General features: G+C 37.0%; 2 protein-coding genes and 3 pseudogenes across 5 annotated transcripts; 2 read left to right on the forward strand and 3 right to left on the reverse strand.

The window, feature by feature from the left end:
* Positions 1 to 285: 285 nt before the first annotated feature.
* Positions 286 to 2,147, reverse strand: LOC143562179 (protein HOTHEAD pseudogene; annotated as a pseudogene). The gene is made up of 3 exons (XR_013140437.1): positions 1,523 to 2,147; positions 905 to 1,293; positions 286 to 756 (listed from the first exon to the last, which is right to left on the reverse strand). The product of XR_013140437.1 is annotated as a protein HOTHEAD pseudogene (transcript).
* A 10,159-nt stretch (positions 2,148 to 12,306) lies between these two features.
* On the reverse strand, positions 12,307 to 25,253 carry LOC143562164 (cytochrome P450 CYP72A219-like; annotated as a pseudogene). Its single transcript, XR_013140436.1, has 5 exons — positions 24,977 to 25,253; positions 24,392 to 24,612; positions 13,319 to 13,563; positions 12,864 to 13,245; positions 12,307 to 12,772 (listed from the first exon to the last, which is right to left on the reverse strand). The product of XR_013140436.1 is annotated as a cytochrome P450 CYP72A219-like (transcript).
* Positions 25,254 to 30,533: 5,280 nt separating this feature from the next.
* On the reverse strand, positions 30,534 to 33,292 carry LOC143562166 (cytochrome P450 CYP72A219-like). The gene is made up of 5 exons (XM_077050053.1): positions 32,980 to 33,292; positions 32,403 to 32,623; positions 31,637 to 31,881; positions 31,179 to 31,563; positions 30,534 to 31,088 (listed from the first exon to the last, which is right to left on the reverse strand). Exons 1-5 carry the CDS (start codon positions 33,263 to 33,265, stop codon positions 30,663 to 30,665), a joined length of 1,563 nt encoding a protein of 520 aa, XP_076906168.1. The 5' UTR covers positions 33,266 to 33,292; the 3' UTR covers positions 30,534 to 30,662.
* A 5,565-nt stretch (positions 33,293 to 38,857) lies between these two features.
* LOC143562167 (serine/threonine-protein phosphatase 5-like) lies at positions 38,858 to 45,502 on the forward strand. Of its 2 annotated transcripts, XM_077050054.1 has the most exons (13): positions 38,858 to 39,013; positions 39,097 to 39,266; positions 41,270 to 41,341; positions 42,556 to 42,706; positions 42,978 to 43,187; positions 43,398 to 43,506; positions 43,588 to 43,705; positions 43,783 to 43,930; positions 44,017 to 44,265; positions 44,349 to 44,474; positions 45,007 to 45,107; positions 45,177 to 45,251; positions 45,346 to 45,502. In XM_077050054.1, exons 1-13 carry the CDS (start codon positions 38,929 to 38,931, stop codon positions 45,403 to 45,405), a joined length of 1,674 nt encoding a protein of 557 aa, XP_076906169.1. In that variant the 5' UTR covers positions 38,858 to 38,928; the 3' UTR covers positions 45,406 to 45,502. The 2 variants fall into 2 exon arrangements, with proteins under 2 accessions (XP_076906169.1, XP_076906170.1); XM_077050055.1 differs by lacking the exon at positions 42,978 to 43,187.
* A 1,414-nt stretch (positions 45,503 to 46,916) lies between these two features.
* On the forward strand, positions 46,917 to 48,271 carry LOC143562168 (uncharacterized; annotated as a pseudogene).
* The last annotated feature ends 23,818 nt before the right edge of the window (positions 48,272 to 72,089 follow it).

Below are 72,089 nucleotides of genomic sequence, written 5' to 3' on the forward strand. Positions count from 1 at the left end.
GCGCAGATGTGATATGCGTGAGCATATATGGTGCGTGAGCATGTGATACGCGTGAGCATATGTGATGCGTGAGCATATGTGATGCATGAGCATATGTGATATGCGTGAGCATATGTGATATGCGCCATGCGCATAGGTTTTGGCTTTGTGCTTTCATAATATCTTGATTTCAAGCCTCTTGTCTATATCTTGTGGGTTGACCCGCCTCGCTCGATGTTGAGGCGGGTACATACCTCTTCAACAAATAATATGATATACATGTTAAGCTGTCACATTCAAGTCTACTCACCTTCCAAGCATCAAAACACTAGCCTGAGGATTAGTTCCTGGAGAATTACGTATAGTTGATCCATCAATAACTCGAAGCACGTCGACACCAAGAACCTTATATTCATTGTCAACAACTTCACCTATACGACAACCACCATGATAATGCCACATAGTCCTGACAGTGTCCTTGCAGTATTGTTCCAACGAAGAGCTTGTATTAGCATGCACACGCATGTTTAATTGTAACTTCACATTTAGATCAAGAATATCTTTGATGCTCATATTGGCATACTTGTAGTTGGAAAATGCTTTTGATTCAACTGCTCTTAAAATGGTTTGAACCGCGATTACAAATTTTTGCAAATCTATGGGTTCCTTGAAGTAGTTGAATGTCACTAATGGATTATCAGTTGGGTCAAGGTTTTTAAGCTTTAGTTCACCCTTAGATAAAGGTCCATTGATTTTCTCAAATATAAACCCACCCATCTGCAAGCAAGAAAGGTCGTTAATCGTTTTTTTTTTTTTTCAAAAATGAGTTATTTCCATAAGGTAAGAAAACCCTCTTTTGAAAAAAAAAAATCTATATTTCATCAATTCTTTTGAAAATAACCAGCTCTTGAAAGAAAATGTTAACTTACCTGAGGGGAAATCCTTGATAGCTTGAGAGGTTTGCACGTATAAAGTTAGTGCCACCAGATTCCTCAATGTAGCTACCAAACCTAGTAATACCGACAACTTGGATGATGGATGGCTCGACTGAGATAGGAGAGGGAACGAAGATTGTATTCAGTGGGTTGTCCGCCATGCCTTTACCAACAAAAGGTTGTGGAAGCACGACTCTAATTTTATGCTCATCTAGTTGTTCTTTTGGACCTATGCCGCTCAACATTAACAGTTGAGGGCTTCCAAGTGCACCGGCTGATAATATAATTTCATCCTTCTTTCCACCTTTCAGGTATGCTACATTTTTACGGCCTAATGAATCTGCAAATACCACTCCATAAGCCAATGGCCTTGATACTCCTGCACACGTGTTACAAGTAAGCCATGGAATGGCCGATAGACAAATTAATTAAAGGCAAATTGGAAATAAATAATCCCAACTTTATTTGTATAAATGCTAGATACAAGGAAAAGTTCACACTTGTTACCGTGAAATTAGAAAACACCACATGTTTTCATGATTTAATAGATTTATAAGACTCTATGTCCACGTAAGTGAGTATAATTGAGTTAATAGTTTTTAGCTTACCTTTAGTCTTAAATAAGATTTTATGAACAGTTGCATGTAGAAGCACCGACAACAGTTTCGGATTTGCATATTGTAGCAAATCCGCAGCTGAATGTCGGGTTCCATTTGCATCAAAGAGTGTGCCACCGACTTTAGTTCCAACAATATGATCATAACTAAAGCCATTGTCGGGTTTGACCCCAGCTTCCACTAGTGCCGCTCGAAGTGCTGACTGCCACTTCTGCACTACCGGCCTAAATACAATTGCTCTCTCTGTCCACTTATACGACTCATCCACCAAATTTGCATCCATTAATCGAGCTTCTTCGTTGAATTTTGATTCACCACGAGAGTAGAAGCCCGCATTAATAGAAGTACCACCACCCAACACTCGTGCACGTGAATTTACAACACCTTCGGATATAAATTGTTGAGAGGGAGAAGTAGGAGATGTATCCGAGAAATAAGAACCAAAATTGTTCACATTGGTAATGTTGGGATTTTCATAAGGTGATCCACCACGTTCGAGCAGTAGAACGTTGTAGTTTGCGGATAATGTGGTTGCTAATGGGATTCTAGCGGTACCACCACCGATGATGATGTAGTCATAGAATGAAATCTTGAGAGCTTTTGTTGCTTCATGCATGAAACTATAGTTGGGAGCTGTAATAATTAACAAATAATAATTCTTAGATGTACACACATGCAAATGGTGGAACAACTAATTAATATTGTATATTAAGTAGAGACATATATAGCCTTGCATAGAAACACAAAGGTAATAAATAGAGATAATCCCCTCTTTTCTAGAGACTATAGATATATTTATGTATATTTGAATATAGCAATATACAAGGTTATATATAGAGAATCCTCATCTATCTTTGTTGACAGTGCGGCTGATTATGAATTTTTTTTGATGGGGCGATCCGGATTTTTATATACTTGTAGCACTAAAAGCTTTTTTTAAGGTAGTCGGTCGCCCCGAATTTTTTTTTAAGTAGTAAGCGCCCCCCCCCCCCCCCATTTTCATAAGGTGATCCACCACGTTCGAGCAGTAGAACGTTGTAGTTTGCGGATAATGTGGTTGCTAATGGGATTCTAGCGGTACCACCACCGATGATGATGTAGTCATAGAATGAAATCTTGAGAGCTTTTGTTGCTTCATGCATGAAACTATAGTTGGGAGCTGTAATAATTAACAAATAATAATTCTTAGATGTACACACATGCAAATGGTGGAACAACTAATTAATATTGTATATTAAGTAGAGACATATATAGCCTTGCATAGAAACACAAAGGTAATAAATAGAGATAATCCCCTCTTTTCTAGAGACTATAGATATATTTATGTATATTTGAATATAGCAATATACAAGGTTATATATAGAGAATCCTCATCTATCTTTGTTGACAGTGCGGCTGATTATGAATTTTTTTTGATGGGGCGATCCGGATTTTTATATACTTGTAGCACTAAAAGCTTTTTTTAAGGTAGTCGGTCGCCCCGAATTTTTTTTTAAGTAGTAAGCGCCCCCCCCCCCCCCCCCCCCGGTCAGCCCCTTGTTGAAGTTTCTCTAATTCGTAGTAAAAGTAAACGAGTACATACGTATTTTGGCGACACATGAGTGGTATAAGAAAAGAATAGCTTCAAGAGCAAATGTGATCAGTCGTCCTGAGATGGAAGCCATTAAAGCACTTGTTATTGTAAATGTTAAAAAGTTGAATGCATTTGGAAAGTCGATTGCAAGCAATTTATAAGCTGCTAAAACAGTACATGTTGGATAAGGTGTAGTCAGCTAAAAGGTGGTTGAATTAGGTAGCTGGACATCCTCGCTTGAAAGTAATTAATTGTCTATACAATATTATTATGTCTTATGCTTTAAGTAGAAATTCAATTTTTCTATTGTATTCCTTGCTTAATATAATGTATAAGTTTTCCTTTAACAAAGTTATATGTCTCTAAATATGCATATTCTTCACATCGGTCTATGAATCCAACATGGAACAATACGTCATCCATATTAATTTAAAGTAGGCACAAGTTGTTGATGGAATGTTGGTCAATACATCGAATGAATATCCATGGACTTGGACTTCGATAAAATCAAAGGAATGCCAACTTCTTAATTCGGAATAAAAGATAACATATGGCGCCTAAAAATGGTTTATATATGTTTACTTTAGAATTATAACCTTCAAAGTCTTGTTAACTTGGTCGGTGTGTTTATTCCATTTTTAGCACTCAAGATTTTTCTTTCTGTATAGATCATTTAAAATAATAGTCTTTAAAAGAGGTCATCACTGCATGTACTATATCGGAGCCTATATCCATGTTATCTATATATAATATATATATAATGTGTCATTCGCCAATTTTAAAACACGGCCCGTTTTTATAGTCGGATTTCATTTATTAATAAAATAATAAATTTATCGAGTATTTATGTTCATGATGATGTTTTTATTTATAATGGTGTTTTATTATTTTAATATTGTTACAAACTCAATTCCAAGTTTCATTTCATGTATTTTGTACTAGACCCTATTCTAAGTATTATAACATCAAGTTTTCATCAATTATTGGCCAAAGCATTTATTTATCATTAACTTTTGCTTAAAACTTGGCTAAAGACTATTTTGACCAATTAATCCGGTCAACCATCGTTATGTACGAATTATTAGATATACAAAGAGACCTCAAACTCTTCATTCTTTGCCACACTCCAATTCACTCTCTATGGCATTCTAGTTTCTTCAATTTGATGTTTTATATACTTTGACTTTACAAAGTCAAGCTCGTTCAAGTTTTCAAGTCTTCTAAGCCTTGTTTCTCTCCGGTTAATTTATGTTATGTTATTTTCTGTTTTATCTCATTGTTTAGAATGTGATGCCATGTTGAAAATAATTTGACAACGATGCTAGTTCATCAAAAGCAGACCGAAATGAAATTAGAGGACTAAATTGTGGGTGTGGGGTGAGGGAGGTAAGTGACCAAATTATTGAAGCTAAAACTGCCGAAACTAGTTTTAAGACTCTAAGGTAGCAACGAATTGTAAGGCCCCGATCCCAATTCCCTACATTGGGTGTTGGATTTACTCATAAACATAGTTCTAAATATCAAAGTAAATTAAAACTTTTCGTGGAATATTAAAAACATCAACCATTCATTACAAAGCATTAAATATTGTCTTAACACAATTTAAACTTGTCTTAAACATAACATAAAACATCATAACATTTTTCTTTAAGATGCCAGCTTCGTCAGTCCAATGTCATGTGTCTCTCTCAAACCAGCTGCTTTAACCCATTTGACTGCACGCATACTAAAGTCAGCTACGCTGAGTGAGTTCTAGTTAATCAGGCAACATACATTACATTCAAATACTTATACGTATCCAGAGATACATATTACATGCATAGCTTGCCTATATTTCATTCATACATATCTTCATACATTCATACTTGCATCCTTTCCTACTTCCTTACTTGCATTCTTTCATACTTTCTTGTTTTAGCATACTAATACATACATAATTATTTCTACGTTTTAAAGAGCCCTTCGCCCTATAACCTCACAGATATAATTAAGGTCTACTATCCTCCTTACATAGATATTATTATGGTCTGTCACCCTCCTTACACAAATATTATTAGGGTCTGCCTAGGGATGGCAAAAAAAAACCAAACCCGATGGGGAAAACCGAAACCCGCCCCGAACGGGGCGGGTTCGGGGACACTTAATCGGGGACGGGTCCGGGTTCGGGGTTTCCCCGTTTAAGTTAATCGGGTTCGGGGCGGGTATGGTATAGCCTGTACCCGCCCCGTATACCCGCCCCGTATACCCGTTTAATTAAATATAATTTTTATATTTATATATAATATATTATTTATTATTTATTTTCCCAATAAGGCTGCCTAACCCATTTTCCCGTATACCCGTTTAAAACCAGTTTCCTACTTTCCCATTTGGCCATTTACCCTAACCCTAGAACAACCTCCGAGGCATATTGCCAAACTATTGAATATGATTGTGACGATGGTATTGAGGTAATACATATATATATGGTTTATCGTTTACATTTTAATATGGTTTAACATTGATTCTTATATAGTTTCCAATTAATATGTTAATGTTTGATTATCATAGCAATCCGGCGTGACAAGTGTTTGAATGGTTGAATGGGTGCGGTATGGACGTGTAAGAAGGATCAATCATGAAGTTAATTTCCGTTGTGATGGGAGAAATAAACATTTTTATGTATTAATAATGTCTTTTGTATGTGTAATGTGTTTGGATATTGAACTTTTTGTGTATTAATATTGTATTGTAATTTTGTATCATTTTCTTACAATCGGGTTTTAAACGGTGAACCCGACGGTTAAATGGGGATCCTCACGGGGAATTTAGCCCGTTTAAAAACCATTTATGCTAGACGGGTTCCCCGAATACCCGCGGTTTTCCCCGAATCCCCGATGGGGATTCCCCGTTTAGTCCCCGCGGGTTTTTAGACGGTTTTGGTAATGGGTTTTATAAACCGGGGCGGGTATGGGATTGGCATTCCCCGCCCCGAAACCGCCCCGTTGCCATCCCTAGGTCTGCCACCCTCATAACCATACAGCCATACAACCATACATATATTGTCATACAACCATACATACTTTACCTATCTTTTGTTATATGTATAAGGATTCATATACATGCACGTGCATACTCTTAACTCTTTCTATATCATTCGTAAACAATCATATAACATACACTTACCACTTAAGGTAATTGTATTAACTAAACAAATAGGGGTATGCACACATCCCCAAAAAACATAACAGAAAATGGGGCTAGAAACTCACCTGAATCATGTTCCTCTCTGAGTTTATGGTCACACCTCTCTTCAGCTGGGTAAGCCTAACTGTTTAACAAGTTACATGCCCTAATTAAATCATATTCTAGGTTAGTGAAGTCCCTAATGAACGGGGGTTCAGGGGCAGCGCCCCTGGCAGTGGGGTTCTAGGGGTTACAGCCCCTAGCAGGGTCCAAGGGGTAGAGCCCCACCTGGCTGAGATCAAGCTGCCAGGTCAGGCTGAAAAATTTTATTTTCTTTAATAAGTTTTTATTAAAAATTCATCAGAAAAACGAGTCGAGTTGAGTTTTACAAATCATTCAAATCGCAAATGAAACCAATCACATGGATGCAAACCAATCGCATCTGTAACGTCCTCGTTTCTATAAATAAATAAATAACATATGCCAGATTTATTTTAGTTTTCGTGTCGAGATACGTCAATTAAATTAATTAAATAACAAGATAGGATGAGATTGTTAAGGTTAGTGAACTTAAACACCATTATGGGCCTAAAAGCCTTTGGGCTTTGCATATTTAAACCCCTAAAACCCTAGTTTCCTCATTATCCTCATCATTCCCAATCATTGTCACACCCATACACACACATAAGTAACCTCCTACACACCAAACATTCCCAATTCCAAACTTCATCCATTCAAGATAATCAAGATATATCTAAACAACAAAAAGGTAAACATTATAATCATTTCAATTCATGTTCTCGTTAAGATTATTAACAAATAAACCAAGTCTAACCGACATAAACGAAACCGATATAGACGAGATTAAATGGAACCAAGTAAATAATAATATCATGGGATTTGACAAAAAAATAAAACAATAATACAATTAATAATAAAGAGTGGTTAATGGCTGGGGGAATGAATGCACGGCTAAAGTGGACAGGCTTGGGCAAACGGGGGTCGACTGGTCCGTGGAACCCAGACCCCAAAAGGCTCGGCCAAGACTAAGAACCCGCACCAGGTTACGATGTTGAGGCTTGGAACAAAGGACCCAAAACGGACCCCTAATCTGTCCTACGCGAATATGCATCCATGGCGGATCGAGTTACAGGCATAGTTGGAACCAGATCTGAAAACCACTCCGTGCGAATGGAAAGAATTCGCATCCATTGCGAATGAGCTGCCAGAGAAGAAGTCACATACCATACGAATCAGTTATGTCTCCGATGCGACTTCTTTTATTCCCGTGCAACTCGTCCGAGATCTTCGTGCAATACGAACCGTGACCGTACAACTCAACCCAGCCCCTTAACCCGTCCTTCTGATCACTGGAGGTGAAGGAAGTGGCGTTGGGGTGGGTGACCGTGGGTAAGAGAAGGAGAAGAAGAAGAAGAATGAAGGGGTTGGGTTAGGGTAAGAGTTTAAATAGGTAGGGTTATGGAGAGGGGTGTTTGGTAACTTGTTAAAAATTTAATCTAATATAACTATACTATTAAAGCAAAACATATTTTTCATATGGCATCATACTAGCTTATCCACATATGATGACACACGATCTATTACTATTTATAATATTTTCACATAATTCTTTATTAATTAAATTCAATAATAACTTAATTGACTTTTATTATTCAATTTCCTAAATATTATTTCTTTTTACGATTTTAAACTCTTTTGTTACTAGAATTCAAAGTTCAAATATGTAACTGACATTCTTAATTATGATAATTAATTAACGTTTTATTTTAAAAAAAAATAATTAAAAAAAATATTTCAAATATATAACATTAAAATTATTGCAAAAATTTCCGAAATCAATTTTTTACAGTATAACAAGATTTCCGATAGTGTATGGTAATTATTAAAACAAAGATATAATATTTCACGGTTTTAGATGATTCCTTATTTTATTTTTTGTATATATTATTCATGTTCTGCTAACTTGTTTTTTAAATCAACTATTAAGTTTTTTTTTGTATTTCAAATAAAGTTTGTCACTAGTTAATTTTTAAGTTTTGCTAAATACAGGGGAATTGAATTCAAGCTAACATTTTTACAGTGGATTTTCTGAAATGTTCCTTTAATTTTTAAGTTTTGCAAACGTTGTATGATGTTTTAAGTAATATAGATATTTGAAAATGTAATTTTATTACAAAAAAAAAGTGGTTGACTTGGATGGTTTTTAATAAACATACACATCTAAATGTTATTTTCAATATTATTTTATAGTTTAAAGTTATTAATAGTAGATTTTTAGTGTAAATGACAAACAATAAAATAAATTTTTCATGAATATTTATTGTGTAATACTTATTAATTTAAAAAATTCATTACTTACAAATTGTTAGGTTTTTAACTTATATTATGTTTTTTCAAGATTAACCTTATAATTATAAGTTTAAAAATTATTAATTTCAAGGTTATAAATAATAAGTTTAAATGCTAAATTTACCTAACAAATTTATTGTTTTCCGCCCGTGTATTACACGGGCCACTATCCTAGTAATATAATAATACTAAATCTATAATAATAATATTAAGTTATAATAATAATAATAAAACATAGTAATCATAATAAAAGTATAAGTTAGATACGACAACTTAAACGAAACCCGAACCCGAGACCCGACTCGTCTAACGATCCCCGACCCACCCCAAATAAAGGAATGTGAGTTGAAGGTGAACCAAACACAAGAGCCCAATCATTAAAGAAACGAATTAAGGGAGTTAAGAATAGACCCGACACGAACCCGAACTTGTTTAAAGAAACGTTAACTCATAGACGCGTTGAGAACGTAAAACCAAGAATGATGAATTGAGTATAATATATATATGTGTGTGTGTGTGTGTGAGATAATAATAATAATAATAATAATAATAATAAGAGTGCAAATTAATGAAGTCGGTTCGTTAATAAAATAAGGATAAGCATGTAAACGAATATGATAGGATTAAGGAGGTTACATGTTTGGTTCAGTTAACCTAAAGGTTAACCCTCTTAACTTAATGAAATAAGTAAAGAAACAAATATAGAGATTAATACATGTGTGTTATTAACAGTTAGTCGAGCACAGTTGAAGAAAGAAATTACTATTAATTCAGAAAGGAATCGACTATAGGTGAGTTCTAGCCCCTTTCTCTGTGACGTTTTCGCGGCTGTGTGCATACTCCTATGTGATAGTTAATACACTTATCTTAAATGATAAGTATATGATATGTGTATGATTATTTATTAAAGGTTATTATTGAATGTTGTATGAATGTGCGTATATAAATATGATTATTATATATGCAATTGAAAGATGTGTAGTATGCACGTATGATAGGAAATGTATGAAGTAAGCGTATGGATGACTGATGGGACTTGTATGGTTGTATGGTTAAGCGAGACAAAGGGACCAGACCCTAATAATATCTGAGATTGTGATAGAAGGGATCAGACCCTAAAAATATCTAAGATTGTGATAGAAGAGACCAGACTCTAATAATATCTGAGATAGTAGAGTCCAGACCTTAATAATATCTTATATTAGAGGGACCGGACCCTATTAATATTTGGGATAGAAGGGACCAGACCCTTGCAAATATCTGAGATTGAGGGACCAGACCCTAATAATATCCGAGATAGTAGAAGTATGATAGTTTTCGGTATACCTTAGGAAAGTAGGAAAGAAAGTGCGTAAATATGTAGTATATATGAATGAGTAATAGCAAGCAAAGTACGAAATACGTATCTTCGAACGCGTATAAGTATGAACGTGAATGTATTGTATGTTAATTGATTAACTAGACTCACTCAGCGTAGCTGACTTTTAGTATGCACGCAGGTTAGTAGGATGAGACAGTTTGCATGAGGGAGACACGTGGCAACTAAACGAAGACTGGCATCGAAGAAAAGAAGAGTCACGTGTTATTTATGTTTATGTTTACAACTTATGTTATTTCTGTTTAAGAAAAATTATTTACGCTATGTATGAATGGTTGACTTTTATTTCCTCGAAATGTTTTAATTAACTCTGATTTTCCGAATTATGTGAATGAGTAAATCTAACCAGCGTGAAAGTAGGGCACCCGGGGTCGGGGGCTTTACAGCATCGCATGGATTACAATCCAATCTCGCATGGATTTCAATCCAATCGCATCGCATTGCATGGAGCAATCCAATCGCATCACATGGAGGTAATTCAATCGCATCGCATGGAGCAATCCAATCCCATCACATTTCTTAAATGAATCGCATCGCCTTACTGTGCGATGTGATTCTGCATTATATGCAATTCGGATTGTCGTTTTCTTCCTTTTTATCATTCTCTCAACCATTTCCTCCGTGACCCTTCCTTATGGTCCGTTCTACCATTTTAATGAGTTCTGGCCCATAACCCCTTTATCTTTTTGTCTATTACACGATCCAAACCTATGCATTCATTCCGAATCTCACTCACCAACTCGTTCACTACAGAGTTTATGTTTTTCTTGCATGATACAGTCCGATTTGCTACTCTACCGAGTTTCATGGCAAACTGACCTTAAACATTTAACCTTTTTAATTAAAACACACCTTCTTTGATCCGGTTTTGCCTCGAATCTGATTCAATACGTGATCTAGAGGTGTTTCTTGTTGTTTGATGATGCTTGAACACGAAATCTGCCCTCTTTTAGCTCGGATTTGGATCCGCGTTTAAAGGAGAGTTTTGTGTGTGTTTTTGAGTGTGTATGGAGGCAAGGTAGAAATGAGAGAGTTAGGGTATGTTTGGTCCGGGGTAATGGAATAAATGAGGGATGGAATGGGCGTGGTAATGGAATGGACAAAGGAATAAAATGGATAATTACCATTCTATTGTCATGTTTGGTTACTGTGTAAGAATGGAATGATTAATCACTTTATTATTATTAACATATTTATTAGTAACAATAATAAAAATAAATAATATTAATAATAAATGAATATTCATAATAACTATTTTTAGGACCCTCGTGCTGCAACGAGATCGTTAGACCGTATATGCGTTGTGAAATGTTAACTCATCAAATTTAAAAAATATATATATTGATAAAGTAGTATTATATAATAATAGTTATATTATAATATACAAAAAAATAATGATAATTAAATAATAATAACATAATAACTATAATTAGAAAATAATAATAATAACTATAATATAATTATAATTTGATAATAGTAATAATGATTGTTGACTCTTTTAACTTTTTCATTATTTGAAAGAATGAAAAAAAAAACCAATACCCAAGAAAATGAAAATTCTAAAAATGGTAGGAGTTTTTTTCCATATGGAATGATCCATTCCATTTATGCATCGTAACCAAATTAACATGTTTTTTTTCATTCCTTTACAAATACTACTCTTAGGTTTTAGGAGGTTTAAGGGTGTTTATGAACCCCCACTAGCCCATGGACCTTAAGGCCCATCACCATCCCTTAGTCTATCTTTTATTTTCCAAGCTCACACTCAACTTATTATTATTCAGCTTAATAACATACAATTTATTAAATTACAGCTATTTTATTTATTCATAAAAGTGGGATGTTACACGAATGGTCACTTATTCGATATGAATAATAATGTCACCAGTTTGTATATAATGTTAACTAAATAAATAAAACGACAAAAAAATTTATCCCGAGATACTTGTTATAAAATAACAAATGCTGTATATAAATAATTTTTTTAAAATTTATAAATTTGAGATTCTAGACTTTTTATTATTTATACGATATAATAAATTTCCTTTTTACCGTTAATTTTAATCCTTTATTTCAAAAAACCGGAGCTTATTTATTTCTATCATTCGACAAATCTCATGTAATACATGGTTTCAAAAGATAGTTTATTATAATATTTTATCATGGCTTAAGGCATTACCATACATGCATGGAACCACATAAGTAACACAAGCTAAAGACTTAGATAACGAAATTATGAATACACATGCATTATTACAAGATTTACAAACAAAGAGCCTAAGAGCCTGTAATATAGTTTTTCATCTCAATGGAAGAAGTTTGCAAACCACTAAATTTTATGCAAAGTCAAATGTGCACCAAACTGCGGTTGAAGAGTGATGATAGTATACGGAGCATGTGAATATGATGGTGAGACGTCAAAAGAAAACCGTCTTAGAATCATAACAAGTGCCACTTTTGCTTCCAGCATAGCAAAATTCTGCCCAATACATACACGTGGACCCCCTCCGAACGGGATAAACGCAGCTTGTCCCTTGGTTACCTTTGACACACCTTGTGCGAACCTTTCTGGCTTGAACTCCTTTACATCCTCACCCCAGATTTCAGGGTCATGATGTGAAAGCATTGTGTGCAACACAATGAATGTTCCACCAGGTAAATTTATTTTTCCCAATTTGGTTTCTTTGTGAATCATTCGTGGCATTGCTACCACAGGAGGATATAGCCTAAGAACCTCTAGAAATATCATATTGATCTGCAAAACAGAAATGGTAAATATAATGGAAAATAAAATGAATTTGAGAGTATTCGTTCTAGAAAAAATTCAAATTAACGAAAAAACTTACAACTTTTAGTTGGTTTAATCCATCGATATTCGGTTTTCTGTCTCCAAAAACATTTAAAACTTCATCCCTAGCGCGATCTTGCCAGTTTATGTGTTGTCCTAACAAAATCATAGTCCAAACAAGTAGATTTGCAGTAGTTTCTTGGCCTGCAAAGTAGAATAGTTTACATTCTTCAATGACATCATCTATACTAAGTCCAAATTTATTATTTCCATGTTTAATTTCTTTATAATTGGAATCCAAAAGTTTGCCAAGGAGGTCGTCATTGCTATCTTTGCCCTCTTTCACTTCCACTACTCGTTTATCGATAATGCGCTTCACCAAAAATTTTACTTCACGGGCAATCGCCTTTATCCTGTTGTTGCTTTTCGTTGGTAGAAATCTACTCAAAAGAATGAAGAAGGAACCGTTACCTTTAATGTAAAGATACACATTTGTCGGAAATATGTACTCACCTTGTTCCAGGAATGTAGATAGATCGAGAAGCAGTTATAAGTAGCTCGACTTGCTCTCGTTGAAGTTCAAATATCTTTCTTCCTTCCACGTAGCTACTACCGAACGCTGTTCGTGAAATTACATCAGCAGCCAATGTTTGGAGATGAGGCCACACATCCATTTCACATTAGCTTTGTTCTTTTAGTGTTTCTTCCCATTTGTTGATCATCTCATCGCAACTCACATAAAAAGCCAGAACCATATGCTGTAAAGAAACAACGTGAACATGTAAATTTCTCGTTTCAATGACTTGCTTGAAATAGTATATGTGTAGGTAGGGCCTAAACCCCCGGTACGGCCTTTACTTATTACATTACTTATATTTGTTATATTGTTATTGTCTACTAACTAAGGCCAAATGGGCGGGGGGGGGGGGGGGGGGGTTCTGGAGGTAACCCCTAACCTGGCCTGGCCCAATAAGATTACGGTTTGATGATGGTGGCCATGGGGTTCCCTATATAGAGGGTCTTCATCTCTCATTTGAAGGTTCTCTTGGCCTCCACCGTACTTTTGTGTCAATGAATAATAGGAAACTCTTGGCAGTCACCTCCACTCCCCCATTCTTCCATGGCAGATCTCGAGCAAACCAGAGGAGAAGATCGAGGTGTGGGTTCATTCATCTTGAAGGCTGGAAAACATTCATCCAACCTGAAACAGGTTGAATCTATGTCTCTTCATTAGCGCCATCCGTGGGATACGAAGACAAACAACACTTCAACCTTTAGTTCGGCTTTGGGATCTATTCGAGTGAAGCCCAAAAGGAGCAATAAATCTAAAACCCTTCGAGATTTGATGTCTTTTCAAAAACCCACTATACTTTGAGGTCATAAACTTTTATATCTGTGGTATTTTTCGTTAGAACCGTATATCTATGGTGGTTCTCAGATCTACGGGTGTTCAACGATCGATTTAAAACCGCGAAACCGCCCAAGCCAGTCATCGGTTTGGCTTCGCGGTCGGTTTTTTTTTACATTCAGTCAGTCGGCTTCAAAATTTTCAAACCGTAATGAACGGTTTGGCTTGCGGTTTTTATTGAAAACCGGCCATAAAAAAACCAGACCGGACCGTAGGATTTATTTATGTATAAATATTTTTTTTTATATTAGATTTATATAATTATTTATAATATATCATATGTTTTAAAAATTGGGCTTATTGTCTTAGCCCACTATAAGATGCTAGTGTGTAATTTAGCCTAATTTTATTAAAAGTCCAGTATCCCGTCATGTTCCAGGCTTAAATTCTGGACAATATGATTTTATTTGAGGAACTTGCATTTTGGTTATTTTATTTTTGGACAGCTTGAAATCCGAACTTGTGAATTAGAGTTTAAGTTTTTGACAATAGCATATTAATGCCTAAATCGTGAAACCGGTCAGAGCCAAACCATTAGTAACGGTTCGGTTCGGTTTGGTTTTTATTTTCAACGGTTTGGCTTCGGTTTTTGATTAGCAAAAACCGTACTAACGGTTTGGCTTACGGTTTAACCCAAAAACCATCAAAACCGAACCGTGAACACCCCTACTCAGATCTGGTTACAATTGCAAATACTCACCTAATGCTAGTGGTAAAAAAAATTCTTAGATCCGAGAATTTTCAGTAGCTTCAAGAATTTGCAATCTCTAGAATCGTGCATCCCGGAATCTACGAAGGGTTATAATGGGAGAGATCTTTTAATTGGAAAGTATGATAATAAATTCTGCTTTTAAAACTTCCAGTAAATGCATGTGTTTGTTGGGTTCGTAGGCCTTGTTGGCCCGGTTTATTATATGAAGTCAAAAGAGGAGACGGGTGTGGGGCCCGGCACGGTTTAGATTTCTTGCATAATAACCCAATAACGGGTGTGGGGCCCGGCACGGTTTGGCTTCGGTTTTTGATTAGCAAAAACCGTACTAACGGTTTGGCTTACGGTTTAACCCAAAAACCATCAAAACCGAACCGTGAACACCCCTACTCAGATCTGGTTACAATTGCAAATACTCACCTAATGCTAGTGGTAAAAAAAATTCTTAGATCCGAGAATTTTCAGTAGCTTCAAGAATTTGCAATCTCTAGAATCGTGCATCCCGGAATCTACGAAGGGTTATAATGGGAGAGATCTTTTAATTGGAAAGTATGATAATAAATTCTGCTTTTAAAACTTCCAGTAAATGCATGTGTTTGTTGGGTTCGTAGGCCTTGTTGGCCCGGTTTATTATATGAAGTCAAAAGAGGAGACGGGTGTGGGGCCCGGCACGGTTTAGATTTCTTGCATAATAATTTACTAACCCTAGTTCAGTCTCTATATAAACAACATTATGTACTTGTAATATTTGGTCACTCAATAAAGATATACCTAGTTGCCACCCGTGGACGTAGGTCAGTTTAGACCGAACCACGTTAAATCCTCGTGTTCGTTTATTGCTTTCGTGCCGTGTTCAGTTTCGTGTGTGCGTTTAATCCTAACAAGTGGTATCTAAAGCTTAGGTTCGGATCACACGAAGAACACGTTGAACCATCCCGTCACACCGCACCAGTAGGTCGGATATCTAAAGTCGGTAGCAGCCGTTTGTTTTAGTGTTCCGTTGGCAGAAAACCGCCGCCGCCACACTAATTTCGTCTTGACCGTAACCCCCGCGACGGTTGGAATTTGTTCAGAATAACTGGTCGCTGATTTAAAGATTGCGGTAGAGAAATTATTACTTTTGGGTGAGAAAGGCGTCGCTTGGAATTGTGGTGCAGATTAAAAGGAATTTGGACCAGAAAAGTGTTTTTTTCATTTTTTTGGGTCTCGTGGAATCAAAGGGCAGTAGCCCATATTGTTTTTCCTTTTAATTTGGTGGGCTAGATACAAGGGCAGTAAGCCCAATTTGGTTGAACTTGTGTGGCCCAATTCTTGGGACAGTTTGGCCCAAAAATAAATTTGGGTCGGGTCAAGATCTTATTATAACAAAGCACAAGCTAGGAAAATCAAGATCCTATTTTTTTAGAAGAACGGTTGTCGAGTCAGAAGAAGCGTTAAAGAAACCTAGAACCAGTACCAACCGCGTTTGTCAGGTTTTATCGTTTCAGTTTCTGATTTATAGTTCGTATTTCCGCTGCGTTTAAAATAGGTTGATTATTTAACAGAGTTCAGTAAAACAGTTGTTAAGTTCAGGCCCGTGCGATTGCTGTGTTTGTCTCTGTTTTATCCAGTTTTTCGTTTTAGTCATTGTCATGGCAGAAGACGGAAAAGTTTCGATACAGAAGTTTGACGGACATAAGTTTGGTTGGTGGAAGATGCAGATTGAGGCACTACTTTGTCAGAAAGACTTGGATGTAGTGCTTGAGGATGAAAAACCAGAAAAGTTGTCAGAAGCAGATTGGAAGAAGTTAGACAAGAAAGCTAGGGCTTGTATTACTTTGTCGTTGTCGGAAGATGTGGCGTTTAACATCATGAAAGAAACCACAGCACGTGGTATGATGGAGGCGCTATCCAACATGTATGAGAAGCCTTCGGCAGCGAATAAAGTCTATCTTATCCGAGAGCTAGTGACAACAAGAATGAAAGAGGGTGGGTCAGTTACAACTCATATCAATAATCTTAATTCGATCTTGTCCCGCTTAGTGTCAGTTGACATTAAGTTTGATGATGAAGTTCAAGGCCTCTTGTTATTATCCTCTTTGCCCGACAGTTGGTCGCAAACAGTGACTGCAGTTTGTAGTTCGTCTACAAATATTACTTTCGATGGGATTCGAGATCTGATTCTGGGAGAAGATTCAAGACGCAGAAGTTCAGGTGAATCATCAGGCAATATGCTAGTCACAGAAGGTAGAGGTAGGGGAAAACAGCGAGGCAGTGGGAGCAGGAAGAGGAGTCAGTCTAAGACTCGTAAGGATATTGAATGTTGGGGTTGTAAAGAGAAAGGACACTTCAGGAATCAGTGTCCGAATGGTAAGAAAGAGGTGAACGTTACAGAAGACGACACAGATGACGGGGTCAGTAGTGATGAGGCTTTGGTTTGTAGTGTTGAGAGTAGCGTTGATGCTTGGGTGATGGATTCTGGTGCATCGTTTCATGCCACTCACTGTAGTGAAACGATGAAGAATCTTAAATTTGGGGATTTTGGAAAGGTTCGACTAGCGAATGATGATATTTTAGAGGTTACGGGTATGGGAGACGTTGATTTGATATCTTCAGCCGGTACTTCTTGGACTTTGAAAGACGTGAGTGTTATTCCAAGTTTGAAGAAACGTTTGATTTCAGTTGGGCAGTTGGATGACCAAGGGCACGATGTTAAGTTCGGGAATGGGCAGTGGAAAGTAGTCAAAGGGAATCTCGTTGTTGCTCGTGGCAAGAAAATGGGTTCGTTGTATATGGTCGATATGTCATCGAAAGGAGTGGATCCAGTTTTGGTGAAAGACAAAGTCCGGTTCACAGAATCTCGTGGGCAGAAGAAGGTTCGTTTTACAAGTAACAAACCCAGAGCCAAAGTGAAGATTCAGGATGAACGAGCTAGGAAGGTTAAATCAGTTGGGGGACATCGTGACAGTGGGAGCACAGGTCGTGTTTCAGTTACAGTTCCAGGTCGACAGTGGATTAAGAAAACCAGTATTCCAGCTGTAAAAGTCTCTCCAATGAATTACTTGCTGAATATGGAGAGTGTTTGTTCTCAGGTTATCTCAGGATCCGGTAGTTCGTTACAGTGGGAGCCGGTAGGGACAGAGAACGGGTCAGGGGCAGTTTTAGCCGTGACTGACGTGTTGGAGCTCCGGGGAGCTTCAACGGGCCTTCAGATTAATTGATGAGAAGGCGGTGGCAACTAGAAGAAGTTTAATGTTCAGATTACAGAAGTACAATCAGGAGTGCAGACGAGAGTACTCAAGGCCTCCGAGTGGGAGATTGTTGGGTTCGTAGGCCTTGTTGGCCCGGTTTATTATATGAAGTCAAAAGAGGAGACGGGTGTGGGCGGTCGGGCCCAAGTCCGGCCCGGTTTAGATTTCTTGCATAATAATTTACTAACCCTAGTTCAGTCTCTATATAAACAACATTATGTACTTGTAATATTTGGTCACTCAATAAAGATATACCTAGTTGCCACCCGTGGACGTAGGTCAGTTTAGACCGAACCACGTTAAATCCTCGTGTTCGTTTATTGCTTTCGTGCCGTGTTCAGTTTCGTGTGTGCGTTTAATCCTAACAGTGTTTACGTCAGCTACTAACCTCACCTACGTTTGAGATTCTGTTGGTTCGAACAGCGCACACAACAGTGATAACTAACAAGCTCACTCGGAATATCAGAACCCGTACGAAACAGTTCACAGCGGAAGATCTTTATGGACCGATTCACTTAAAAGTGGTCGTGGCAGGTCAATTGCGGCCCCGCGAGCCACTTGCAAGCTTCAGCGGGTCAAACTCCGACTTCTGCAGGCCGCGATCAAAGCTCGGGTAGGTTAACTCCGACTTCCACGGGCCGCGGGCAAAGCTCCAGTAGGTTACCTCTGACTTTCGCAAGCCGCGAGCGAAGCTGTAACATCTCGGAAAAATCCCATATTTATTGTGGACTAAAAATGTCAACTTTGAAAGTTAAAGGATTAAAAATATTCTTACAAGTAATGAGAAAGAAATGGGATAAGAAGAATAAGTCATCACATGTTAAGGAAATGAGAAAAATTCATCCCACATGGAAAGATGGAAGAAACTGTAAACATTCCACATAAGTATAAATAAGAAAGAGAACTTTCATCCCACATGGAAGGAAGAAAGAAAATTGAAGCTCTTTATAAGGAAAAGAGTTTCCATAGTAATCTTTTTATGTGGCTAACCACTCTCCTAGTCCTAGCGGAGGGTGAGAAGCACCCGACGCGCACGCGTACGGATATGGACTCGGGCGATGGGCGTAATGTGGCGTTTTGATGGCGCACTTTGCACTGATCAATTTAGTATTTTTGGATAATACAAGGACTGAAAATGAAAATTTTGAATTTCCTCCTTTGCGCGACGCGAACGGATCAGGGATAAGATCTTCACGCTGCGCGAAAGACAAAATAAGTAAACCGACATTAAGCGTCTTCGCGCTACGCGAAGTACCGAGATAGGGTTTCTTCGCACAACGCGAAGAACCTATTTTGCATGCGTGACATGTGGAGACACGTGGCAGGCCATCTGATGGCTCAGCAATCATAATGACGGCTCGCGCGACGCAAACGACTGGACTTATGTCCTTCGCGTGACGCGGAGAAGTTCAAAATCAAGTATAAATAGGATTGGTCACGACACTTCCCATCACGCATCAATCACACACCACATTCACACGTTTTGTCTCGGGAAGCGTGCCGATCTCGTAGAACGTGCCAAGCTCCGAAACTTTGACAGTCTAAGCTCTAGTACGCGATATAGAGTATAAGTGCTGCTTGATCAGTCATAGGCATTTAACTCCAAATACCTGTGTGAGGTAGGGGTTCTGTTTAAATATTATTTTATTATTATAATGGCTTAGACCATTGTCAGGGAAATAGCTCGAACCTTGATCACTGTTAAGTATAATATAACTTTTCATAAGCAAATTATAGACAAATTATTGTTTCTTCATGGTTAAGAAACGTAAGCATTCATACGCAAAGGGTATAGTTAAAATAGTATTTCTTAATGATTAAGAAATATACTATTCATTCACAAAGGTTATAGTTAAAGTAATGTTTCTTCTTGAAGAAGAAACCCGATATATATGTTTCTTCCTGAAAAAGAAACCTAGCACATAACTGATAAAAGAAACAAAAGGACTAAAGGTCCAAATGTTTTATACAAACAAATGATTTGTCAAGGTTAAAGCTATACAAAACAGACTACGGGTGATCTGAAGCTAGATCATTGATCTAGTTATTTATACAAAGGTTATTCTCGTACTATAGGTCCGAGATAACAATCAATCAGTCAATCAGAATCAGAAATCAGTAATAGAAACTGATTGCAGACATGGGTCAGTAATAGAAACTGATCATAAACAGGAATCAGTGTCAGAAACTGATTACAATCATAAAAGGTGAATACACCCTAAACTTTTACAACTCTTATAGAGTCTGACAGTTTGCATAGGATTTACGAATCCTTAAAACTTTGTATTACAATAGGAAGAAATGGACACACTCATATTAAAAGTATACATGTGTCTGGATCCATTCATACACGGTGTCTCGGATTTACCCGGGGCCATGGTGTATATGAATAATTGTACATGTACTTAGGGTAATTTCATTCCAATTAAGTTGGGTGCCTAATGAGTAAGTCACAAAGGTATTATTGTTGTTTACACAATAGTATTGAAACTGAGTCAACGTCATTCACCGGCTATGTGCTAACGTATTTTTCCCCACGTTTTAGGGAAACAGAAAAGATTAGACAGACATGCAAGACAGATTAAAAGATTGGAGGCATAGTCATTAGAGGTTATCAGATGGCTCAAATATTTTATTTAGAATATTATAAAGAACCATATTTTTAAAGGACAGGCATTTGAAATTTCAAAATGGGTATTTACACCCCGAGATTTCAATATAATAATATTTTATTCAAAAAGATTTCCGCTCATATTTTATCACACAATCTTCAACGGGTATTATAACCCGACATTTTATAAATGAATATTTTATTTTAAAGAATTCCGCTAAAACAACCCCGTAACTCTGATATATTTACAAAATAGATACCAACTACCAAGTGTCACGCCTAGGCCCTAAGTCGGGGTGTGCCAAAAGCTCCGGCAAGTTAACTCTGACTTTCGCGGGCCACAGGCAAAGCTCCGGTAGGTTAACTCCGTCTTCCGTGGGCCGCTGGCAAAGCTCTGGTAGATTAACTCCGACTTGCGCGGGCCGCACGCAAAGCTCGGGTACGTTAGCTACAAGTCTACAACTCACATTATGAGAACAAAGATCTTGTAGATTAACTCGGACTTCCATGGGCCGCAGTCAAAGCTCCGGTAGGTTACCTCCGACTTCTACTGGCCGTAGGCAAAGCTCCGATAGGTTAACTATGACTTCCGCGGGCCGCAGGCAATGCTCCGGTAGGTTATAAAATCCGGTGGGTCAAATACACACTCCGTCAGGTCATCATTAATCACCACAGATTAAGTATAAACTCCAGCATGACAACCGCGGGTCAAGTATAAATCCCAGTAAGGCAACCGCAGGCCAAGTGAAAACCTTGATGGGACAACCGTGGGTCAAATACACACTCAGTCAGGTCATCATTAATCACCACCGATTTAAGTATAAACGCCGGCGGGACAACCGCAGGTCAAGTATAAACCCCGGTAGGACAACCGCAGGTCAAGTGAAAACCTTGGATACAACCGTGGGTCAAATACAGACTCCATCAGGTCATCATTAATCACCATGGATTAAGTATTAACGCCGGAGGGACCATCACAGGTCAAGTGAAGACTCTGGCCGGATAATCGAGGGTCAAATATGCTCCGGCAGACCAACATCAATCACCGTGGAAAATTGCATGCTCCGTCGTGTTAAAACCGACCATGGATGTATGCTCCAACAAGACAACTCTGGCCACCACGAGTTACTTACACACGCCTACGGACAACACATATTGCTGCGGTTCACAAGCGCGCCATCAGACATCATTCCGCTATAATACGCGGTATCGGCCAGATGACCTTTTCGAACCTGCAAATTTAGGCGGAAGCCTTTTTCCACTTCGGCATGCTGTCTATAGCAATAATAATTGTCCTAGCGTTTTTTAGTTTAGAAATGATGAGCAAGTGAATTACATCATTAGCATTCAAGCAGCTCAACTTAGATATTGTAAGTGTCACGATAAGTTGATAATGGCTACTGAAGTTTTTAGAAGAATGGGAATTAAATCATAACATTCATAAAGTCCCCTCAGATTTATGATAATATTTATTTTTAGGGTCAAAGGTGGCTAAAGACAAGGATTTGCATTAATTGCATTTTACTCATTCACCCCTAAAAAAGCACTTAAAGTCTCGCGTAAGAACCGTAGTACCCGCACAAGCACCTAAACATGAACGCTGAAAATAGCACATGCAGGTGGCTACAAGTCATCTTATCATGAGACAAGTATCTTTCCTATTGTTTCAATGCTTATGCTCAAATGCTCAACATACCAACGCATATGGCAAACAAAATAAATGTTGTAGAGAGGCGGCTCAAAGCGCTAAAACAAACCAAACGATATCGTTTATATCACACATTAGAGAGAACAAAAAGGTTGGGAAACCTTATAACTAACCCATACGGCTGCGCGCTGAACATATGGTTTGGCATCTTCAATTAAGCCCGAGGATGGGAACCTTATAATTCACCCATACGGCAACGCACTGAATATAAGGTTGGGCACCTCCAAATAAGCTCAATGATGGGAACCTTATAATTCATCCATACGGCTACGCCCCAAACTCAAAGGTTGGGAACCTAAAACCCATACGGCCTACGTGCCGAACTCAAAGATTGGAAACCTAATAATAAGCCCATACGGCTATGCATATTGGGCAACCTTTATTACGTTGCAGCTGTAAGGCGCCACGCGCGCAAGTTGCACTACTTTACAGCTCGTAAGCCGCTATACGCGCCAAGCTTCATGAAGACGCGAAGCAATATGCTACTCTAGCACAAACCCTCCATCATAATTTAAAACCTCTTAAAACCCGAAGAAAAATATAAGTTTGTTGCTCTCGCATAAACCCGTGCCAAAGTAAGCATACATGCAAAAGGGTAAAGGCGGAAAGTAGGGATGAGCTCACGGTACCGAAAATCCTGATCCCGAAAATCTCAAATTTTTGGTACCGGTACCAAAACGTTCAGTTCGGTACCGGTACGATACCGGTACCGGGACGACACCGGTATTTAAGGTAAAATTCGGGAATACCGGTACCGTACCGGTCCCGAAAAACTCAAATCCTTGGTACCGATTCGGTACCGACGGTACCATACCGATTTTTGCTTATCCCTAGTGGAAAGCACTGGGTAGGAAAAACCGTCAATCTTCACCCCGAGCTCTCCTAATAAGTCCAGGACTCCACCTAAACGCTTGCACGCCCATGAGCAGCACTGGACTAGGGGGACTTGCAGAGGTAGGGTATTAAAACCCCCGGGTATGACATTTACTTATTACATTACTTGTATTTGCTATATTATTGTTATTGTTTACTAAGGCCCAATGGGCCGGGGGATTTGTGAAGGTAACCACCAATCGGGCCTGGCGAATATGGTTAGGGTTTCATGATGATGCTATAGGGTTCCCTATATAAGGGGTCTACATCTTTCATTTGAGGGGACTCTTGGCCTCCAATATATTTTTGTGTATGTGAATACGAGGAAACTCTTGACAGTCACCTCCACTCCCCCAGTCTTCCATGGCAGATGTCGAGCAAACCAGAGAAGAAGATCGAGGTGTAGGTTCGTTTATCTTGAAAATTGGAGAACATTCATCCAACCCGACAAGGGTTGAATCCATGTCTCTTTAGTATATGATTTTAAGTATATGTAGAACGTTTTCTTATTTTTATTTATTTATTTTTTTCTAACTCCTGTAGTTCTATGCAATTTGCAATCCCCGCAAAGGAGCTTATCAAGTTCAGTTTTGGAGACAAACCAAACCCCATAGGTTTTGATGAAAAACTATAAGCTACTGGGTAATTGTGGTAAAAAAAAATATTTGGAGTTCGCTTGTCACCCAAAATAAGTTTCCGAGTTCGCTGGTCACACCAACGAGCTTAAAAATATTGCTCTAGGTAATTTGCAATCCCTGCAAAAGAAGTCAGCAAGTTCAGTTTTGATGGCAACCCGAATGCCCTGGATTTTGATGAAAAATTGTAAGCTACATTGTGGTAAAAAACAATATGGACTTCGCTTGTCACCCAAATAACTTTCCAATTTTGCTTGACACACCAACGAAATTTTTTAAAAAAATAAAGAAAAAAAATTGTTCAAAAAACCCTAGAAATACTTAGCTTAATCCAAAACCATCTACTAGTTTCATAACTCGATTTATTTATAGGTTAATATCGACCAAATCTAATAGCTAACAAAGAACAAACCTTAAGCTTTTCGACGTGAAAGGCAGGATTGATGATCTTTCGGTGTTTCATCCATTGATCACCCTCTACGTCCACTAGCCCCTTTGCTAGTAGCCTGGTTAACGGGTTTCCCCCTCTTTGCTTTTGAAAATCTTTATAATTTCCAAGAATCTCTTTTATCATTGCCGGATCTGTTATGTGTACTATAGGTATCGGTCCCACCCACGTAAAGCAATTCTTACCTGCCCATTATACATCATAACTTATCAAAAAGTGATATATCAAACACAAGGGCGGAATCAGAGGGGGGTCAAGAGGGTCCACTGACCCTCCATAGTACATTCACAAGTTTGTTGGATATTTATATTTAAAAATGAGATTTTTCTATACAAAATCTTAGTTTGGACCCTTTAGTTGTAGCCATTAAAGAATATAGCCTTATGATGAACCCTTCAAGAAGTCCAGGTTCAGGCTTCGGCTACTGTATTCAAACAAGAAATTCATATCTTTTGCTGTATGAAAAAACCTTAACCATATAGACAAATCTGTATATATGAGCAAGATTCTACAGCTAAACTGCTAAAAAATTTTATAAGACATATATACCATAAGTAGCAACAACTCTATGCATGAATGACAAAACTCGCGGCACGGTATCATCATTCAAGCTTATTGGTTTGACATGTGCTTCAGTTATCATCTTCAACATCTCCTTAACATCTCCATATAAGAACCTGTAGGAGCTTCCCTTGAGTCCTTGATCTCTCAGACACTTCTCCATCTTCTTAGGTTTCAACCAAACCCAATTGAAAAACCTCCATGCATATATCGTAACCACCATAGTCCCGACGACCTTCCCTACACTACCACCCACTCCAAACATGATTAGGCTTTTCTCTGTATATATTGGAAGCTAGATTTTGATGTCATGAGGAAGAAGGGAACGATGGTCTTTATTGATGGATAGCTTTCACTATAAGTCCCTAAGATTTGAGTATATTATCAAGGCTGCTCCACAAATGTTTGTTTTTATCCACAAACCAACAAAACGGGTGACGATTAATTAATAAAATATATTTGGTGGAGAGAACTCCCTAATAGTTGTCAATTGTCAATTTTCATGCTAATTTTTTTATTCCCTCATCCGTATTTCTTAATTTCGTCTATTATCACTTACATATATAAAAACATGTTGTAGAGTCTGGATTTTTTTATTTAGTCTTTTATATATACTTAGTCAGTTATCGTTGTAAGTAGATAGCATGTTGGTTTTGTTTATTTGTATGTTTGGGCCCAAGGCCTTATTTTGTTATGTCCATTAGGCCGTAAATAATATGAAATGAAGCATTGAAGTCTCCCACTATAAATAGTGGAGACTTCACATGCAAAACAGCTTTTCACAAAACATCCTTCTTATCCATCCATCTTACTATCTGTTCTTTCTTTCTAACTCACCTCCTCTTCTACCTTCAAGCAAATAAACCAAACATTCTAAGATTCGAGATCTAGGTTAACCACTAGTGATTTCTGCTAGCTAGTGGTCCATATTGGCTCGAGAACTTAGTTGTTAGATCCCTCATGGGACCTACACATGTTTAAACAAGATATAGATGTTTTAAATAAATATTGAGTGAATAAGCACATATTTTGGTTGATTTATTGATCATTGTATTATTTTTAGTCAAACTCATATCATTTAGTTGCACCGATGTGACAATGAAGGTGGAGAGAGCATAACAGTCGTTGCTTGCCAAACAAAAAGAGAGCGGATTTGGATTTTGTGTGTAATAAGCACATCGATAACTTGAATCCATGTATGGGAGATGCGGTTTTAGAAAGAAAAACGAGAAATTTTTAGACGGGGATGGCACGCCTACTTTTAGTTTGTTAGTTTATATCTTAGTTTTTTTTATAAATTTTAATATGTTTTCTTTTTAAGTTTTATTTTAAGTCTTGTATTATTTTTTTAAAAAAATAGTAGAATGTATTTTTAATTTATATTTATATTTATGTTTTTTAATTTAAAATAATTTAGTTAATTAAATTAAATGAAAAAAATTGGTTGAAAGATGGAATAGGATTGTTATGGAATGATTCCATTTGTTGTGGATGGATTGGGAATGTTGTAAGATGTTATAACGTGGTGCTGATATAGATGGAGTGTGAAAAAGTGGGATGACTTTCAGGGACGGACCTAGTTAAAAATTAGGGGTAATCTTCGTTACCCCTTAATTTTCGTCGGTAGTGCAAATTTATATTTTTTGGGTTGATTTTTGTATTTCGTTATCCGTGAAAAAAATATATATAATATTACCCTTATTTGTTTAAAGCCCAACCAAATTAAAAGGCTAAAATCAATTAAAGCCCAAACAAAGTTTAAAGCATAACCAAATTAAAACCCAAACCAAATAAAGTCATTGTTCATCGTTCCTTCGGTACTGGACCTCCACTCTGCAGCCAAGTTGCTAACGGCCAACGTTCACTCAGTCCCTTTTCTACTGTTCGACTTTTACCTGTTCAGTTTAGTTTAGATATTCTTCTGCTTTTATCTAAGGTTGTAACTGGTGATTTGTTTATATAAATTATTAACTCGGAATTGTTTACGAGCAATTGAATATTTAAATGATTGATTATGGTTTATTGGATAATGTAAATTTGGAATTGTAATTGTTCACTTGTTTAGGGATGTATAGGGTTTATTTCTACATTGGAATTGATTAGGAATTTAGAGTTTACGTGTAAATTGGAATTGATTGATTATGGGTTCTTATTGTTTAAATTTTGTTTATGCTAAAATTAGGGAATTTGAAAGATGAAACGACAAAGTCATATTAGCAATCTTTTTAAAGGAAAATTCCAAGAAAATAATGATATCGGTCCAGCACCAACTTCAAACAAAAAAATTTATTGTATGAATTACAATAAACAAAATTTTGGTTGTATGAAAAGCGAAAAAAAAATCATTTACATTATATGAAATGCGATAAAAAAAAATTTAAGTGTTACCTCTAAGATTTTGGTCTAGATCCGTCACTAATGCCTTCCAAAACCCTAAGAGAAGTCATAGGTTAGCATTAGAACATTTTGTCACCTCCATATTTAAGAATACAAGTAGAATTTTGCTATCAAGAAGTTAATTCGCATATTATACTGTCTTTGGAAGATTTTTATTTCTTTTGGTGTTCCATACTTCTATTATATATATTAAAAGAATGATTTAAACAATACACCCAACAAATTAGTTGAGTCAAAAGCATGATCATATGACAGATTATATACAAGGGTTAAAAGCTCCATAATATAAAGTTAATTAAGGTATTCTCTAAGACCACACAGCACCATACTCAAAGAGCAAATTAAACTTTAATCCTTTTTATGATAGTTAGATAATTTACCGGCCTTCTAAATCATCATGTTGTTTTTGGGTTCTTGTGTTTAATATCTGGAAGAATTGGTGACATTATCGAGCTGGGGGTCTCACCGGAAGCAGCCTCTCTATTCCTACGGGGTAGAGGTAAGGCTATCTGCATCTTATCCTCCTCAGACTCTACCATAGCTTTGCTATTGATGGAATATACTGAGTATGATGATGATGATGATAAATTAGTGACATTATTATTCATTTCGAACACTGGTTTTAATAGTATATATAATTTAATCAAAAAAGAAAAATGAAAAAAAAAATTATGATTTGTAGTTGATCAGCACAAGAAGTTCTGAATAAAATATAACCAACAAAAGCATTTAACCCCATGGTTTCACGTCACTTTGAGAAGTGCTAATTGCTAAGTCCTTGATTCTCGACTCCTGGGAGGTTTTACCACCCCTTTAAATATATTATTTATTAATTATTTTTTAAGTAAAATTAGGCGTGTACTGGATAATTAATTAGAGAGCATATTGTCACAAACTGCATATTTTAGCTCACTTTTTAAGACCAGCCTTTGACACCTTTTAAGATCAGTCTTTGACCCAACTATGATGTGATTGTGAAGCCAACAGTTGTGGAAAATACAAGATTGGTAACCAAGTAAACCTTTATTAATTACTAAAGAAAGTTACAAGGTGAATGCTATGAGTTTTGTGAGGTGAGTCACAAGCATGCGTCGCCTATTTATACAAGTGGCTACAGTATCTAGAGACTTCTTATGAGTTTTTTTACCAAACTAGTGTAGTTAGAAAAATTATTTATCAATTTAGTGTACTTTAAAAATTATTTACCAAAATGATGTTTTCCTTATAAACTTGTTTTAATCTCTCCTATTTTAATTAGATAAACCAAATTCTTAAATTAACATCTTTTTATTATAACGTTATCCACTAATTAATTATTTAAACACAAACTCCCTTTCCTAATCTGAGTTTAATACATAAAAAAGAACTCATTGATATCGCTATAACTATTTTTCATAAAAACTATGTGTGATAAAATAATCAAATTAACAATCTATTTATTTCATACACAGCCATAAATTTTCAAAGGTATTGGTTTAAGAAATGTAATATCATTTAAAAGTATTTTTATAACTTGCATTTGTTAATTTTTTGTTTAAGTTGGAATGTAGTTTTGTATTTTTTTTTCTTGAAGTTCCTGTATAAATTTTGTAGAAAACGAAATGAAGTTTTATTCACAATATAATATTCTTGATATCATAAGCTACAATGAATATCAGTACTATATTGGTGTTATGACGAGTCAAACTTATACCATCGGAACAACATCGTAGCCCAAAAAACAAAGAATTCTTTTAGTAGTTTGTTCGGATGACTAGTAACATCCCAAAATGTTATTGAACTCTACAAAATAACAGCAAAACAAATATCCTTTGTTTATATATTTTTAAAAATTCCATACAATATGAGATGTTACAAAAACCAAAATATAAATCTCAGTATCAGTTTGGTTTAGTTTGTAACAATACCAGTCATGCTGGCACTCGGCACCAGTACAATACTGGCATTCGGTTAAGCTTACGATACCAAAAAAGTTTCATTGTGAATAAAACTTCCTTTTTAACGAAATTTATACATGAACGTCGAGAAATTTTTTTACACATAACTACGTGTTTAGCCTTTACATTTTCTTTTTCTTTTTAATGTCAACGACTGCACGTTAGAAAACTTATTTTTAAGTGATGACTTTCTTTTTCTTTAACTAATACTGTTGAATATTTGTGTCTATTATGTATGAAATCAATTGATAATTAGTTTAATAATACCATGTACGAAGAAATGGTTATAGCTGCTATTACCTTGAGCGATAAAGAAAAAAGTGTTAATAGAGGATTCATGTTAAAATATAATATGTTAGTTTATAAAAATACTAGTTTTCGAACCCATGTATTACATGAGATTTATCAAACTATAAAATAAAAAAAAGTCATTTATTGTGATTCTCAAAATACTTATGAATTAATTTAATGTAGACTTAAAGGAAAAACAAATGGGTTAACGAAAATTACTAAAACAGCATGGTTTTAGAAACATCGGATGTAGATTTGCAAGAAATTTAAAAAATGTGCTAAAGTTGGGTAGTTGGTCAAGCTTCAAGTATGAAAATGACACTATGTTATAACCCGCTTGACAAATGATTTTAACCCATGATCCGTGGATAGCTAGAATGAATGAGATGAGAGATTAGAAATTAGAAGAAATGTAGGTTTGACACCTAAGGTTCAATATTTTTTTTATTAGCATTGTAAGATAAGATAAAATAAAATGTAAGATATATTTAAAAAGTTGTTAGTATAAAAGTTTGGTTTATCCGATTAAAATAAGAGAGAGAAAAACAAGTTTTTAAAAAACACCTATTTTGATAAACAGTTTTTAAACTACAGCAAATTGGTAAATATTTTTTATAACAACACTAGTTAGGTAAAAAGCTCGAATTTCTATTAAGACGAATATTAACAAATATATATATATATATATATATATTGATCGCTCTAATGAGCCCCCTTAGCCCAGATTTGTGTTGCATCTTCTAGACCTTTCCATGATAACATCTAGCCCTTAGGTTCTAGAGCGGGCTGCCCTAATATCTCACATCACTTAGACCAGATTTCCCTTGATATTTTCTAGCCCTTAATTTCCTGTTCATTTTATGTATTTCGTATATATTATAATATTCTAAGATGACTTGAGGCATTACCATACATGCATGGAACCACATAAGTAACACAAGTTAAATACTTAGATAGTGAAATTATGATACACAGACATTATTACATTATTTATCAACCAAAAGCCTGTAATATAGTTTTTCATCTCAATGGAAGAAGTTTGCAAACCACTAAATTTTATGCAAAGTCAAATGTGCACCAAACTGCGGTTGAAGAGTGATGATAGTGTACGGAGCATGTGAATATGATGGTGAGACCTCAAAAGAAAACCGTCTTAGAATCATAACAAGTGCCACTTTTGCTTCCAGCATAGCAAAATTCTGCCCGATACATACACGTGGACCCCCTCCGAACGGGATAAACGCAGCTTGTCCCTTGGTTACCTTTGACACACCTTGTGCGAACCTTTCTGGATTGAACTCCTTTACATCGTCACCCCAGATTTCAGGGTCATGATGTGAAAGCATTGTGTGCAACACAATGAATGTTCCACCTGGTAAATTCATTTTTCCCAATTCGGTTTCTTTGTGAATCATTCGTGGCATTGCTACCACAGGAGGATATAACCTAAGAACCTCTAGGAATATCATATTGATCTGCAAAACACAAATAATAAATATAAAGGAAAATAAAATGAATTGAGAGTATTCTTTCTAGAAAAAATTCAAATTAACGGAAAAACTTACAACTTTTAGTTGGTTTAATCCATCAACATTCGGCTTTCTATCTCCAAAAGCATTTAAAACTTCATCCCTAGCACGATCTTGCCAATTTATGTGGTGTCCTAACAAAATCATAGTCCAAACGAGTAGATTAGCCGTAGTTTCTTGGCCTGCAAAGTAGAATAGCTTACATTCTTCAATGACATCATCTATACTAAGTCCAAATTTATTATTTCCATGTTGTTTAATTTCTTTATAATTGGAATCCAAAAGTATGCCAAGGAGGTCGTCATTGCTATCTTTGCCCTCTTTCATTTCCGCCACTCGTTTATCGATAATGCCCTTCACCAAAAATTTTACTTCACGGGCAATCGCCTTTATCCTCTTGTTGCTTTTCGTTGGTAGAAATCTACTCAAAAGAATGAAGAAGGAATCATTAACTTTAATGTAAAGGTACATACTTGTCGGAAATATATACTCACCGTGTTCCAGGAATGTAGATAGATCGAGAAGCAGTTATAATTAGCTCGGCTTGTTCTCGTTGAAGTTCAAATATCTTTCTTCCTTCCACATAGCTACTACCGAACGCTGTTCGTGAAATTACATCAGCAGCCATTGTTTGGAGATGAGGCCACACATCCATTTCACATGAACTTTCTTCTTTCAATGTTTCTTCCCATTTGTTGATCATCTCATCACAACTCACATAAAAAGCCGAAACCATATGCTATAAAGAAACATTGTATATATTACCCAATTCGGATTAGTATGTGGTTTAGGATTCATCTAAGTATATTGTAGATGTGTTTCTTTTTTGGAACTCTTGTAGTTTAGGCAATTTGCATCATCATCATCATCATCATCATCGTACTCAGTATATCCCACCAATAGCAAAGCTATGGTAGGGTCTGAGGAGGGTAAGATGTAGGCAGCCTTACCTCTACCCCATAGTTTAGGCAATTTGCAATCTCCGCAAAGGAGCTCAGCAAGTTCAATTTTAGTGACAATCCGAACCCAACAGATTTTGTTGAAAGCCTGGTTCATTGTGGTAAAATCTATATGGAGATCGCTTATTACCCAAGCAACTTTACGAGTTCGCCTGACACACCAACGAATTAGAATTAAAAAAAAATCAAAGAACCCTAGAAATACTTAACTTCATTCAAAACCATCTATTAATTAATTTACTAACTTGACTTATTTATAGGTTAACGTCGACCAAATCTAGTAGCTAACAAAGAGCAAAACCTTAAGCTTTTCGACATGAAAGGCGGGATTGATGATCTTTCGGTGTTTCACCCATTGATCACCCTCGACGTCCACTAGCCCCTTCGCTAGTAGCCTGGTTAACGGGTTTCCCCCTCTTTGCTTTTGAAAATCTTCATAATTTCCAAGAATCTCTTTTATTATTGACGGATCTGTTATGTGTACTATAGGTATCGGCCCCGCCCATGTAAAACAATTCTTACCTGCCCATTATCCATCACAACTTATCAAAAAGTGATATATCAAATACAAGGGCAGAACCAAAAGGGGATCAAGAGGGTCCACTGACCCTCCATTCACAAGTTTGTTGGATATTTATATCTAAAAAATGAGATTTTTCTATACAAAACCGTAATTTAGACCCTTTAGTTGTAGCCATTAAAGAATATAGCCTTATGATGAACCCTTCAAGAAGTCCAGGTTCAGGCTTCAGCCACTGTATTAAAACAAGAAATTTATATCTTTTGTTGTATGAAAAAACCTTAACCATATAGATAAATCTGTATATATGAGCTAGATTCTACAACTAAACTGGTAAAAAAAAATTTGTAAGACATACCATAAGTAGCAACAACTCTATGCATGAATGACAAAACTCGCGGCACGGTATCATCATTCAAGCTTATTGGTTTGACATGTGCTTCAGTTATCATCTTCGCCATCTCCTTAACATCTCCAAATAAGAATCTGTAGGAGCTTCCCTTGAGTCCTTGATCTCTTAGACACTTCTCCATCTTCTTAGGTTTCAACCAAACCCAATTGAAAAACCTCCATGCATATACCACAACCACCGCAACCGCCACAATCCCAGCAGCCTTCCCTACACTACCACACTCTCCAAACATGCTTATGCTTTGCTGTATATTGGAAGAGCTAGATTTTGATGTTATGAGGAAGAATGGCATGATGGTCTTTAACTCTTTATTGATGGATAATTTTCACTATCAGTCCCTAAGATTTGAGTGTTTAACAAGGTTGCTCCACAAATATTTGTTTTTATCCACTCAACCTATGGCCAGCAGACAACCAACAAAAAGGGTGACGATTAATACAAAGCTAATAAAATATATGGCGGAGAGATCGAACTCCTTTAATAGTTTTCAATTTTCATGCTAATTATTTTATTCCCTCGTCCTTGTAAGTTGTATCTTTATTCCCTCATCCTGTTACATCATTTGTTATGTAATACTTTTACAAATCCTTCGAAAATTTAATTTCATCTCTAATCCTACAAATATCATTACCTTATTTGATTTTCATCTTATCACCTACCTAGTACGCATAATAAAACTTTTTTTTATAACTTTCGGCCAACTTTTTCATACGAACCAAGGCAAATCCAAAATGTTTAAACGGGATATAGATGCGTTCAATAAATATTGAGTGGCTAAGCACATTTTTTAGTTGATTTTGTCGATCATTATCAAAAGAAAAAAAAACATGTTTTATTTTTAGTCAAATTATAATTTTATATCATTTGGTTGCACCCCGTAACAATGTGATGATGAAAGTGAGAGTGTGAATTGCAAGGTTTTGAAAGAGATGGCAAATTAGAAACTGGAAAAGTAAAAAGGCAATGACTAAAAAAAACATTATAGTAGTCAAGTTATTCTAAAAGGGGAACAAAATAAGAAGAGTGAGAAGTACTAGTAGCCAAACAAAAAACCCTTAAAAAATTAATAAAAAAAGCCATAACTTAAAATTTAATAAAAAAAGAAAAATATAAAAATACAAAAATATTTTCGCCGTCTTTCTTGTTCTAAAAAAAAACAATGTTGAATGAAAAATATCATTGTGTCTTTTTGTTTATTATTGTATTTTATGTTTATTTTCGTCATTGATTGTGTTTTTTTTCCTCAGTATTGTGTCTTTTTTCTTGATATTGTGGTATATTACTCAACATTGTGTTATATTTTGTTCGGCATTGTGTTATATTTTGCGATCTATTGTATCTCTTCTAGTTATAATAGTATCTTTTGTTCATTTGCGTCACTGTGTCTTTTCCTCGTTTTGTTTTTTTGAACAAAAATGATTGGGGAAACAATTTAGTTTTTTAAATTTTTTCATTTTTTATTTATATTTTGAATTATGATTTTTTTATTATTTTTTTGAATTTATTTTGAAGGGTTTTTTTGTGGTCACAAATCAATCTCACAACTTCTCATTTTTGTCTCCCTTTATATTTTAACTTTACCAATTATTATAATATATATATATATAGGAGAAAGATATTTTGAGAACCACGTTGAGTTGTAAGAACTTAAGAACTCCCATTCTAGACCACACATTTAATTAAATGAATTGAAATATGTGGTTGAGATTAAATCTGGCAAAAAAGTCAAAGTATGAGAGAGAATAAATATGTAACTGATTACACTAACTTTTACGTCCGTTACACATGTGTAAAATGTCTACTCGGTGCGTAAAAAATTCTGTAATTTTTTTACGTATATGTAACCTACATATATTACGCATGTGTAAAAAAAATTCGAAAAAAAGAATCGTTACACTGAGTTCTTTCGAGTTTTCTCATTTAAAATCTCCCCTATATATATATATTAGTGTAATATGATTAACTTGTTGATCAATATTGTAATTATAATATGCATCAAATAATTCACTCCGGATCTCCAAATTTACACAATTCGCATACTAAGTTCTTTTCAAATTACTAATTTATCTGCTTGAATTGTCGGACGATCCACCAAAACAATTCAATCTAAAAGTGTCTTACATGACTTTAGATTATCCACTACTTAACCACAAAATTTCTCAACAATTATCGGTTGCGTATTTTGATGCAGATCAGAGTTATTTTCTCTTCATTACCATGTGGTTTTCCCCCTCATATGTTTTTCTCATGTTTCCACATCTATGCCTTCTGGTCTCAATCTTGCTTGGGTTTTGATCAGACCACCAGAACTAAAACTTTTGGGGAGTATCTCCATGTGGTGTGTTTCTGCTAGATGAAAGAGAAAGAGATTGAGAAAACGCCGACGACGACGTGGTGGGTAAACCAACGATGATGAAGGACAACGGCCTTGATCGGGGCATGATAGGTGGTGATGGTGACGACATCCGAAAGACAATGTTAAAGGGAGGGGGGGGGGGGGGGGAGATAGTGAGATTTATTATTGTTTTTTTCTTTTTAAATATGACTATCTAAAAAGATAGCTTTGCCATCATTTAACGTTAAAAAGTTAATCGACTTAGCAAAATGGATATAACTGATAATATTTGCAAAACTCAACGTTCTAAACGTAAAAAGAAACCTTTTGGATGAAACTAGCAAATGTGGCCAAATCTTAAGGACGGTTATAACATCTAACTCAAATTTTAAATAAATTTACGTATATAAAGAAACATCGAAATAAAAGAAGAAAAACAACTAGCTACAAAGATAAGCTATTTGGCCGGAGTTCTACTGTAGATAAGATAATGCTTATACAATGAAGTCCTTTAATCTACAAAACTTGTCACCTTAAGTCTTGCAACTGGAAAGAGGTTCTCCCTATTACCAACCTCCTACATGAAAAGCTTTAAAGTTATCAATGAATAAGTGTATAAGTAAAAGTAGATATACGATGGTGAAGAAGGTAGTGATACCTTGATCGGAGCTTCCTATTCATAATTTATATTGGTGAATGCCACTTTCACCAGGTAGGCCTCATTTTGTTCAGGGTAACCATCCTTTCAGGATTGACCTAGAGCTTGTCACATGAACTGGGCCATAAATCCGTTGACACATAAGGAAATCTTTAAACTACCATTCTATTGCGTGTCACGTCAAGTCAAATTTGGTGGGATATAAGTGACGGGTTGACACGTAAGGCGATCTTTGAACTACCCTTCTATTGCTTAATACACATAATTCGTAAATCGAAAGGAATATTTCTCTCCAAATCTCTCACATTCAACAAATAAGACAAAATTAGAGTAATTAGGGATGTCCAAATTGCTCATTGCTAGCTAGAAAATTGCTCAAAAAATGCTCGTTTGATTTCGCCTTGGTATGGAAATGAGCTGATTGGCTCGGCTTGGGTTGAAAACGAGTTGATTAGCTCAGTTTGGTTTGAAAACGAGTCAAGCATGAGAGAAGCCTCGCTCAGTTCGTTCATTCTACTCGAATTATTTTTAGCATGTGTATACACACATAAGTTTGAGACCCGCCTACTAAATGGGTAATTCTTGAAAATACAATATTTAATAAATAATCGATATACAAGAAACAATAAACATATTAAACACTATTAATGCACAGTCGTTGTACAATAGGGATGAGCTCGGTACCTGATGCTAGACTGTCGCTATCTAGTAAAAAACTATTAATTCAGTGTCCTAATCACCTAAGCTAGCTAGGGTAAGTAGGGTGTCGAACCACAAGGAGTATGTGGTCAGTGTGAAGTGAAATCAATTCCTAAACTTATGAAGTAACTTAGTTAACTGTGCTGATGACACTAGCCAATGGATTTGGGGTTTATAATAAACGAACAATTAATCAAGTATTCTATCAGTCAAACAAAGCAAATCACACCCGGGAATCCAAGTAAGCAACCTAACAGCAAACTCATGCAACTTAACAGATAAACTATCTTGTGTCAACTATAGACTGACTAACCGGTTAAACCTTAGGCATCCACGCTTGCTAATACATGACACTGGTTATCAAACGGTCCCTACCAGTGTGACTCAACTAAGGGCAAACGTATGCTTTCTCACAATTAACAGGCCAAAACAATCCTACGAGCAATTATTATAGCAACCGACAAACTAATCATTCTGATCGAAAAAAACCTAAACCGACTGATTGTACGGACATGCTAAACATCAATACTCATAGATTAACATTAAGATAATTACAATTAGTTGTTCTAGTACATGAGAAATAAACTGAAAGATTACAAACTATACATCCCGGGTATGACTCGAAGGGTCTAGCCGCGTCTCGGCATCTCTCGGTTTTCGATTACAATGTTATGGAACATGTATAAGGCCTTGAGATGATTGGAAGTGATGGTAGGCTGCTCTCCTTCTCTAAAAATGCTCTGGAAACTCCATTCTCTCGAGTTAGGTCGTCAAAACGTGATATAAACAAAAACCCTAACTTTCCCGACTGTGGGGACTATCTCGTTAGCGCGATGGTCTCCTCCCCTGGCCCATCGCGCTACGCAATGGACCAAACAATCAACAGATTAATTATATTAAAGGGGCATCGCGCTACCTTTAACACCCATCGCGCTACGCGATGGGCCGCTTCACTCAGCAGGTCCAAAATGTGTCTCGGTTCGCGTGCTGGACATCCCGGGTCTTCATTCCGTGCTCGTATAGGTCCAAATTAATCGCGTTAAGTACCTGTGACCTGAAACACAATAAACACGTATGAAGTACCAAAGTTCCTAGACTAAACTAATAAAACGACTAAGTTAACAAGTTAATATGTGTACAAATAAACCGAACATCAGTACCGTACCGGTACCGAAAACCCCAATCCCGAAATTCGCAAATATTCGGTACCGGTACCGGTACCGAAATGTTCGGTGGACAGTACCAGGACGGTACCGGTATTTAAGGTAAAATTCGGGAAATACCGGTACTGTACCGGTCCCGAAAACTCAAAACCTTGGTACCGATTTGATACCGACGGTACAAAATCGGTACCGGTACCATACCGATTTTTGCTCATCCCTATTGTACAATAGTATTTAAAACAACTTTAAAATAAAAGATTATTATAAATATCAAATATTTGAGAAAAAAAAGGAAGTAAATATTAATTAACAAATTTTGAAGCATAAATTTTAAGAATGGTGAATATTGTTTTACTATTTTAAATTTGTTAAAAATGGTGAGATTTAATGTGGAAGTGACAAGTGAGAAAACTTGTAACTTTTTATTAAAGAGTATAGATATAGATATAGATATAGATTGCATATACAAAACCTACAACTTTTTAAAGTTTTTAACTTTCCCTCTTTTATGTTGACTTCAAAGTTCAATTTTAAACTATAGCTACTCGTTTTACGTATGTTTTCTTGTTAACTTTTGAGTTATAATTTTAGAGTTGGATCATTGACATTTTGGAGTTTGAAGTGTTAAACTAATAACATAACATGTTAGAGTTTTAGAAATTAAAAGTTGACTTGAATGAAACCAACCAAAACCTAGTCGAACCAATCCGTTAGGTTTCAAACATATACATATCGCTCATTTCTCTAAAATCAAACCATTCAGTTCAGCTCCCTCGGTTTCAAACCTAACCAAGTATAAACAAGCCTGCGTTCTGTTTTGAAATAACATTTTCCAAACCTAGTGCAACAAAACATAACCAACACAAAACCATAAGGAAGTAAAGAGTAACATCTTCTTCACAAACCAGTGATATTATTATTATTATTATAATTATAGAGGCGCCGGAGCCATCTAGGGCAAAGCCATCCAAACGACGCCGTTGACGGTACCACCTGGCATGCAACCTGTCTTATAATCCAAACACAAGACCAAACATATTATGCCCACTATGTCTGCCGCTACACAAAATTCAAACCTTTCATTGGCCGAACAAATCAAACAACAAGCGAATGAAGCTTTCAAAGGTACCCAGCAAATTACAAAGCAACCCCAGTTCTTGGTTTGCTTAAATTTTGACTTTTTGACTGAAATTTGACTTTTTTTGCAGGTAATAAATTCTCGCAAGCGATTGATTTGTATACGAAAGCGATTGAATTGAACGGTGGGTGTGCTGTGTATTTGGCGAATCGAGCTTTTGCACATGCGAAATTGGAAGAGTATGGTAGTGTGATTCAGGATGCGTCTAAGGCTATTGAGATTGATCCTAAGTATTCAAAGGTGTGTGTGTGTGTTTTAATTTGATTTTAACGAGCCGAAACCGAGTTTGACTAGGCTTGAGCTAGGCTCATTTTGACTTATTAGTTGTTTTTTCAAGCTCGGGTTCGGCTCAGCTCGTTAGTTGTTTTTTCAAGCGTGGGCTCGGCTCGTTAGTTGTTTTTTCAAGCTCGGGTTCGGCTCATCATTTGTTTTTCAAGCTCGGGTTCGGCTCATCATTTGTTTTTCAAGCTCAGGTTTGGCTCAGCTCGTTAGTTGTTTTTTCAAGTGCGGGTTTGGCTCGTTAGTTGTTTTTCAAGCTCGGGTTCTGCTCATTAGTTGTTTTTTCAAGCTCGGGTTCGGCTCAGTTCGTTGTTTTTTCAAGCACGGGCTTGGCTCGTTAGTTGTTTTTTCAAGCTCGGGTTTGGCTCATTAGTGTTTTTCAAGCTCGGGTTCGGCTCCGCTCGTTAGTTGTTTTTTCAAGCTCGGGTTCGGCTCATTAGTTGTTTTTCAAGCGCGGGCTCAGCTCGCTAGTTGTTTTTTCAAGCTCGGGTTCGGCTTGTTAGTTGTTTTTCAAGCTCGGGTTCAGCTCAGCTCAGCTCGTTAGTTGTTTTGTCAAGCGCGGGTTTGGCTTGTTAGTTGTTTTTTCAAGCTCGGGTTCGGCTCAGCTCGTTAGTTGTTTTTTCAACTCGTTAGTTTTTTTTTCAAGCTCAGGTTCGGCTCATTAGTTGTTTTTCAAGCTTGGGTTCGGCTCAGCTCGTTAGTTGTTTTTTCAAGTGCGGGTTTGGCTCGTTAGTTGTTTTTCAAGCTCGGGTTCGGCTCAGCTCATTAGTTGTTTTTTTTAAGCTCGGGCTTGGCTCGTTAGTTGTTTTTTCAAGCTCGGGTTCGGCTCATTAGTTGTTTTTCAAGCCTGGGTTCGGCTCGTTAGTTGTTTTTTTTAAGCTCGGGTTCGGCTCGTTAGTTGTTTTTTCAAGCTCGGGTTCGGCTCATTAGTTGTTTTTCAAGCCTGGGTTCGGCTCGTTAGTTGTTTTTCAAGCTTGGGCTTGGCATTCATCAGTTAATTTATATATGTTTTTAATTATTTTTATATACTTTGATAAATAACTAATCATAAAACACTACATTCATCAACACTAAACCATTGTTCAAACACTAGTTAAACAACACAAACATTATCCCTTGATGGATCCTTAACTAAAATAAAAACCGTCTTCATTGGCAAATTTGGATACAAAAGCGTCTTCGTCGGCATGCTTGGAGAAAATAAGGTTGTCAACGGGATTGTGAAACCCGTCGACGTCGGCAAGAACATTCCAAAGACAGTCGCATACGACGGTTTTTGAATTATCCCAAAAGTTGCCTTTATCGACGGGTTTGTTTCAAATCTTGTTGGAGAAGATGGGTTACGAACACGTGGCTATTTATTATTGGTATTTCATAGACCGTCGTTGTGAATCCCAAGTCGTTGCATGCGACAGGTTTGTAAGGGACTTTTAAAGAACTTAAGAAAAAGTGAGGACATTTAAGGAGCCTCTCGCCTCTTAAAGGACATTTTGGGAATTTTCCCAAACTTTAAACGTATTCATTTATATCCATTTTTAATTGTTTGTATATATTTTAATAAAAACTTTAGACGTATTTAATAGTTAATTTATATACATTTTTAATTATTTATATGTATTTTGATAAAAACTTTAAACGAGCCTAAGCTCGGCTTGAGTTCGACTGGGGAATGTGAAACTAAATACATAGAAGTCTGATATGAGGTAAAACTTAAAAACACACTGGGCTTGTTAACGCTCGACAAGGCTAAACGAGCTTCCTGTACAAGGGTTGACCGCTCGAGCTCGGGTATGATAACTAAACAAGCTTTATTTGAGGCTTTTGCTCGGGTTGAGCTAAAAAAAACTTGGCTCGTTTCGAGGTTTTTATTGATCCGAGCTTGAGTAGCTCACGAGCGGCTTGGTTACACCCCTAGTTTTGAGGCGGAAAATTTTAATTATTTGGTGATGTTTTGGTACGTTTAGGGTTATTATCGGCGCGGTGCTGCGTATCTTTCAATGGGGAAGTTTAAAGAAGCACTCAAGGATTTTCAACAGGTTTGTGTTCCTTTACATTCATGAAAATATTATTATGCAATAGTACTTGAAGCACACTTGACTTTGGTGTTACTTGTGTTGGTGAAATAATGTATTGTTTGTTAATTTACACATTTAGGCTGCTTTAAGCTTTTATTTGCTTTTGTCTGATGAGATGATTTATGTTTTGTTTTGTGTATTTTAGCCTTTTGGGAGATGTAATTCTTGTTATTGGTTCACTAGCTTAGAATCCATGTACTACATGTGGCGGAAAATATTAATACATCTTAAGTCTTTATGAACATCTCATATGTGGAAAAATGTATTGATATACTAGCGATCTAAAAAAAGTTCGAAAGTATGTAAAATTTGATATATAATCGGGTTATTACTTACTACTTAATGTAATTTGACTTGCATTACTATTTGATTTAATACAAAGCATACTTTTTGAAACTTAGAAACTTCGGTAGCAAGGTATTAAAATTTAAAATCGTTTCTTGGGCAGCTAGCTTTTAAATTCGTATTTTGGGCAGAGGATTTATAGGAGTTATTAAATCGTATTTTGGGCAAGCTTTTAAATCGTTTCTTGTCAAAGGCATTATTAATGTGATATTGTTTATTAAAAAACATTATTTATTTACTTTGAACTCTAGATGTAGGAGATAATATCTCGATAAGATTTAGGTAGTTTATATTAGAATCTATTATTTAATGACGCCCTTTGTGTTACCATAATTAATATTATTCATTTCATCAATAAACTCAAGATCGCCTTTGCAATATAATCTGTTCATAAACTTGTACTGTGAATGGATTCTGAATGGTCTCTACCCCACACAACGCTTCAATATTTTGCTAATCATGATCGAATAAGTTCATACCTAAAAACTTCAACAAATGTAAGAGACTGCATAACGAAACAATATAATTTATATAATCTTGTCGTTTTGAATCATCAATTCGAGAATGTGGCATTGTTGATAAAAATGGTATAATTTAGATATCATCTGTAATCATTATGTTGAAAGAACTACAGAGGACAATTAGGTTGTATAATATTCAGCTGTCATGATAACTGTTCGGGTCGTTATTAGTATTTAACTTCTTAGATTGGGTTGGACTGTTGGGGTTGATTTAGATCTCTGTTACTTTTTTCTGTTAAATCTTGACGGCGTTTTTTTGGTTGATAACTAACGTATGTTTTTTTGGTTTACTCTTATATATAAAACCAGGTGAAAAGAATATCTCCGAATGATCCAGATGCTTCAAAGAAACTAAAGGAATGCGAAAAAGCTGTTATGAAGCTCAAGTTTGAAGAAGCAATTTCTGTACCTACTTCTGAACAACGCTCAGTAGCCGAGTCAATTGACTTCCGAACCATAGGTATAAATATTTATATTCATATTATATTGGCAGTTTTAATGGTTTACACTTTTTTCTATTTTCTGCAGTTGTTTGTATATCCAATATCTATGCTAGTATTAGTAGTATTTCTTAATTTTTAGTTATCAGCTTATCGTTTTATAGGAGTTTAACATAAAGTTATCACATTTAATTCAAAGCACAATTCTAGGAAAACTACAAGATTCAGTCTATGTGTCAAACATTAATGCCTATGCATTTTAATTGTCCTCTCCCTATTTTATCATTTTAGGGGCGGGCACCGGCTCATCGTATCATTCCTATCAGGTTACTGCTGCAGTGGCAGTAGCATTAATGGCTATATTGTTGCTGGTGGTTCGACCCATTGTAGCCACCGTGGTGGCATCTGCAGCAGTGTTAATATTCTTGGTGGTCAACAAGACCGGTTGGTGGGCTGGCTACAGTGATGGTTTCTTAACCAAGAGTCAAGTATTGAACATAGGTTTGACTTTAGTAAATATCATAAGAAATTATACATTTAAAATAATGAAATAGAACCTCTAAGACCGTAAAAACTTATCTGTAGATATGCTTAACTGTGTGTGCATTTTGGTGCTTTTGCTCTGCTTGCATTCTTCAAACGATGCGCTAAAAATGTCTTTATGACGAGGCTTTTTGATTTATATATATATATATTTTTTTGTGAATCTAGATGTGGAGCCACGATATGCTGGTGCAAGAATAGAAGGGGACGTTGTAACTTTAGACTTCGTGAAGAAAATGATGGATGACTTCAAGAATCAGAAATTGTTACACAAACGGTATGTGTAGCTCGGGAGTTTCTTTTAATAATATCACACTTCTCTGTATTTATTAACTTTTTAATATTGTTTGTGTTGTAGATACGCCTTCCAGATTGTTCTACAAACAAGAGAAATCTTAATGGCATTGCCATCGCTTGTTGACATAAACGTTCCAGACGGAAAGCACTTCACTGTTTGTGGTGACGTGCATGGTCAGGTAAATTTAAGGCGCAAACTTATACCATTCCATAATTGTTATTATTTTGTTAATAATCCACCTTTTTTTGGATGCAGTTTTTTGATCTGCTAAATATCTTTGAGCTCAACGGTCTCCCCTCTGAAGAAAATCCTTATTTGTTTAACGGTGACTTTGTTGACCGAGGATCATTTTCCGTCGAGGTTATTCTCACATTATTTGCATTCAAGTGCATGTCTCCGTCAGGTAAAAGACTCCCATCTGTTGTGTCACCTGTTATTACATTTTTGCTCTTTCAAACAATTGTGTTTTGACCTCTTTGACTTTTTCAGCTATACATCTTTCTCGTGGGAATCACGAGAGCAAAAGCATGAACAAGATTTATGGGTTTGAGGGTGAAGTCAGATCTAAGTTGAGCGATAAATTCGTGGAGTTATTTTCGGAAGTTTTCTGTTATTTACCATTAGCCCATGTTATAAATGAGAAGATATTTGTTGTACACGGTGGACTTTTTAGCACCGATGATGTCAAGCTCTCTGACATCAGAGCAATTGATCGGTTTTGTGAGCCCCCTGAAGAAGGTATGCTGTAATTTTGTATTTTTGTCTAGAGAAATGCATTTATTGACCGCTAATATTATATTATTATTTATGTTTTGTTATAGGTTTGATGTGTGAGATACTATGGAGTGATCCACAACCTAATCCTGGTAGAGGACCAAGCAAGCGTGGTGTAGGTCTCTCGTTCGGTGGAGATGTAACGAAACGGTTTTTAAAGGATAACAATTTAGGTAATCTTATATACTTTTTATCTTGAGTAAACTGCGGTTTTCGTCCCTATGGTTTGTCCAAATCTGCGGTTTTAGTCCAAAAGTTTCAAATTTGCGATCTTCGTTCTTGTGGTTTCATTTTACTTGCAATTAAACCCGATCCCACTAACCCCGTTAAGTTTGGTCGTTAAACCCATCAGCGTGCCCCTTGCGTGAGCGATAGTTTTGTCATTTTTCTCTCCAAATAAACCCAGGCCTAATTTGCAAGCCCCCTCACGTGATGGGTTGGGGTGTATTTGGGAAAAAAAGGACAAACGCTGATGTGTTTAACGGCCAGACTTAACGGGGCTAGTGGGGTTGGGTTTAATTGCAAGTAAAAAGAAACCACAGGGACGGAAATCGCAAATTTGAAACTTTTGGACTAAAACCGCAGATTTAGACAAACCATAGGGACAAAAACCGCAGTTCATTCTTTTATCTTTAAACTTTAAAAAAATTATGTGTTGCAATCGAATGACTGCATTCTTAATAATTTATTTCGTTTGTATTTCAGATTTAGTCCTGCGATCTCATGAGGTCAAAGACGAAGGTTATGAAATTGACCATGATGGTAAACTCATCACTGTTTTCTCTGCTCCAAACTACTGTGACCAGGTAAATTATATGGTTTATTTTCATACATTATAATTTGCGATTTTTATAATATATTTACGGTGGTTGCAGATGGGAAACAAAGGTGCTTTCATCCGATTTGAAGCTCCAACGATAGAGCCCAAGATCGTCACATTTTCAGCAGTGGTTAGTTTTCTTTTATAAACATATTCTCTTTTTTTGACCACGGGTCGGTATTTTTTATGTATTAAAAAATGTCATGTTTTTGCGAAACGTTCAGCCGCACCCTGATGTGAAGCCAATGGCGTACGCCAGCAATTTCCTGCGCATGTTTAATTAGCGTTGCCGAAATGGTGAAGTCGGGTCGGTTTCTCTAATCTACACAACTGCACATACTGCGTGAAACTCCTGATGTGTGTCTGTAACGTTGCATTCTTGTTAAAAGTGTATTTGTTTTCGATAGTTATGTAACAGCGAGACAACCGGGTGGCCTGATTTATGCTCTCCGGTATAATGTATTGCATGTTTAGTTTTAACTATGCACTTACCATTTTTATAGAAATTGCTTGTATCCTTTATTGTTGATTTGTGAAGAACAATAAAGAATTATTAGTGTTCATTGTCGTATTCGGTCGGTTTGATGAGAGTTTTTGGTTGAACTGCGAACTACAGTTTTAAGGAATGTTAAACTAAACAATTCAAGATTGTGTTGATCGGTCGAACTGGCCCTTTATACCTGCTTGATGGTTTAATGGTTTGGTTTTGACAATTTAAACTTATTTTTTAAATTTTTAAATCACTAATGGTGGGATACGGTACAAATTAAACTAATTGACTAACATACAAATGACTAGAGTAATTAATGTTTTGAACTAGAGTAATTATGTTATAAAAAAGAAAATAATGTAATAGTAATTACTCTAGTTGAACTAGATCAAAAATTATAGAGCAATAATAATTACTTAATGCTTATGTAATTACTCTAGTTATTTGTACTATGTATATTTTTACAATAAAAATCATTTATTTTGATCCAAACCCAAATCACTAATCTTTATTTGATGTAAAATAATAAAAGATGGTTTATGAACACTAGTGAGAATTGCTAAGTTCGGTACAAGACTTTTACATTTTTCTTTTTTCGAATGAACTTTTATAAACACAAAACCGCAACAAAGATACAATGAAACACGCCCTACCTCCACAAGCGGGGGAGAGAAAAGCAAGACTTTTACTTTTTAGGCTTTATAAATATTTAATATTCTAAGAGCATTTTCAATCCGTTTTCTAAAATTATGTGAGGGGGATTTGCAAATTATATGGTATGGTTATAAGTTGTTGTGAGTAAATGAGAGAAAAAAATTATATGAGAAAGTTAAATTTGAGGTTTTGCTGTAGATGCAGTATAATTTTTAAATATTTTCATAAAGTAGTTGTGAGTGAAAGAGAGAGAAAATATGATGATAAAGGTATAAAAAATATTATTTAATTAAACAGGAGAGAGAAAATATAGTGTTTTTTAGTGTAATTATATGATATATATGGATATAGGGTAGGCCGGGAATGCTCTAACATATTATAAACATTATGTTATTATTTTATATAAAAACACCCAATCCATGTATACAACCATTCACGGATCTAAAACACCTTTCATTTGATGGGATATTAGTGATTGGATTCTTTCACTTTCCCTACAAAAACACCATAAAAACACACTCCAAAAACCACACTCTCTCTTCCCCATAATGCATATTATTATTCTCCTCTTTGTTTGTACCACTACTATCATGCACCACCCACCACCATATCTCCGCAACCAACCACCCACAACCACCACTCACCGCCACCATGAACCCGTCCGAGCGACAAACCCTTTACGAAATAATGGAAACACTCTCGTCCGACCAACAATGGAGAACTAACTATCCGAACCCATGCACACCTTTCACTTCATGGGTCGACATCGAATGCAAACCATCCATTGCCGACTCCTACCTTCATGTCACACGGCTTGACTTCGGCACCCCTCCGAACCTGAATTGCAAGAAAAATGCTACATTCCCTCCACAAATATTCCAACTTCCTTACCTTCAATCAATAGTCTTCTTCCAATGTTTCACCAAAACCAAAACCATCATTTCAACCACAAAAACCATTCTTACATCATCATTGCAACAACTAAGTCTTAAAGCAAACCCTAGTCTTGTGGGCCCCACCCCTCCTCAAATATTCTCTCGTTTAACTTCACTTCAAATATTAACTATATCACAAACCAAGATCTCTGGCGGGATCCCATCAAAGATCTCAGAGCTGAGGTCACTTGTTCATCTTGACCTCAGCTATTACAATCTCACAGGTTCCATTCCGGTCCAGCTTTCGAAGCTAAAGAACCTAGTGGTACTTGACTTGAGTTACAACTCGCTCTCAGGTCAAGTCCCACACATGGTTGGACAACTGTCCATGCTTCAAAAGTTGGACTTGAGCACGAATATGCTCATATGAACCGTCCCACCCGGGATAGGTAAATTGAGTTCATTAGTCTTCATGGCACTAAGTCATAACAAGTTTCATGGGAAACCACCATCGGAATTGTCGAATTTAAAGGAATTGGAATATTTAATAATGGAAAACAACTCTATGCATACCGAACTCCCTACAGAGTTCGGTCAGCTTCCGAAGCTTCAAGAGCTTCGGGTAGCTAACTCGAACTACTTTGGCGAAATTCCCGCCAGTTTTTCTCTCCTTTCAAATTTAACCACATTATCTCTACAAAACAACCGGTTAACCGGACCCATTCCGACCGGTATAGCGAATCTTTCGAATGTTTATCATTTGAATTTGAGCAAGAACTTGTTAAGTGGAGAGATACCATTTGATACAAGTTTTTTAAAGAGGTTGGGGAAGAATTTGGATTTAAGTGGGAATGATGAGTTATGTTTGGATCCAATGCAAGCATATGATAATGTAAGACTTGGTGGTGTTGTGTGTAATGGAAGCTATGCACGTGTGGGTGGTAGTACTAGCATGAAGCCATTGAAGACATCTGAAGGTCGAGTGGTTGGGGTGAGTAGGACATGGACAGCTTTATTCATTGTGTTTGTTGTTTTAGGTGTGTTTGAATTCAAACATTGATATTTCTTTCATTGTATTAATTAATCAATCAATCCATCATTTTATTTACACTTTTTGTGTTGTGTTTATGTTTTGTATATACATGGTATTTAACCTTATATATAGTTTAATGAAATGATGTTAAAAAAAACATAAACAATATATCCATTTTTCTGAACGCGATATTACTCTGTAACAAAAAGACGAGTATGATATTAGGTGATACCGCATCATATCAAACACAACAAGCGTATTGATCATTTACCTGAATAACAAGTAAATATGCTTTACTTTTGTTTTTGTTTGTTTTTAGGTAATAAAATAATTAACTTATTAACTTACTTTAGTATTTATGTTTCGAAAGTATGATTGGGTAATAAAATTATATTACAAAGATAATATCAAGAATTGTATTTGTAAATTTTAATGGGTAATTTTTAATAAAATAATGAATAAACATGACAAATATGAATTAGTGTTGGCTCGTGTATGAGACTGAAATTACCAATGCTCTTCTCAAACCCGCCCCTTGTCATCACTAACGGGTTTATACATCTTAGAGCGTTCACGTTAGACGTATAAATATTAATTTTTCTACTTTTAAAACATTTTTAATTATTTAATTGAATTCACTAAAAACTTATATTAATTAAGTGCAACTATAAATATTAATTTATATTATATAACTGTAAAATAAAATAAATCACTTTAAATTGAAAAAACATAAACGTAAATTATATCTGTTCAAATTTAAATATTTAGTTTTGATTAAGATTCTACACATGTCTTCTAGTAAGGATCATCTATCTTTAAGCCAGCTCGTGCATAAAATTTTAACCAGTGAGTATTAAATACATACTCAAAACACACGTTAATTAACTATAAAGCTAGTGAGTTCACAACGAGTCATATAAGAAATCATTGGCAAAGTTTCAGTAGGTGTATCATGTATGTATGCATAAAACCTTGACTTGTTTGTAAGTTATATGTACGAGAGTTGGAATCCCCAAGTAATATTGTTGAAATAGTTGTATGTATTAGTCGTCTCACGCTTAAATAATGCGTGAGTCATAAAAAACAATTTTTTTTAAAAAGTCATTTTATTTATAAATAGTAATAATTTTTGTGTTTGAAAGTCACTCTAAGAGAACCAACTTTATTGATGAGAAATAGGAGAGGGTAAAGCCATAAATGATATGATGCGACAAAATAAGGTTTTGTTTGAAAAACGAATCCATTATTTAACACTGGTTTTTGTACGTAACATCTTCATTATTGGATTGGACGTCACGACGCTTGTTATATGCATACACACTCATACTAATTATTATACGGATTTTCTACTAATTATGTTTATTATACGGATTTTCTAGGGACACCGCCCAATTGCTAAAACACCGGTCTATACGTCGCGTATAGGTCTATACGCAACGTATAGGCCGGTGTTCTTAGAAGATCCAACCAATTTTGTCTTATTATGTTTTTTTTTATTTTTTTTCTTTGTTATTTTGTTGTTATTATTATTATTATCATTATATATTAATTAATTAATTATTTATTATTTAATATCCTTTCGGTGAAAAGCAGTTAATACATATATATATCAAAAATCTTTGTTAAATCTGTAAAAATAAAAGAAAATACAACAACTAAAACATAAAATCTACGTGAAGTCCCCCATGTCCATGGCTATGTCGTCGTCGTGGCCCACGAGCCCCCCGAACGCGTTGCTAACGTCGGCGTCGTCCTCGCCCCTGCGCCTCGGCCCCGAACGGTCCGGGGCATCCACGTCGTCGCCTCGTTCGCGTCTCACGCCAGACGTGCTCGCCTCGTGATCAAAACTGGGGGGTGGTGGCGGTGGCGGTGGCACGGTGTACTGCTGTCCAGACAGCTCCGCTACCCGACTGGCAACAAGCCAGTCGATCTGGAGCGACATCTGGCTCATCCGCCAGTCCGTCTGGCGCGACATCCGCCTCATCTCCAACTCTAGGGCCTCCAACCTAGCGTCGGTGGCGGGACCCAGACGCGCCGCGCGATATGTGCGTGGAACGTGCTGCGTCGGCCCCTAACAACAAAACCCAGAAATACGCTTAATACGAAGTCGAATTAAAAGAAACGATAAAACGATAATATATTAAAACGTACCTGAGATGCGCCCGGATCCTCACGTCCGGCACCACCGTCGTCAGGATCCCCGCCAGCCCCCTCCCCCGCGTCAACAGGCTCATGTACAAGCTTCACCTCCGGTGCCGCGATCGGGGGAGGCTCGACTAAAGGCACTTGGACGTAAGGCGCATGTGCCCCCGCCCCGGTCACCAGTCGGTCCCGCGGGCCGTGGGGACCGGGGAACGAACAATGTGCATGTCGCCGCAACGCTGGCAGTCCAGCGGCAGGGAGGGGTCGGAGTGATACGCAGGCCGTCCACCAGGTCTCCATGGCCCAGAGATATCGCAAGCTGGGTGACGTGCCCGCCACCCATCAAGGACCTTCGTCCCTGCCTGAACTGGTAGGCGAAAAAATAGTATGCAAACTCCCTAGCGAGGTTGTAGTGCCTGTGAGTCAGCAGACACCTAAAAAAAACAGGTCGCGTAGGCTGCAGTGATCCGCGCCCTGATTGCAACCCGCAATGGACATCGCAATCAGCCTGTGAAGGTACCTGTGTAATATAAGATAATATAATTTATTAACAATAATAATAAAAATATTATATTATATTATATTATATTATATTATATTATATTATATTATATTACATTACATTACGTTATACTAAACAATAGAATACATTTTAAGAACGTACCTGTGCAGCGGGTCCCTAATAGACGTGACCTTGGAACTGGTGCCCAAGTTCCTATCCCCGAAGTCGTGATCGCTAATGGCCCGCCACCATACCTGCAGCTCGTCCTCCGGCATCTGGTGGATGCTCTCCGTGTATATCGGGCTGCGTACCTCCTGCGCAGTGTATAAGCCTAGAGCAACCGCGAACTCCTCCATCGAGAGATGGACGTCATGCCCGAACATGCGGAAGTAAACCTCCGACTGTGTCGTATCGGCGCCTGGCACCCTCATCTCAATCTTTGGCGTACCAGGCGCGCGAGGCCTGCAATAATATAATATAATATATTAAAAACATAACAATGTGGAGTAAACTTACGTAACGCGTATCGTGGAGTAAACCTCCAGTGTCAGCTCCCGGTGAGCTGATAGTGGCATACTGAAGCATCGGCTCCAGGGCGTATCCTGTCCAATGTACTCAGCCGCCCGCTGGTGCGTGTCACAGGACTCCAAAAATGACCAGGAAATAATCATGCTGGGAAACGGGTGCATCTGGCGTAGGCGAATGTATCATGTGTGGGCGTCCGAACCCTCAGCGAACTGCACATGAGGGTAGGTGAGCAACACGTTGTTGCCCTCGGGCCGCGGCTCCGCCCCTGGCCCTGGGCCCCGCGGCCCCGCCCCTCGCCCTGCCCGAGCTGCTCGAGCTCGTGCTCAATCTCGTCGTCCACAAACTATAATAAAAAATAATAATAATAATATTTATAATAATTATAATAAAAATATTAATAATAACAATAAATACTAATAATAAATATTATTAATAATATTTATAACAAATAATAAAAATATTAATAATAACAATAAATACTAATAATAAATATTATTAATAATATTTATATCAAATAATAATAATAATTATAACAATAATTATTATAATAAAAATATTAATAATAATAATAAATACTAGTAATAAATATTGATAATAAAATTTATAATAATATTAATAATAATATTTATAATAATATTAATAATAATAATAATATTATTATTATCAAAAATAAACAGAAAAAAAAATTATATCAGACGCGACGTATAGAGCTATACGCCGCGTCTGACAGTCCAGGTAAACCGACGGCCGGACTCCGGCCGACAGTTTTATCCATCCAAACAACATAATCAACATCATCGCATCATCAACAACACATATTAATCATCATGTTAACCTAATCATCATCACTAATATAATATTAAAAAATTACCTCCATATCGTGTCGGTGTCGGTGTCGGGTGAAATCTCGTCGGTTCGTTTGGTATTCTGGTCGCCGTCCGATATAGGCTCGTGTGTGAATGCTCGGTCGTTCGCGCGGGAGTTTTGAAATTTTAAAGTGGGCGTCTGAGCAGGCGTCTGCTGATAATATGGGGTCCTAGATGCCACGTATAGGCCTATACGTGGCGTCTTAGGCCTAAGTCTGGTAGCTGAGCAGACGTTTGCTGATATAAGGGGTCCTAGACGCCACGTATAGTCCTATACGTGGCGTCTTAGGCCTATTATTTTTATTTAATTATCATTATTTATTAGTATTTATTATTTATTAGTTATTAATATTAATATTAATATTAATTTGTTATTTAGTTATTATTTATTTTTTTTTTATATTATTTTTTTGTTAATATTAATATTAGTTTGTTATTTATTATTATTAAAATTATTGTTATTTATTATTTAATATTTATTATTATTATTATAGACTTTTTTGTCCATTGATAATATGTCTTCTATAAGCTGTCTAGATCTACGTTAGAGGATTCTCTTTGCCAACCCTGGCGTATGTCTTCGTACTCCTTCAAACGTTGTCCGGACCGTGTTTTCCATTCGAGCGCAGCCGGTACGACGCTTATTTCCTAATTAGGGTTTGGCCTAGGCATTGGGAAATCCCCTACCAGGTTTATATATATCCAGTGATCACCTGCCCAGTTAGCGATGCCTATAACCTGTGGATCCGGAACCAAGTCACGACCGATTCTCAATGGGAAGTAAGATTCAGTCTGATTGCCAACTAGGTTGACTAACACACACGCGTATATCTGAGCAGCCACGTGCCCGTGACCAGGTAAGCTGAACAACCGACTCGGCGGCGCCGGTTTGACCGTGTTGTAGTACGGAATGCTGGAATGAACCCAGCCTTACAATCTGTCATCCTCTTTGTTAAACATCGCCCTCCACCACCCTTCGTTCGTTTCCAGCTCGTTCTGCATCGCCCGCATAATATCCGGCCAAACTTTCTCATGTATCCCCAAACCCACTGCAATTAATCGAAAACCACAGTTAACATCTGGGCGTACGTTTTTGATGTCTGCGACGAACGGCTGGGCCCAGCTAAGAATGACGCTCCTAAACGTTTCTATCGCCGGTACTTGCGCAGGCGAAACCATCAAAGGAAACCCGAGGTGAGCTCCCGTAGGTCGTCCACGAGGAGTTTTAAACCGCGACGCTGACTGGGACAACGAACGATTCAGCGAGGATGGGGTGGGGTTTTCTTGGCTGGGCCCCTGTGACGAGGATGGGTTGTAGGAGCTGTGTCTGGGGAGATCTGGAGCGGGGGTGTATGCGCTGTGCCTCGGGGGATCTGGTTTTTTGGGACGCCCCCGAGGATCCTCTCTTTTTTCTGGCTCCTTCTTTTTATATCTCCCTGGAATAGCAGACAAGAGTCTGGCGAAAAAACTTTTCTTTTGATTAGGGTCATCTATGGACGATAGCGTATCTGTGATGTCCCGTAGACCTGCTGCGTAGTCTGGCTCTTCGTTCGACGGACAGGCTGGATCAAAATTAAGCCTCCTTCAGAACGGGTCAACATCCTTTATTGGGATACACGTGTCGTTAACTATGTATCCCTCAATCCGACAGGCACATGGCAACCCCGAAGACGAATACAAATGGTGGTCGCATGAAGCGCCGCCGTCACGCATCTTGTGTATCAACCCATACTCGTTCACAAGTAGACTCAGAGCGTGAATCGACACCCTGTTTATTAGCTTCTTCAACCAGACGTGTTGTCGATGTCTTTCCATGACCTTCTAGCGGGAGGCTTCAAAAGATTTACCGATTTCTTTCATCTGCGAGTTGACCATTTTAAGGATTTGCCTGGCAATTGTGTCGAGCGAGTTGTTGCTTCCATTGAGGTACCTTTCAGATTTGCGTGCTGGCTCTCAACTCGGTTCGTCATAGTTTCGACGTTCGTCGATCCAGCAGGCTACAAAATTGTGTTTGTATGGATCCAGCCAGCTCTTGCGAATGTATTGCCAGACCTCTGAAAAATAAAAGGAAACGTTATTAACACGTATGTTTAGGCTATTAAAAACTGTCAGGTGATACGAAGGACTCACCGGCTCTATCGTCCTGTATCAAATGACGCTCCATGTTGAGGCGACGGTGGTCGTACTCCTGAATCGTCGGCAACTGATACAGGACCTTCCACCAGTACGCAAAGTCCGTCCCCATTTCCGTGCTATATAGGCCCTTAAATTTTCTCCTTATATTCTCGGATATGTGCCACCTGCATAAATTTTTGGTGGCATTAGGGAAGACCGCGTCGCATGCGTTCATGAGGGCCTGGTCCGCATCAGTGAGGATCACGCGTGGCTCCATGCAGTCGTAGAGCATTTGTTTAAGTTTCTCCAGAGCCCAGCCGAAGTTCCTCTGCCGTTCCCTGATCGCAAACGCAGCGGCGATACAAAACGACTGTGATGTCAAGGTCACACCGATAAACTGAACCAACGGTCAGTCGTACATGTTGATGTTGTACGTCGTGTTAACCATCAGCACCTCGGGGAACGCACGCCACATCTTATGCGAATTACTATGATAGAAGAAAATTTCCTCCGTCCTGTCTTCGGTATCACTCTCCCGGGTATAGAACGTGAAACCGTTGCCTGCGAGAAAGTTTTCTAGTGCCTACATTGGATGAAATAAAACTTTGCTAAATATTACAAGCACGAAAAGCACACATTAAAACTACAAGTGTTTTGAACTACCTTCATAGGGGTGTCGCCTAGTAGCCCATCCCTCCTAATCTTGGCGGTGTGGTTGTATATATCTTTTAATACAGGTTGCACACCGGGAAACTTTTCGCGGAGGGCTGCTTCGATTTCTTGCGGCTTCACGTCGGCCCTATGTAAACTCTCAACCATATCCAGCTGGTCGGTGTTCATTTTTCTAAAAGACGCACACCCCTCCTCGAATTCAACGGGATCGTGGCTGTGAGTCTCGTTTATCACTTGAACCCTCCAACATGCACCCCTCGAGTCGTACCTGCCCAGGATCTTAAGTTGGAAGCATTGATGGGTCTAGGGGTGGCATGTCGAAAGTGTTCACAATCTTTTCTTAAATTTTAATAGTCGAGGGAAAAATAGTCAATTGTCAAATCCCGAACCTTTATTTCCAAAAATGCCCTTGAAAATAATTTTGAAACCTGAATCATGTTTAAAATTCTAATTTCATCCGTTTGACATTTTCAAGTCAACACTTTGAGCCCATAACAAATTTGATGATAAATCTATTGCATTCTCAAACTTTTAAAAATACTCAGATTTCCCATTTTTGCGCTGTAACAAATTTTGATCATAAATGTAGTTAACTTATACCAAACAATCTATTTACCAAATTTTGACCTATAAAAATCAAATTTAAGTTCCACAAAAAAATCCGGAACAATCCTTTATAAAAATACTAAGATTAAATATGATTAACTTTGTTATGTCTGAAAGTGATTGGTATATACTATCCTTACATTTTAACATATATATAGTGTACTAAATTAACCAAAAAATAAATGTATATATTTAAAGCATAGATTTATAATTTATAAATTTATATGACTATTTACAATAATAATAATAGATAAATTGATTGATTTTAAAAAAAATGGATTGACTTTTAAGCATATATTTATAATTTAATGATTAAAAAAATAACTTTGTAAAATGAAAGCGTATTCGAGTTTTGTTTTTCTTTACAATCTTTTACAATATACATAGTACAAAATATAATATGTTAATGATAACATTTTAAATTATATTGTTTTCAATATTTGACAAACATGGTTTGTTGTTAATTTTTGGATTTCACCAAGTATTTTGGAATATATAGTAAAAGAATATGTAAATATTTATGTTTATACAAATGTAAAGATATAACATAAATAAAGTATTAAAGAAAAGTGAATAATTATTGATCTATTACATATATTAAGGTTAATTAAGATATTTGTTTTGGAAGGAAAAGAATTGTGATAATTAACCAAAAAATAACAAATGCCCATAATTATTTTACTTTATTAGAATAGGTAGATAGATTATACTTCATACTTCAATTAAAAAAAAGTACATCCTCGTTTCTAAATACTTTCCTTAGAAAAAGGAAAAAAAACTCAACTTAACATCAGTTTATCCTTGCAAGTTGCACCATTAACTTGAAAAACTAAAAAGAAATATATATATATATATATACATACAAATATTAAGAGGATACTAAGGATAAAGTTAATAAATTATAATATCAGGCTTTAATTATGTAAATTTTGTATTTAGATAAAGGGGGTTGATGCTAAATTGTCGCTATCTAGTCAAAAACTATTAATTCAGTGTTCCTAATCACATAAGCAAGCTAGGGTAAGTAGGGTGTCGAATCACGAGGAGTATGTGGTCAGTGTAAAGTATAAACGATTCCTAACATTATGAAGTAATTAAATTAAAGTGCTGATCACACTAGCAAACAATAATACTGATTAAACAATTAAACAACTTTCAAACAGTTAACAAAGACAAATCACACCCGAGAATCCAAGTATGTAACCTAACAGCAAACTCATGCAACTTAACAGATAAACTATCCCGTGTCAACTACAGACTGACTAACGGTTAAACCTTAGGCATCCACGCTCGCTAACACACGGCACTGGTTATCAAACGGTCCCTGCCAGTGTGACTCAACTAAGGGCAAACGTATGCTTTCTTGCAATTAACACGTCAAAACAATCCTACAAGTAATTATCATAGCAACTGGCACACTAATCGTTCTGATCGAAATACACCTAAACTGACGTTGTGCACAATCATACTAGACATCAATACTCATAGATTAACATCAAAGATATTTACAATCAATTCGTTCTTAATACATAAGAAAAACTGAAAGATACAATACTCTACATCCCGGGTATGACTCGAAGGATCTAGCCGCGTCTCGGCATCTCTCGGGCTTCGGTTATGATGTTATGGAACATATATGAGGCCTTGAGATGATTGGAAGTGATGGTAGCTCTCCTTGCTGCTCAGAAAATCGCCTGGAAGGTGAAGAATCCCGTCTAGGGTCGTCAAGATGTAATATAAAACAAAACCCTAACTTTCACGATTTTGGGGACCATCGCGTAGCGCGATGGTCTCCTCTCCTGGTCCATCGCGCTACGCGATGGACCAAAGTCAACGCCGAACATAATGAAGGGCATCGCGTAGCGCGATGCCATGTCTTCCACACCCATCGCGCTACGCGATGGGTCATTTCACTCAGCAAATCCATATTAATGTCTCGGTTTGCATGCTGGACATCCCGGGTCTTCATTCCATGCTCGTACAGGCCCAAATTAAGCGCGTTTAGTACATGTAACCTGAAACACAATAAACATGTATGAAGTACCAAAGTTACTAAACTAAACGATTAAAACGACTAAGTTAGCAAACTAAAATATGTACAAATAGACCGAACATCACATCCCCACACTTATCTTTTGCTTGCCCTCAAGCAAAACTTAAAGTAAACATTAACCGCCATCATAGGTCAACCAATTATCACCATTAATACTAGGAAGGTTTAAGGTCATACCCAATTTCCCATACTGACACTTTCTAGATTGACAACCCACAAATCAAGTTAATGCTACAATAAAACTATAGAATCGCCCAGACAAGTGTACTTTGTTTCCGGTTAGGGCATACATGTTCACACCCCTCACACTACCAACACTCCACTCGGTTTAATATCCGGACTGACAAAAGATGTGCCAGTATATGTCTCTGCCCTCAAAATACCTAATATGAGTTACAACTTAATATGCTTGCAGGTCAGTCTTATCTCCACCCATTAACCACTGGTTGCATAAATACTCGGACTAAGGTTTTGCTGAGGCTTAGGTTCGGGTGCGGATTAGGCATATTTAGTGACTCAGGTGGATGAACCCAGTTAAACAAACCAATATACAGACTCACGAATACAAACGAACTAGATATAAAATTAACTGCTATTTACATACTCAACTGCTAATAACAACTGAAATACTGAACTGATAACTTCTTTTTGTCTTTTTGCTGATTTTTCGATTTTATTTTTTTTATCAATAAAAACTGAAATGACTAATAATTACAACTCAAAACTTGACAACTTTACAACTCGTCTGACTAAGTACAACTCGATATATATACAACTCGATAACGAACTGGAGTTCATCACACAGGTAAAAATAAAATAAAGGCCAAGGCTGAAATGGTGTGTAATGTTCAGTTTAACAAACGAAAACGGAATATGGTCCAAACGGGCTCCTAGGGGATAATGTCGGGTAAGGAATTTATTTAGTAAGGAAAACATGTACGGAACGGGTTTTCTAAAGTCCTAATCTCCATACAGGTGGTGGTATTAAGATCTCGAAAAGCATGTGACAAGCAAGTTCTAATTCTGTAAAACATACCAGTTTCCCTCAATAAATGACAAGACATGTTTTATATATATTATATAATATGTGTATTAAGTATAGGGGATAATCTCACAATATGTCTGGAAATATGGGCTGCCAATATGAAACATGTATACCCGTCCCCTTGACTCGTTATCCCGGCCTCAACGATTCCATTTTCCAACTTCTCATTTTAAAAACATTTGTCGGGAAAACTATCGAGAAGCTAAAAAACCAACCATGACCAAAAACCTCTAACTTAGCATTAATAGTAATAAGTGACAGTTAATAACTTAAGTTTCTAAATACTGTTCGAGGTACTATCGGGCTAAAAATTTCAATTTTCCCCCCATCCTCACACTTGAGGTTGACATTGTACTCAATGTTAAAATAATAAAACAATTAATAAACATTTAGGGACGGGGTTGAACTGACAGTTTAACTACTTAAAAACTCGGGGAACAAATGTGATGGGTTTACACAAATTATACAATTACATTTCTAACAACTAAAATATAAATAACAAAATAGTTTATGAAACTGAAATCACCTGATAATAAAGACAATGCTATGCTAAACTCGGCCCACAACTCTCAACACACTCGTGACACACGTCTCCATCACTGATCAATTCTGTCTAACCAAATCTGCACAAATCTCGAGACATGTATAAGCAACCACTCACAAGTATAAGACTTAGGTCTTTCGAGAGTTAATATTATTATTATATTATAAAAATCATTACCGAGCCGAGTTAGTCAGTTTCATAAAAAAAAATTTGTTAATTAATTAAAAATAATAAAAGACCTAACTCATTTTCGTAGGAATCACTGTTGCATTTAGCGTATGAAACAAGCCCTTTAAACCCCCCGGTAGCCCGGGTGGACGAGTGAGGTCTCGTGAGGGTTTATAGTGAACACACCCACAAAGTTCCAAAAACAACACAAACATATATACAACAATACAAATATACAAATCAAATGCAGCAGACAAACATCACAAGATATATAGGGGAGAGAGAAAGGAAGATGGTGAAGCGGTGGTGGAATATATAAATATATATTATATTATTATATTTTATTTATTAATAATATTATTATTATTATTATTTACTTATTTATTTTTTATTTTATTTTATTTTTTGGATGATCCACGACCCATCGCGTAGCGCGATGGGTCCAGCAAGCATGGGTCGTGCTACGCGACCCAAATAGGTCAGATTAGGGTTTGACCACCATCGCGTGCGGTGGTCAAACCCTAATCTGACCTATTTGGGTCGCGTAGCACGACCCATGCTTGCTGGACCCATCGCGCTACGCGATGGGTCGTGGATCATCCAAAAAATAAAATAAAATAAAAAATAAATAAATAAATAATAATAATAATAATAATAATAATATTAATAAATAAAATATAATAATATAATATGACCACCATCGCGTAGCGCGATGGTGGCTGGTCTGGCGTCGTCGTGCTACGCGATGACGTCAGATGTCTGGGATGCCAAGTCAACCATCGCGTAGCGCGATGGTTGACCTTCAAGGGACATCGCGTAGCGCGATGGTCCCCAGAGAACAGAAACTTTTTGCCATTTTTGCGTCGGGCATTTTCCGACCCGGTCACTTTTCGACATCCCGACATCACCCTGAACACGTTTCCGAAGTCGGAATTTGCAATACTTACATGGAAAGCCATGAAATTAACCAATTACTTACCGAACCTCCAAGACGCACACTGCACCAAAAGCCTCCCCACACTTAAGATATGCTGCACAGAACTCGAGACCAAAGTCAAACAACGACTCAACGAAAAGAAAATAAAATGGAACACACTTACAACCCCGGGTTGCCTCCCGGTCAGCGCTGAATTGCATGTCTACATCTCGACAATGCCTCGAATGCCTCAAGTATTTTCATAAGCCGATGAGGTCACCATGGAACTCATCAATTCCTTTTCTCTCCTTCCCATCCTTGCTGTCGGTTTCTCACCATCTTTCATCTTAATGACTCTCTCATTCCATCCTTTTCTCTTCATGCTACTTTTCAGCTCGTTCCTGTCAGTTACAAAACATCCCTCTCTTGTATGACTTGTGCATGATGGTACACACTTGTCAACAAGAGGGTTAATAGCATTTTCAAACAATAATAACCACTTAACACGGTTCCCACACTTAATGCCAAAAATCCCTCAGCACAATCAATTACCGCATGTGCTATTGCAAGGAATGGCCTACCCAGTATGACTTCAGATTATTTAATATTACCCTTAGCATAATCAAGTACAAGGAAGTCAACTGGGTAACTAAATTCATCCACTTGAACCATTACATTAGTGACCATGCCCCGGGCTTGTGTATAAGTTTGATTCGCCAACACCACGGTGGTGTTTACTCTTTCTAACGTGCCAAACTCATACGATCATATAAACTGCCGGCCATGACACTAACACAAGCTCCAAGATCTAGAACTGCCCGATCAGTTTTAAAATCTCCAATTTGAATAGATAAAAATGGCACTCCCGGGTCTTGGAGTTTACTTGAGGTGGTATTATCCTCCACCTCCTCATCATCCGTATTGGTCAATTTGGCATTTAAACATTTTTCACAAGTGCAATTTTCACAAAAAGTTGATTCATTAGAGTTCGATTTCAATTCATTTTGAAAAATTGTTTCCTTTTGACCAACAAATTCATTCTCATCACCAACATCCTTCACCACCGCCTCAACAAACTGCGATGGTGACTCAACTTCAACACAGGTAATTTCAAAATGAGGTACAAGACTTACCGCGTTAATGTGCACACTATTACCTTTCTTAGAGATTGAACTAGCATGTTGCGGGTTTACTGTGGTGTCGCTCGGTAACTGACCTGCGTTTTTTTGAAATCTCGCCACATCTGCTACGAGCTGACCGATTTATTTCGCCATAGCCTCTTCAGACTTATCCCTCAACTCAAACTGTCTCTGCGTTTCCTTCTGATTATCTGTCACAAGCTTCAACAACGCATCGAGTTTTGAATGTATTGACTCATCTGAATTTCCCAAACTACCCTTCTGCTGGTCCTGATTCTGATTACCTGACGAACTGTTACCCCGATAACTATCTCTGTTACATCCTTGACTGTTATACTGACTGTACGAACCACCCTGTCGGTAGCTGTTATGCTGTCGGTTATGACTGGACCCCTGAAAGTTCGGGTTCGACGCGTTCCCGTATTTGAAATTCGGGTGATTCCTTAGGCCCGGGTGATAAGTGTTCGAATTGAATCCTTGGCCCTTGGACTCCCCGTACGCGTAACTGACTTCCTCCTCATCGGTATACTTGTCATCATCAACCCCGGGGCAATCTTCAACCTTATGCTACTCACCACAATCTGAACAGACCGGGAATTTTACCTCGACTTTACCAACCTCCTTCTTTTTCTCTTTCCAATAACCCGCGAGTTCCCGTTCCAACTCTGCAATTCTATCTGACACGCTCGAGGCTGATTTAACTGTTCGGGTGACCCCGACTTTTCGTCTTCGTTCAGCTGCTGCTTCTGACTTTGAATCGTCACACATAAACTCAAGGAAATCCCAATCATCCTCTTCTGGTTGGTTAAACAACATCCCATTACATGACGATTTCAAATACTTTCTGTCATCGCAAGTCAACCCGTCAACAAAACACTTCACTAACTCCCACAACTCAATCTGGTGGTGCGGGCATTTCCTGATCATCTCCTTATAACTAATAAATGCCTCATGAAATAACTCACCCGGTGGCTGTGCAAAATGTCGAATCTCCATCCGGGCTTCGTTAGTCTTCGACTGCGAATAATACTCGTTAAAGAAAACCTACTGCATCTTGGTCCAGCTCTCAATACTGTGCATCGGTAGCGAGTTGAACAAGTGTTTTGCCTTGTCTTTTAATGAAAACTGGAACAACCGCAACCGAACCTCATCCTGATCATAAGTACCATCACCAATAGACCCGCAAATAGCTGAAAAATCTGATAAGTGTGAATACGGGTCTTCTGATCCCAGTCGGTGAAAATGGGGAACTATGTTGATGTAGGACGGACGGGATTTAAATGTTGGCTGTCCCTGAACACGCACCTGTGGGACAACGGTGATGCACCATCTGAAATAGCCGGTCTGAACCGACTGTTAATACCCTGAACTGGAGGCTTGTAATTCCTTTGCCTGGCCCTCGGTTCCTCAAAACCTCCCCGATTGACCTGAATCGGCTGTCTCTGTTCCTTCCGATATCTTCCTATGCCACCTCGATCAAGATTCCTGTTCCTCCACCTGTTACCTCTCACCCTAACTGGTTCCTCAACCTCATCAACCTATTCAACACGCAAACCCGCATTTTCATTTCTCGACCCAAATTCCTCCTCATCTCCCTCTTCTTCGTCTTCAGTGTGAATACTGACATGGTCAAAATCTTGAATAATCGGCTGTCGGTGACGAGGGGTATTGTTTGGGGCTGATGGCCCGGGTCTGTCATGGTTTCGGTTTCTGGAGTGTCTGGCTGAATTTTGGTGTTGTTGATTGATGTGTATTGGTGGTGGTAGGTCATTAGTTGGTGGGTTTTGATTATTCGGTGGGTTTGGTTCGGGTAGGAAATCATTAATTTCGGGTGGTGGGTCTTGGTTTTGATTTTGGTTCTGGTTCTGACCTTCCATATCCGGCTGTCTGATATGAGCTCGGTTCAGCCGAGCTAACCGTTCGATTTCTGGCTCGTAAATCAATGGGGACCGTCTCCCTAAATGGCGGGTGTGCATAAACCTGCTACCTGAACAAATAACACACCCTGCGTAAAATGGGAAAATAAAACTAAACTAAAATTAAAAACAAAAACTAAATTAAACTAAGAAATCAATTAACACAAAACACTAAGCACACTAACTCCCCGACAACGGCGCCATTTTGATGCTAGACTGTCTTTATCTAGTAAAAAACTATTAATTTAGTGTTCCTAATCAACTAAGAAAGCTAGGGTAAGTAGGGTGTCGAACCACGAGGAGTATGTGGTCAGTGTAAAGTATAAACGATTCCTAACATTATGAAGTAATTAAATTAAAGTGCTGATCACACTAGCAAACAATAATACTGATTAAACAATTAAACAACTTTCAAACAGTTAACAAAGACAAATCACACCCGAGAATCCAAGTATGTAACCTAATAGCAAACTCATGCAACTTAACAGATAAACTATCACGTGTCAACTACAGACTGACTAACCGGTTAAACCTTAGGCATCCACGCTCGCTAACACACGGCACTGGTTATCAAACGGTCCCTGCCAGTGTGACTCAACTAAGGGCAAACGTATGCTTTCTTGCAATTAACAGGTCAAAACAATCCTACAAGTAATTATCATAGCAACTGGCACACTAATCGTTCTGATCGAAATAAACCTAAACTGACGTTGTGCACAATCATACTAGACATCAATACTCATAGATTAACATCAAAGATAGTTACAATCAATTCGTTCTTAATACATGAGAAAAACTGAAAGATACAATACTCTACATCCCGGGTATGACTCGAAGGATCTAGCCGCATCTCGGCATCTCTCGGGCTTCGATTATGATGTTATGGAACATATATGAGGCCTTGAGATGATTGGAAGTGATGGTAGCTCTCCTTGCTGCTCAGAAAATCGCCTGGAAGGTGAAGAATCCCGTCTAGGGTCGTCAAGATGTAATATAAAACAAAACCCTAACTTTCACGATTTTGGGGACCATAGCGTAGCGCGATGGTCTCCTCTCCTGGTCCATCGCGCTACTCGATGGACCAAAGTCAACGCAGAACATAATGAAGGGCATCGCGTAGCGCGATGCCATGTCTTCCACACCCATCGCGCTACGCGATAGGTCACTTACCTCAGCAAATCCATATTAATGTCTCGGTTTGCGTGCTGGACATCCCGGGTCTTCATTCCATGCTCGTACATGCCCAAATTAAGCGCGTTAAGTACCTGTGACCTGAAACACAATAAACATGTATGAAGTACCAAAGTTCCTAAACTAAACGATTAAAACGACTAAGTTAGCAAACTAAAATATATACAAATAGACCGAACATCAAGGGTGCGTCAACGTACAATAATTGATTAACGTACATCAGTGTTAAAAAACTAAAAATGTTCAAGGTTAAACCTTAAAACGTTTAGGCAAAAAACCTAAAACGTTCAGTCTTAAATCCTGATACATTCAATGTTAAAGCCCATCACTCAAACTCAAAATTGAACGATTGAAGTTTCAAATTGATGATTAATTGGATCAATTTCAAGGTTAATTGATCAACTAGGCTCAACAATTTCAATTTCAAATGGTCAAATTTGATCAACTGACCTGTGAACAACGATTGATGGTCGTGACGGAAGAAGATGGTGTTCGCAACGGTAGACGATGGTCGTGGCGGTGAACGGAATCGTTGGACGGTGACGGATTGCTGACGGTGATGGTGAAGGTTGACCGAATCGATGGGAGCAGAGGTGGACGAAGACCGGCTCGCGTAGTTGTGATTTTAGGGTTAGCATGTTATTGAAAATCGACATTCCAGGCATATCTATTGTATGATAAAGGATTAATGTGTCCGATAAAGGAATTAATTATGTAAATTTTGTTTTATATTTTTTACACCGAAGTATGAGTATTTTGTTAAGAATGGTAATGCCGATAATAATTTTATGACAAAAGGATAAATATTTTGTTCAGCTGTATCACTTAAAGCCGTCTTTATTTTTATTTAAAGTTTGACTCGGCTCAGTAATTTTTGTATTTAGGTAAAGTTTGTAAATTTATGTAAAAAGGGAAAATATTTTTTGAAGTTTTACTCGGCTTGCTCATAAGTTGTAGGCTTGTATTGTAGCACATGCTTTTTAAATCTTAACCAAAGGATAGTTGATTTAACGGTAATCCTATGGTTTTCTTATGTAAAGTCGTGGGTAAACGTCTTGTACATACAACATGTCATGCATAAGCCAAGAGTTTTACCAACCTTAGGACGATGTGCTTCCCTTGGAATTATTGACAGGCCAGGTCACCATTGTTGTCTGTGATGGCGGTCGTGGGTGGCTTTTTGCCAATGGATGTACACGGGGTGACCGGGATAATTTGTTGGTCGTTAAAAAAATTAGTGTTGCGACGCGTTGGGTAGGCTACCACTGATGGGCTATTAAGGTGAAGTTGTCACTCCTTGATCGTGAGTTACCACCTCTCATTAGTTTCAGTTGAGCCGTTTCAACTGATTTCATTAATTAAAATGACAATTTTGGTTGATCTAGTTTAATTCGTATTAACGCATTTTATTCATGCTTATGACAAATTAAACATTAGTTTTTGTTTATTTGAGAGGGATAATAAGAAACTCCTTTTCATAAGACTGCATGTTATGGGCGCGGAGAAGGGGGCGCGAAGGGCGCGGTAGTATGGGGCGTCGAAGGGTGGGGCGCCTTTGGGACGATCGACGCAGAAGAGGTGAGGATGGGCCCTCTCTTTCTCCATCACACACACACACATATATATAGGGAGAGGATCAAGAGAAAACTCACCTTTAGAAATAAAACTTAAAAACTCCTAAAGAATTATTTTTAATTAAAAATAAAAAAATATTTTCAAAATTCTGTTTTAGCCATTATTCTTATATTTCACTCGAAAAGAATAAAAAAAAACCGTTGTGATGCACATACGTATTACTGTGCGATACCGTTGTATTACACATGTGTATTACTATGTATTTTTGAGTTTAATAGTATTTTATTGCTTATATTCAATATTTGTGTATTGTATATGTGTAGTAGTGTTGTATTATATGAAAAAAAATAATAATAAAATAAAAGTCGATGTAGTGCACATGTGCGTTAATGTTGTATTACACATACGTACTAATGTGTATTCGATGTGTATATTTGCATATATACAATAGTGTGTATCAAATATGTGCAATAGTGTTGTATTCTATGCAATACAAACACTTTTGCATATATGCAATGCACACTATTACACATGCGCACTATACCGACGAGGTTACCGACAAGTTTTTTTTTTTGTTTTTTGAACCAATAACAACATATAAGAATAATGGAAAAAAAAGAAACTTCAAAAAAAAATTTAAAAAGTTAAAAATAGTTTTTTAGGAGTTTTTAAGTTTTCTCTTTAAGAGGAGTTTTCACTAGATCACACCTATATATATATATATATATATATATATTGGGGCGCCAAGGGGCATTAAACTATAGCGAGGCGGGCTTCGAAGCCCCGTTTTCTACGAGACGATCACGTGACGATCATGTGGCACTATGGAGGAGCTTCGAAGCCCTACATCATAGAGGATAGTCTAAGGAAGGCTTGTAGGAAAACTCTCTAAACCATTCAAATGAGGTGGCAATGCCAATCTTATAATAATGAGGTGGGGTTGACGACGCGACAAGAGCTTCAGCTGGTACTGATCCACTGGGTGTGGATGGACCTTCCAACTTCTTCCATGTTTGAAAGTTGAATTACCAGTAATATTTGTTTAAAATAAACGTACTTGTAACTTCTTCGTTGTTTTTTATAAATTGGACGTGGCTTAGTGGTAGAACATTCACTTTACTAATGAGAGATAAAGGGTTCAAACCTCACTATCACCAATTTATATGGGAGATACGAGGATGACCCTGGCTTGCCAGGGTTCGAGTCCTGATCTCACCCGGTTTAACCGGATCCTCGCTGTCGTGCCGTTTGGCGGGCGTAGGGGTCGGGTTTTATCCGGGGAATCCCTCAATAGGTGGACCGCTAGGGGCTCCGTCCGTCCGAACTCGTGGTCTGCTCGGGCTACCTTTAACCAATAGGAGCCGCGTACGGAGTACCCGGTGTTACTTAGTTTGTCGTTCAAAAAAAAAAAAAACCTTCCTCGTTGTTTTCTATTATTTTAATGAATAGTTGACTCTTAAAATGGTTCATAAATTGACAATCAATATTTTTAAAAATTATATAAGTAGCTTAAGGGTCATCTCTCCACATACAAAATAAAAGTAATTTTTTTAAAATTAATTTAAAAGCATAAGAGTATCCACATCGGTTTAGGTGATATAAGGCATCGTCTCTTCTCCATATTGGACCTAAGCGAGAATCTTTAGGAACTGAGACGCCAAGACGGTCTCTTTCTTTCCTCAATCTCATGTTCACCTCTTTCTCGTGCGAGACATAGTTTCACCTCTTTCTCTTCCAGATCGGTTCAAAGGCTTCCATGAGCGACCCGGTTGTAGATGCTCATGTTCCAATAATGTTGTTTAAAGTTGAAAAAAAAATAAAGTAAAAATTATAATAGTTGTACCATACAAAAACGTTGTTAGTACCCCTCCCTAACGGTAAACAAAAATATTTACCAGCCTAAAAAGACTTTGGGCCAAAGCCCAATTGTGCTGCAGTTATGGCCAATACGCACATTTGCCACACACAATTACACAAGTGGCATTTACATATTTCCCCTTCTTAAACTTTGAAATTACATATTTTCCCAAACCATGCTTAAAAAGCATTGTACATTGTGCATTAAAAACTTGTATTTTGGGGAAATATGTAATTTCAAAGGTTTAGGAAGGAGAAATATGTAATTTCAAAAGTTTAGGAAGGGGAAATATGTAAAAATCTCATTACACAAAGTTTAGGAAGGGGAAATATGTAAAAATCTCATTACACGGGGTATTTACATATTTCCCCTTCCTAAACTTTGAAATTACATATTTCCCCAAACCCCTTCATTTGACTTTGAAACCGATTGACCCGAAAATTGACCCAAATCAAATTGACCCGAAAATTGAACCAAATCAAACCGGTTTAAAACCGATTATATAGAAACTGGTTTGGAACTGATTGAAACCGTGGGTTTGGAACGGGTTTGTAACTTTCTCCCCCAATACCAGTTCCAAACTGGTTAAACTGAACCAAAACCGGGCAAAAACCGATCAAAACCGAAACCGGTCGTAATCTGGTCGAGAAACTGACTTCAACCCGAATCGAAACCGATCATAAACTGGTTTTGACTTTTGTTGACCAAACCGAACCGATTTCAACCCACACCGATTTTGAGTTTTAAACCGGTTTGTACGCCTCCGCTTTGGGCCAAGGCTCCGTTAATTCATTACCTTGTTTTTGTAGACTTTGGCATATTAACTTTTTTGCCCTAACCTGTCAAATGGGTTAATTTAAATAAAATACAAATAAAAGGGAAAACTATTGTTGGATTAATCGGTTTGTTTACGGGACGTGGGTCAGTGGTTCATATATCATGGGTTGTCTGGTCATCAAGAAAATAGGTTACTGGGTTTATGGAAGATTTGGTCTTTGATTGACCAAGTTTCAAGGAACCGCACGTTGCATTAGTTTACCTATTCTTTAGGATGAAGTTTAGTAATTACATAAGGGGCATTTACATATTTCTCTTTCCTAAACTTTGAAATTACATATTTCTTCAAATCATGCTTAAAAAGCATTGTACACCGTGCATTAAAAACTTGTATTTTAGGGAAATATGTAATTTCAAAGGTTTAGAAAGGGGAAATATGTAAAAATCCCTTTATTGTTTTATGTTTCCCACATTTGTTTTCTTTTGGCTATTAAAGTCAATTTAGTTTAATGAAATAGATGCCCATATCTTTCAATTCAATATCTTCGCCATTATTTCCTTTCCACGTTCACACACACAAGTCGTTCAAATGTGTTTGGTGTTTGTAAACTTGGGGCCTGAACCAACAAAAACTGTTAAACGGGTTTAAAGTTAACTAGCGCGTAACTTTAATGCTTATAACTTTTTAAATTGTTTTATTTAAAGAAGCTAGATAATTATTTTAAAATTTTAGTTCTTTTAATCACAAGAATAAGTGTAGTTGGGTGGTGCCCCATGCCCCTCATCACAAAATGATGCTAAACACTATTACAACAAAAGTAGGGTGGGCGCCTAGAGGCCAGAGTGTCAGAGCATTAGTGGGCGTGACTCGTGAGGGCTCTTCTTGTAGAGTCACATTTTTTTCCAACAAATCACATACTTTCACTCACATGTTATATAAAAAAGAGCAAAAATAATTATCTTTAGTTAAACCATTACGTGTTTTTGAAAACAAATATAATGATAACCCACATGTCTATTTGGCAGTAACATAGCGGAGCATTATTCGCTTTTCAGTTCAACCCCTTCACTCATTATAAATGCAATATTTGTTAATAGAAAATAGACAAAATGGATTATAAAATGTGTGGTCCAACCAACCCAATCCATCTTGATTCTTGATTTGTACTAAAATAACTTGTTTCAGCCGGTTGGCCCATTATCTTCATAGGGTTACGAAAACTACATAACCAATTTTGTGTTACAAAAATAAATAGTTGTATCTTCTGTTAAATTACATAACCAATTTTGCAGTACAGAAATAAATAGTTGAATCTTTTGTTTGTTTCTCGTCATATATGTCCAACACTACGTACAAGCATATTATATCTATGTATATAAATGCAAACAAGAGATGTCGTGAACTTTAAAATATTGTGAGGAAAAGTGTCATGTCATTGACGCCAAATGACATTGTTGAGATGCTTGGGGTGATAAGAGTACTAAATCTCATGGACAACATAACCACTATTTTTTACAATTCCGATAGGATAAATACACCATAAACCTATATTTTGCAGGATTTTAACTCCCTAAGCATTTGATTGTGAAACATATACCTTAACCACCAGGATGTCTCTTAAGGGTAGGGATAGCATAACTATCTAAAAATTAATGCAGCATAATCGCATGTGTCTAAACTCTTATCATCTACAGAAACACGCAATAATGAGTACAAGTTCATAAAGCCTATTGCATGCTATTACTTTCATAGGACTAATAACCAAAACAAACAACTAATAAACGAAAAATAACAAATTGGATTTTTATAGGTTGGCCTAAGACTAAAACGAGTTCATATTAACAAGTGTACATATATCCGTTCTTCATGGAGTAAATGATATCGATATTGTATTTAACACTTAGAGATTCGCTATAACAACTCTAAATTTTAAATCTATTTTGAAGAATAAGATGTAGAAATGATTTAGTTGTTTTTAACTTGTAGTATGGGACAGAGACTTTAATACGAACACTCTATGCTTTTGTTTTTATAGTAGATTCCTTTGTCCAAATTATTCAAAAGGCGAGACAAAGATGTTTCATGTTCATTTGTTATATGCTTCTTAATTAGGACGATACATGGAACAAATTCAAGAGCGGGATGGCATTCGACATGAGGATATTTTTTGTATAATCCAAACACGAAACACTCGATGGGCTTTGGGTGCCAAAAGTGCTAAATTAAATGATTTATTTTAGATTCATGAAAGAAATATAATACATAATTATATCTAACATTCTAACCAAATAGTTAGAACATGTGAAATTATTGTTGTAGAATTGATTGCCTCTTAATTTGGTTTGTAATTTGATCAAATAGAGTAGGGGTTCCATAGGAGTCTACAACCCAATATTCTTGATTCTCATCCTCCTTTTAATGTCCTTAACCTTTTAGAGCATCTCCATTCCAAGATTTTTGAATTAGCCAATGTAAAGATATTGAATATAAAGGATTACTCGCTTTAAATATTGTCTAACGTGTTTCAAAAATTGATTGAATGTGTATATTGGTAAAACTCCACAGTTAAGGATGTTTGGTTAAAACTTTTCCAGATACGTGAAATTATGAGAAGTTTTCACAATAAAAACAAAGCCTGGACTCCAAATAAAACGACCAATATTGATTATTTTTACAAGAGACCGGATTTTACAATTGCTCCGCTTAGAAGTTTAGAAATAAGTCTATCAACGACCCACTCATAGGGTTTTCAAAGTCATGTACAAGGTTCACTCCGGTTAAGTTTAGAGTATAAAGCACGTACACATGAAGAATCAAACGCTATATTAATTTTTTAACACGTGTTTAAATAAATAATTATAAGATCTACACTCAAAATTTGAACGTTAATTTATGTTTGTTAATTTATGGGTGTGTAGTTGGGGATGTGCACAATAAATGGATATGAGTTTGTATATATATATGGGACCAAGAGGCAAGAGAGAGAGCCTGTTTTGAATTCGACACAACATTAATCCTGTTACAGTAAAGGTAGTTCGGTTTCAGAATAGTAGCAGTGGGCACATGAAGTTTCCTGCAATAGTAATATCATTGCCAGCGTACACGATGCTCTCTTACTTACCTGCCCTATTTAACATACTTCAAACCTTTCATTACTGCTCTTCCTATTCAAACGGGTGTACGGGTATACTCCGAATTTAGCAGGTCAAATTAATTTATAATTAGTAAATACGTGTATTTATTTGTATTCATATACGAGTGAGGGTTGTTTTTATTTTTCGTTTATAATATTTATATATTTT

The sequence above is a fragment of the Bidens hawaiensis genome, unplaced genomic scaffold (genome assembly GCF_021521415.1).
Source record: "Bidens hawaiensis isolate Kalapana, Puna unplaced genomic scaffold, B.hawaiensis_p1.1 tig00020918_1, whole genome shotgun sequence".
NCBI lineage: Eukaryota > Viridiplantae > Streptophyta > Magnoliopsida > Asterales > Asteraceae > Bidens > Bidens hawaiensis.

Bases quoted from the DNA above. Each gene is read 5' to 3' on its own strand.
- LOC143562166 (XM_077050053.1), bottom strand. From the start codon at position 33,265: ATGTTTGGAGAGTGTGGTAGTGTAGGGAAGGCTGCTGGGATTGTGGCG. The intron at 31,564-31,636 runs GTGAGTATATAT...TCTTTTGAGTAG, and splicing joins ATCTACATTCCTGGAACACG to ATTTCTACCAACGAAAAGCA. The intron at 31,089-31,178 runs GTAAGTTTTTCC...TGTGTTTTGCAG, and splicing joins GATTAAACCAACTAAAAGTT to ATCAATATGATATTCCTAGA.
- LOC143562167 (XM_077050054.1), top strand. From the start codon at position 38,929: ATGCCCACTATGTCTGCCGCTACACAAAATTCAAACCTTTCATTGGCC. The intron at 41,342-42,555 runs GTTTGTGTTCCT...ATATAAAACCAG, and splicing joins CACTCAAGGATTTTCAACAG to GTGAAAAGAATATCTCCGAA. The intron at 43,507-43,587 runs GTATGTGTAGCT...TTTGTGTTGTAG, and splicing joins CAGAAATTGTTACACAAACG to ATACGCCTTCCAGATTGTTC.